Source organism: Elephas maximus, chromosome 27 (assembly GCF_024166365.1).
Source record: "Elephas maximus indicus isolate mEleMax1 chromosome 27, mEleMax1 primary haplotype, whole genome shotgun sequence".
In the NCBI taxonomy this organism is placed as follows: domain Eukaryota; kingdom Metazoa; phylum Chordata; class Mammalia; order Proboscidea; family Elephantidae; genus Elephas; species Elephas maximus.
The window spans coordinates 14,934,732-15,006,820 of NC_064845.1; the positions used below are offsets into that span (position 1 = coordinate 14,934,732).

Here is a 72,089-nt window from a genome sequence, read left to right on the forward strand (position 1 = left end):
AAAAACATAGGAGAATATTTCTATTATTTTTAGGCTAGACAAATATTAAAAAGGAATAATCATAAATAAAAACTAATAAATTGTTGTTGTTAGGTGCGGTCGAGTCAGTTCCAACTCACAGCGACCCTATGCACAACAGAACGAAACACTGATAAATTGGACAATTAAAATTCAGAACTCTTGTTTATCAGCAAGGAGTGTAGGATTAAGGGGGAAAAGGCAAACCACTAAAAGGAATAAATTATAACACATATATCTGACAAAGCATTTATATTCAAAATATATAACTAATTTCCATAAATTAATTTAAAAAATGATAAGTTAATAGAAAAGTGCGCACAAGATTCAAGTTGTTGCTGTAAGTTACCATTGAGTCAATTCCTACTCATGATGACCCCATGCGTGCAGAGCAGAACTGCTCCATAGAGTTTTCAAGGCTGTGACCCTTCAGAGGCAGATCTCCAGAAGTGTCTTCTGAGGCACCTCTGCTTGGATTCAAACGGGGAATCTTTTGGCTAGTAGTGGGTTGCTTAACCATTTGCGCCATCCAGGGAACTCCTTATGATTTTCAAATAGGACTTTATAAAAGAGTATATCCAAATGACTTATAAAATATAAAAATATGCTCAGTCATCAGGAAAATGCAAATTAAAACTACAATAAGATATCACTTCACACCTACTAGAAAAATTAACATTAAAAAGACTGACAACACCAAGTGTTCACAAGGATATAGAGCAAAAAGACCCTCATGCATTCCTGATGGGAGTCGTCTTAGTCATCTAGGGCTGCTATAAAGGAAATGTCACAAAATGGATAGCTTTAATAAAGAAATTTACTCTTTCACAGTCCAGGAAGCTAGAAGTCCAGCCCCAGGGGAAGGCTTTCTCTCTCTGTGTGCTCTGGGGAAAGTCTGTGTCATCAATCTTCCCAAGTCAAGGAGCTCCTCAGCACAGGGACCCCAGGGCCAAAGGACCCACTTTTCTCCTGGCTCTTGTTTCTTGGTAGTATAAGATTCCCTGCCTCTCTGCTCGCTTCTCTCTTTTATATCTCAAAAGAGATTGGCTTAAGATACAACCTAATCTTGTAGATTGAGTTCTGCATCATTAACATAACTGCCATGAATCCCACTTCATTAACATCACAGAGGTAGGATTTACGTCACACAGGAAAACCACATCAGATGACGAAATGGTGGACAGTCACACAATACTGGGAGTCATGGACAAGTTGACACACATTTGGGGGGAACACAAGTCAATCCATGACAGGAGAGCAAACTTATAATTGCTGCTATTGTTTTTAGCTGCTGTTTAGTTGGCCCCTAACTCATGGCAACCCCATGCACAATGAGATCAGACCATTGTGATCCATAGGGTTTTCACTGGCTGATTTTTGGAGGTAGTTTGCCAGGCCTTTCTTCCTCATCTGTCTTAGTCTGAAAGTGCCACTGAAACCTACTCAGCATCATAACAACACATAGGCCCTCACTGACAGACAGGCGGTGGCCGCATGTGAGGTGCACTGGCCAGGAATCAAACCTGGGTTCATATGGAAAAGAGTTTGGCAGCATTAACTAAAACTGAACAATTCTACTCCTAGGTATATAGCTGTCTTAGGCTGGCTTCTCTAGAGAAGGAAAACCAGTGAGACGTATAAATATATATGTAGAGAGAGAGATTCATATCAAGGAAATGGCTCCCGCAGTTGTAGAGACTAGAATGTTCCAAGTCTGTGGGTCAGGATAGAGGTTCTTCTGATTCATGTAGCCACAGGGGCTAGCAACCCAAGATCGGCAGGTCAGAAAGCAGGGCTCTTGTTTACAGGCTGTGAAGATCGGTGAATCCCAAGATTGAGAGGCAAGACCACAGGTAAATTGCTAGCTCAAGTTCCAAGAACCAGAGGTCAGATGAAGAGGAGCTAGCTGCAGTATTCCACGGAACAAAAAGCCCCTAAGCCTTGCCAGAATGTCTGCTTACATTTGATGTAGGCCATATGCCCAAGGAAACTTCCAACTGACTGGCTACTCATAGCAGATCCTATCATGGAGGTGATCAAACGTCACATCTCAACAGGGAAGTGACCACATTATACAACTACCAAAACATTGAGAATCATAGCCCAGCCAAGTTGACACACAACCTTAACCATCACAGTCCCCCCGCCTTGTAAACTTGGCACCTGTATGCATCTCCTTAAACCATACATAATCTCTGAATAAAGACAATTATAAAGTCTTACTTGCACCTAACATGATACAATTAACACACATACGACCGAAAATGCACTAGCCCTGTTAACATCTTCTAAGTGAAGAAAACAAAAATATTTGATGCACACATACAAAACAGAAATACATCGATTACAGTCCTCATTTCTACAACTGGTCACATGGCCATAACAGGTATTTAGAACTACCTTCTTCCACCACCCATTCCATATTTCCTTTGCCCACAGAAAGCATCTCAGCTGGCCCTGGTTCTTTGCCTGGTGGGGTGACCAAAGTAGCCATGTCAGCCTGGGTGAGTAAAAGTCCATGCTGCTGGGCCCATGCATAACCTCCATTTCTGCCACCACAGCCACTTTGTTCATGAGCCCATCAAGCAATGACAGGAGAAGATGGGGAGAGAAGATGACTGGTTTCCACAGAACACATCATCCTATCCACTTGATAGTTAAAATCATCCTCCACTGAGGTCAACCTTTGGTGATCATTCACGTAAGACACAAATATCTTTACTTCTTTGGTGCATTCAGAGAGGTCTATCCACATACCTCTTCCCCATAAATCCCTGTCTCCAATTTTTCAATCATATTCCATCCAAGTCCTTGACCATCCAACCAAACACTGGCCACAGCCCATGAATCAGTACACAATCATACATCTGGCCATTTCTCCTTCCAAACAAAGTGAACAACCAGGTGCACTGTTCGAAGTTCTGCCCATTGGGAGGATTTCCCTTCATCACTGTCCTGGAAACCCTGGTGGCACGGTGGTTAAGGGATATGGCTGTTAACCAAAAGGTTGGCAGTTCAAATCTACTAGGCGCTCCTTGGAAACTCTAGGGGGCAGTTCTACTCTGTCCTATAGGGTCACTATGAGTCAGAATCGACTCGATGGCAACAGCTTAGGTTTTAGGTTTTACTGTCCTTCAGGGAGGTCCCAGAAAGGGGCGGTAGTGCTGCCATTGTCTATTTTGAGTGCTGCCTGCATATCACACAGAACCATCTGTAAACCAGGTATTAGTTTTCTCTTCTTCAGTCAACTGATCATAAGGAACTCCCCATGAGGCCATAGTGTAGACCTGGAGATGGAAGGTAATATGACAGGAATGGAGACCATGGGCATTTGGGTCACTTTCTGATGCAACTTACCTGTGCCTTCAGGTACTACTAAGACCCAATCTCATATATACCACTTCCATTTAATGATGGGGTGTTGCTGTACACATTCAACTTCATGATTCTGTAGGTCAGACACTACTCAGTTCACGATGGGCAGCTCAGGCCACAGGTGGCTTGGTGTCCCATGGTTAAGCGTTCAGTCTCTACTAAGGCCCGGTAACAAGCCAAAAGCTGTTTCTCAAAAGGAGAGTAGTTATCTGCAGAGGATGGCAGGACTTGGCTCCAAAATCCTGAGGGTCTGTGCTGTGATTCACCAAAAGGGGCCCATCAAAGACTCCAAACAGCATCTCTATGTGCAAGCACCATTGGATCAGCTTGATCATAAGTCCCAAGTGGCAGAGCAGCTTGCATGGCAGGCTGAACCTGTTGTAGAGCCTTCTCTTGTTCTGGGCCTCACTCAAAACTAGCAGCTTTTCAAGTCACTTGATAAATAGGCCAGAGTAGCCCACCCAAATGAGGAATATGTTGCCTCCAAAATCCAAAGAGGCCCACTAAGTGCTAGGCCTACTTTTAAGTTGTGGGAAGAGCCAGATGCAATAACTTATCCTTCACTTTAGATGGAATATCTCGACGTGCCCCACACCACTGGACCCCTGGAAATTTTACTGAAGTGGAAGGTGCCTGAATTTTTATGGGATTAATTTCCCACCCTCTAGCACGCAAATGTTTTACCAGTAAGTCCAGAATCATTGACACTTCTTCCTTACTAGGTCCAGTAAGCATAATGTTATCAATGTAATGGAGCAGTTTAACATCTCGTGGAAGGGAAAGGCGATCAAGGTCCCTGCAGACTAAATTATGGCATAGGGCCGAAGAGTTGATGTAGCTTTGAGGTAGGCAACTGAAGGTGTATTGATGGCCTTGCTAGCTGAAGGCAAACTCCTTCTGATGGTCCTTTGAAACAGGTATGGAGAAAAAGCCATTAGCCAGATCAATAGCTGCATACCAGGTACCAGGTGGCGTATTAATTTGCTCAAGCAATGAAACTACATCTGGAACAGTAGCTGCAATTGAAGTCACCACCTGGTTAAGTTTTCAATAATCCGCTATCATTCTCCCATCTGTTTTTTGCGCAGGCCAAATGGGCACATTGAATGTGGATGTGGTGGGAATCACCAGGCCTGAATCCTTCAAGTCCTTGATGGTAGCAATAATCTCTGCAATTCCTCCAGGAATGCAGTATTGCTTTTGGTTTACTATTTTCCTAGGTAGGAGCAGTTCTAATGGCTTCCACTTGGCTTTTCCTACCATAACAGCCCTTACTCCATTTGTCAGGGATCCAATGTGGGGGTTCTGCCAGTTGCTGAGTGTATCTATTCCAATTATGCATTCTGGAACTGGGGAAATCACTACATGATGGGTTTGAGGATCCACTGGATCTACTGTGAGATGGTCACGGGCCAAGACTCCATTAATAACCTGACCTCCATATGCTCCCACTCTAGCTGATGGAACACAGTGACATTTTGGGTCTCCTGGAATTAGTGTCAGTTCAGAGCCAGTATCCAGTAATCCCCAAAAGTCTGATTATTTCCTTTCCTCGAAGAACAGTCACTCTCGTGAAAGGCTGTAGATTTCTTTGGGGGAGCCTGGGAGAGAGATGAACAGTATAAATTTTGGGCAGTATATCGGAGTTCTTCCTCAAGGGGACCCGGCCTCCCCTTCATTCAAGAGTCTTTAAACTCTCTCAAGTCTGGGAACTCATTGAGGGACCTTGACTCTCTATTCTGGTGATCCGTGTTAGAATGCTGTTCACCTGACCTAGAATCCATCTGTTTATACAGATCAAGTAAATATTTAGTAGATTTCCTATTTCACTCTTAGGGACACCACGACAAAGTAGCCAACACCGTAAGTCCATACGAGTCAGACTATTCTGATTACTGTTTTGACTCAGCTGTCCATTGTTGTAACCACGCCCACCTTGTCTTTGTGGATTGAGTGCAGCCACTTGGCCCCTCCTACCACAGGGTCCAGTCAGCCCCATTGTAGTTAGGTCTCTTAATTCAGTTAGGGCAGTTCCCGCTGTAAAATCTGATTTACATAAAATAGCAATCACAGCTGTCTTCAAGGATGCGGGAGCTCCCTTCACAAATCTGTTCCTCACAGTTGTGGTAAAAGTTGTGTCCGGTGAGCACTCCATCTGTGGATCTGTGGGTCTAACCTGATAAATTCAGTCTAGCATGCCAACTTCCCTAAGCGTTTGGATATCTTCTTCTACTGTATACCAAGGCAGGTCTGGTATGGCAGCTTTAGTGTAGGCCACCATGTAATCCATGCTTCGGCAACCCAACCAAATAAACTATTAGGTCCTTTCCTAACTTCTCAAACTGAAACACTGAATGAAGAATCTGTGCTTAATGGGCTCATATCAATAAGCCCAGACTGATTCATCTTTATGTTACTTGCACCATTACCCCACACACTTAATAGCCATTCCCACATATACTCCCCTGGTTTCTTTTGTACTTATTAGAAAAGTCAAGCAGTTCATTTGAAGTGTAGTGTACCTCCTCCTGGGTCACACTTTGTACTTCACCTTTTGGGGCTCCTTGGGACTTAAGTCTATCTATAGGTCTAGAAGCCAAAATTGGTAATCATTGCCACAGGCATTGACTCAAACAAGGGCTCTTAGAGGCAGCTGGGCTAGAGCTAATCTCATTAGAGGGAAGTGGAGGGGCTAATGCTTTTACTGGGCAGGATGGGTTAGCAGACAAACATGGAGTAATTTCTTCAGCTGGGAGTGAGGCGGCTGGTTCTGTTGGAAAGAGTGATTCAACTGAACTTAGGGGCTCAGTGTCTCTGGCTTCCTGATTATCTGCCCATATGTCCCCATTCCAAGTTTCAGGATCCCATTTCTTCCCAATCAATGCCCTCACTTTAACTTCAGACGCCTCTCGAGTTTGGCAGTTGAGTTAGCATTGTAATTCAGCCTCTCTTGCAATAAGACTCTGGGCTTGGTTTTTGGCAATATCAGCTCCGTTACTATAAAAAATAAGGCTTTTTTTTCTTTCAAAGCACAAGTGGAAACTTTGAGGTCATTTATGCGGCACTTAAGCTTTGACTCCGAAGCCCTGAGCACATCACCTTTTACCCGTTTGGTGAAGTAGGACCAACCTACCAACTTCCTTACAGTTCTCATTATGACAATATTGTAGAAAGGTATCACACATGCAATCACCCAGAGCCTCGCCTTTCACCAATACCTGATCTATTGGTGGTGATATATTGAGTATTTGTATTGCCACTTCATGCCATGGGTTACATGTGCCCTCTATTACTGGAAGCACAGTCATCAACATCTTTAAGACTAAGCAGATTTGAGAATTAATTTAGAAAACTCATCCTTAAATTTTGTTTCCCCAGAGTCACTTTCGGTACCAACAGAAATGGGCATATACGTTTGTTAAAAGCCATGTGTACGAATCTTCGTAGCAGCATTATTCATAATAACCCCAAACTGGAAACAACTCAAATATCCACCAATAGTAGAACGGATAAAGATTTTGTGATGTGTTCAGACAACGAAATTCTATACAGCAATGAGAATGAAGGGACTGTTGCTACACGCAACAGCACAGATGAATCTCACAAATATAGTTTCAAATGATAGAAGCCAGATATTGGAAAGAAGATATTTAAAATTCAGAAACTGGCAAAATTGTAAGTCAAAGTTTAAGGCTAGCGACTGAAAAGAAGGCATAACAGGGCATCTGCGATGCTGGTAGTGTTATATTTCTTTGTCTGGGTGCTTGTGTCATGTTTCTCTTCCTTTTGTAAAAATTCATGGAGCTCTACACTTCTAATTTGTGCACTTTTCTGTATGAATATTAAATTTCAATAAATAGTTTACTTAATAAAAAGTAAAAGAGCTCTGAAGACAGAAAGCACTGTGGATCTTTGGTTTTTGTCACCGTTTGTAAAAGACATGAAATCAGACAAGGAAGATGTTGAAGGTTGAGTTCCTCAGGAAATAAGAGTCTCATCTGGAGATTTTTTGTGCAGGACATTTATCAGTGAATGCTCTTGGAATCAACATCTGTGAAGAGGAGGAGAAAGCAGCAGGATTGGGCAGAAGTAGAAGCTGGCCTGTGATGCAGCCTCAATGAGGCCTCAGCCATCACCATGGGGAGCTCTGGAACAAGATAGCCCTTCAGAGCTGTTTCTGGCCACAGCAAGAGAACTGGACATTTATTTCCCTGCACTGACCTGTCATTGAATATGGGCTGCCCTGGGAAGTGGCATGACCTTGGAGGTGACTTCTCAGCTGAGACAATTTTGGAGGAGAGCTGACGGCTGACAATCCTCCCAACAGCTGGATGAATAAACTCTTCAGTCCTGATGGTGGAATCTGGGCATGCAGCTGTGAATCCTCAACAAGACACTACCTGGGGAAGCTAACTTCACATTCTTATCCTGGAGACAGGCCCTCGGCCTAGCAGACTCAGAAATTCCAGTTGGTCTGACCAAGGATCCCCACTCACCTTCACAAGGCTAATAAAGACTGATAATATACACTCTTCAAACCGATTAATTTGCAATGAGTTGTTATATCTGTCAAGATATAACTCATGAACTACCAATAAATGGTCAGAAGATTCTTGCTTAGCATGGAAAAATAACAGAACAATTAAATCTGTCATTTAATTTGATAACCCAATACTTGTAGAATTAAGTTGAGCTTGACTTGAGTCACTCTTTAATATAGTAAAAGAGACATGTTAGTCATGTTATGGAGCAGTTAAATGTATTTCTCATGTAGTTTAGGCTTTCTCACTTCCTTCTTCTTGTCTAAAGCAATTAAAGCAAAAATACTCCAAAGCCTGGCCCTGAGGAGCATTCCACACTCTTTCCTTGAAGAAATCACAGGAAATAATGAAACCAGCAATGCAGAAATAAATAAATCAGTTTCACCCTTGGGATACCAGGGAGGTCTTGCCACTGGACTTGTGAAAATCTCAGTTCACTGTGCTCTTTTATGCTTGACAGCTAGAATATAAAGCATCCTATTTACTTGATGGCACTATAAACTGGAGTCAGACTTAGACTATGTAATTAGATATGATGAGCAGACTCTCCAACTAGCAAAGATGAAGAAGTGTGGATCACAGCTATAACAAACAAAATTACTCAGAAAGGAGCAGGAAGAACTGTGAATCCATGTAGAGTATGTTAAGAGGAAAAAACTGATAAATAGAGGTATTTGGGGGATGAGGTGCTATTATTATTTCTGAAAATAACTCTTGTCAAGTTTTGAAGCTACTCTTTAAAATGATGTCATTACTCACATCCATGGACATAATGTAGAGCTAAACACACAAAATAAAACATACAGTATGATTTCCTTAATATAAAATTCAAAATCTGAAAAAATTATGGAGATAGAAGTTATATTGGTGATTACTTTTGGAGGGGAGTGTTGACTAAGATGGGCATAAAGTGGCTCTCTCTGTGGTGCTGGAAATGTTATATTCTTGATATGCATGATTACATGGTTGATGAAAAAATCATCCAGCTCTATGGAGCCCTAGTGGCACAGTGGTTAAGTGTTTGGCTGCTAACTAAAAGGCAGGCTGTTTGAATCCACCAGCCACTCCTTGGAAACCCTATGAGGCAGTTCTACTTTGTCCTATAGGGTCACTGTGAGTTGGGATCTACTTGACTGCAATGGGTTTATTAACTTAAGGTCTGTGCATTTCCACTGCATATAAACTATACCTCAAAAAGAAGTAAAAGTTTAAATAAAATCAAATTATATTTAATCCATTCTTGTGTGTTGGGCTACCTGCATTTTACTAAGTTAGGGAAAATAGTAAGCTCTTGGTAAAAATTTTGAGTAAATGCTTCTACTTGATTCATGACAATCAAGGAATTTTAAAACTTCAGGATTCCATAGATTATTCATCAAGCAATTAGCATATGTTAATTTCCTGCTATGTGGTAGCTCTTCAAATACGTGATGTATTTGAAATGTCGTGATTATTATCACTGATTTACAGGTTAAAAAAATGAGCCTTAAAATGTATAAATGATGTCACTGATTTGGTAGGTGGCAGAGGGAGATTCAATCTCTGACTATCTCCAGACCATTCTGTTGTCCTGTCCTCTCCACTCCACGGTTCCACCTTGCTGGAATCTGCTGAGCTGGCACAGACTCCAAAGGTGCTTCCAAGTTTCCAAACCATGGGGGCAGACACACTCACCAAGGCCACTCCTCAAACTGTCATGGATTGAATTGTGTCCTCCAAAACATCTGTCAACTTCGCTCAGTCATGATTCCCAGCATTGTATGATTATCTACCGTTTTGTCATCTGAAGTGATTTCCCTATGTGTTGTAAATCCTGTCATATGATGTGTAATGAGATGGATTAGTGGCAGTTATATTGATGAGATCTACAAGATTAGATAATGTCTTAAGCCGATCTCTTTTGAGGTATAAGAAAGAAGTGAGCAGAGAGACATGGGGACCTCATACCACAAAGAAAGCAGAACTAAGAACAGAGCGCATCTCTTGGACCCAAGGTTCCTGTGCAGAGAAGCTCCTTGACCAGGGGAAGATTAATGACAAGGGCCTTCCTTCAGAGCCAAGAGTGAGATAAAGCCTTCTCCTGGAGATGATGCCCTATATTTGGACTTGAAGCCTGCTAGACTGTGAAAGAATAAATTTTTCTTTGTTAAAGTCATCCACTTGTGCTATTTCTTTTAATGCAGCACTAGATGACTAAGACAAACTCCCTCCTTTTGAATCTAAAAGCACTTGATCAAGATGGTAATATGAATTAGCAGAAAAGTTAGTTTCCAATGTGGTATGATTTGAAGCATATGAAAAAACTCCATCACCTAAAAATTCCTCATCCCAAAGCCTTGTCACTTCCTACTTACCATGGCATCCTAAATACACATGCAAAATCAAGTAATTCCTTAGGATCTTAAAAGCTTTTTAGACCTTGAGAGTTGTCCTTATTAAAATTCAAATATTCCTCATGGGTCTAGAAATGAGAAAGAATATGACAAGAGAAACCATCATAGCCAAGTGTTGTCTTCTTGATAAACTTGCTTACAGCCAGATTTGTCCCTGTTTATCTGAATAATACCAATGAAACAATTCTGGTAGCCCAGCACCCACATTATAGCCTCAATTTCTATAGCAATGCCATGTACAATTACTTCAGTTCTGAGCATGGTATTGTGATAGTCTTTACACTTGACACTATATCACGAATATTTAATTAACAGGTTTTTATTCTGCACCTGCTATATACCCGGATTTATGCTTGGTTGTTATGAATTAGCAGCAAATAAGGATAGGAGACGCTCTGCCATAAAGGAATTTATATACTAGTAGGGATGACAGACCTTATACAACCAAACAAATGACAGTGATTACAAAATAGTAATTACAAAGTCATGAAGCCAAGGTGGCACAATGAGAAGTGCATGCCTGCTGACTGTAAGGCTGGCAGTTCAAACCCACCCAGTGGCTCTGAGAAAGACCTGGAGGTCTGCTCCCACAAAGATTGCAGCCTAAGATTAAACCCTATGGGGGCAGTTCTACTCTGTCACATGGGGTCAGTATGATTAAAATTGACATGATGACATCTAACAACAATTACAAAAATCACAAAAATGTAAAATTACTGTACCTATAAAATTGAAATCAGCACCGTGAGGGAAGAATATTGGTGAGATAAAAAAAAAAATGGGAGAGACCTTCTTTACACAGGGTTACTTCAAATAGAGATTTCAAAGATGAATAGAAATAAGACTTCTGAAGAGCAGAGGAAAGGCTTCCAATTAACTGTACATTGCCTGAAGAAGGCCCCCTGCTGGGGGAGGTTAGACATTCCTCATGTCCCTCTCCTCATGTAACAGGATCCACCTTGTTTTGTTTAACTTTGGTTTTCTACCTCATGTATGTGAAATTCTTTAAACACCATCTTCACGACTAAAATTTTGTAAATTCTTTCACATTCTCCAGATTTTCTCCACAAATAACATTCCGTAAGTTTGTTCTCAATAAAATGGCCACAATCAATTTTGTTGTAATTTAAAAGGTAGGAAGGTTTAGTTGGTAGTGTTTTGAGAAAAAGAGTAATAAATCTGACAAAGAATTTGTGGCAAAAAAAAAAAATCATTACACATCAAAGTGAGGTAGACTGAAATTCAGGGAGTGAGAGGCAAGTGGAAGGGAAATACAGAGAGAACGACAGCATCGGTCCTCAGGGTGCGCTGGGCAAGAAGGGGTAAATGGCACCCTCACAAGCATTCCCGTGACAATGCATTTAGAGTGAGACCTCAAAGAAAAGCTAAAATCAAAAATGGCAACAGGTAATTCGATAGCGGTTATGTGTAAGTGAGAAAAGAGAGTCCCACTGATTTTGTCTTGAAGGGTAGAAACATAAGGGTTGTGTCTGAGATTACTACGGATTAACAAAATACAAATATTCCTCCCCCCATGTGTCTGTCAGTTTATCATACTGTGGGGGCTTGTGTGTTGCTGTGATGCTGGAAGCTATGCCACCGGTATTCAGATGCCAGCAGGGTCACCCACAAAAGACAGGTTTCAGCTGAGCTTCCAGACTAAGACAGACTAGGAAGAAGGACCTAGCAGTCTACTTCTGAAAAGCATTAGCCAGTGAAAACCTTATGAATAGCAGCTGAACATTGTCTGATATAGTGCTGGAAGATGAGCCCCCCAGGTTGGAAGGCACTCAGAAGATGACTGGGGAAGAGCTGCCTCCTCAAAGTAGAGTCGACCTTAATGACATGGATGGAGTAAAGCTTTCAGGACCTTCATTTGCTGATGCGGCACGACTCAAAATGAGAAGAAACAGCTGCAAACATCCATTAATAATTGAAACCTGGAATGTACGAAGTATGAATCCAGGAAAATTGGAAATCGTCAAAAATGAAATGGAATGCATAAACATCGATATCCTAGGCATTAGTGAGCTGAAACGGACTGGTATTGGCCGTTTTGAATAGGACAATCATATAGTCTACTACGCTGGGAATGACAATTCGAAGAGGAATGGTGTTGCATTCAACATCAAAAAGAACGTTTCTAGATCTATCCTCAAGTACAATCCTGTCAGTGATAGGATAATAGCCATACGCCTACAAGGAAGACCAGTTAATATGACTATTATTAAAATTTACACACCAACCACTAGGGCCAAAGATGAAGACATAGAAGATTCTTATCAGCTGCTGCAGTCTGAAATTCAGCAAACATGCAATCAAGATGCATTGATAATTACGGGTGATTTTAATGCAAAAGTTGGAAACAAAGAAGAAGGATCAGTAGTTGGAAAATATGGCCTTGGTGATAGAAACAATGCTGGAGATCGAATGATAGAATTTTGCAAGACCAACGACTTCTTCATTGCAAATACCTTCTTTCACCAACATAAACGGTGACTATACACATGGACCTCGCTGAATGGAACACACAGAAATCAAACTGACTACATCTGTGGAAAGAGACGATGGAAAAGCCCAATATCACCAATCAGAACAAGACCAGAGGCCAGCTGTGGAAGAGACCATCAATTGCTCGTATGCAAGTTCAAGCTGAAACTGAAGAAAATCAGAGCAAGTCCACAGGAGCCAAAACATGACCTTGAGTACATCCCACCTGAATTTTAAGACCATCTCAAGAATAGATTTGATGCATTCAACACTAGTGATCGAAGACCAGACGAGTTGTGGAATGACATCAAGGACATCATACATGAAGAAAGCAAGAGGTCATTGAAAAGTCAGGAGAGAAAGAAAAGACCAAGATGGATGTCAGAGGAGACTCTGAAACTTGCTCTCGAACGTCAAGACCCCTAAGGAAAAAGTAAGAATTGAGGAAGTAAAAGAACTGAACAGAAGATTTCAAAGGGCATTTCAAGAAGACAAAAGTATCATAATGACATGCAAAGAGCTAGAGATGGAAAACCAAAAGGGAAGAACATGCTCGGCGTTTCTCAAGCTGAAAGAACTGAGGAAAAAATTCAAGCCTTGACTTGCAGTAGTGAAGGATTCTATGGGGAAAATATTAAATGATGTAGGAAGCATCAAAAAAAGATGGAAGGAATACACAGAGTCATTATGCCAAAAAGAATTAGTCGATGTTCAGCCATTTCAAGAGGTAGAATATGATCAGGAACCGATGGTACTGAAGGAAGAAGTCCAAGCTGCTCTGAAGGCATTGGAGAAAAACAAGGCCCCAGGAATTGATGGAATATCAATTGAGAGGTTTCAACAAATGGATGCAGCGCTGGAGGTGCCCACTTATCTATGCCAAGAAATACGGAAGACAGCTTCCTGGTCAACTGGCTGGAAGAGATCTATATTTATGCCTATTCCCAGGAAAGGTGATCTAACCAAATGTGGAAATTATAGAACAATATCATTAATATCACACGCAAGCAAAATTTTGCTGAAGATCATTCAAAAACGGCTGCAGCAGTATATCGACAGGGAACTGCCAGAGATTCAGGCCAATTTCAGAAGAGGACATGGAACCAGAGATATAATTGCTGATGTCAGGTGGATCCAGGCTGAAAGCAGAGAATACCAGAAGGATGTTTACCTGTGTTTTATTGACTATGCAAAGGCATTCAACTGTGTGGATCCTACCAAATTATGGATAACATTGCGAAGAATGGGAATTCCAGAACACTTAATTGTGCTCATGAGGAACCTTTACATAGATCAAGAGGCAGCTGTTCGGACAGAACAAGAGGATACTGATTGGTTTAAAGTCAAGAAAGGTGTGCGTCAGGGTTGTATTCTGTCACCATACCTATTCAATCTGTACGCTGAGCAAATAATACGAGAAGCTGGACTATATGAAGAACAGGGCATCAGGATTGGAGGAAGACTCATTAACAACCTGTGTTATGCAGATGACACAACCTTGCTTGCTGAAAGTGAAGAGGACTTGAAGCACTTACTAATGAAGATCAAAGACCACAGCCTTCAGTATGGATTACACCTCAATATAAAGAAAACAAAAATCCTCACAATTGGACCAATAAGCAACATCATGATAAATGGAGAAAAGATGGAAGTTGTCAAGGATTTCATTTTACTTGGATCCACAATCAACACCCATGGAAGCAGCAGTCAAGAAATCAAGATGCGTTGCATTGGGTAAATCTGCTGGGAAGGGCCTCTTTAAAGTGTTGAAGAGCAAAGATGTCACCTTGAGGACTAAGGTGCGCCTGACCCAAGCCATGGTATTTTCAATTGCATCAGATGCATATGAAAGCTGGACAATGAATAAGGAAGACCAAAGGAGAATTGACACTTTTGAATTGTGGTGTTGGTGAAGAATATTGACTATACCATGGACTGCCAAAAGAATGAACAAATCTGTCTTAGAAAAAGTACAACCAGAATGCTCCTTAGAAGCAAGGATGGCGAGACTGCGTCTTATATACTTTGGACATGTTGTCAGGAGGGATCAGTCCCTGGAGAAGGACATCATGCTTGGCAGAGTGTAGGGTCAGCAGAAAAGAGGAAGACCCTCAACGAGGTGGACTGACACAGTGGCTGCAACAATGAGCTCAGGCATAACAACGATTGTGAGGATGGCTCAGGACCAGGCAGTGTTTCGTTCTGTTGTGCATAGGGTCGCTATGAGTCGGAACCGACTCGACGGCACCTAACGACAACAAATATTCCTAGCACTATCAGCTATCCTTGAATCTTTCTCTAATCTTTTAACTAGATACTGTCTAATGGTTCTCCAAAAATCTCTCTGGGCAAATGTTGAGCTGAGCAGTTCTCACTTAGGGTTCCTCAGCAATTATAGTCAGATATCTGCTAGAGCTTGAGTCAGCCAAAGGCTCGCTGAGCTGGACATCCAAGATGGCTCACTCCCATGGCTGGCAGTTTATGCTGGCTGTCAGCTGGGGGCTCAGCTGGGCTGTCATTTAGAGTGCCCACGCGAGTCCTCTCCAGTGTGACAGTCTCATTGTAGTTAGACGCTTACATGACACCTGGCTTCTACCACCGTCCTCCATGTTTCTAGGCCTCGGACAGTAAACCTGAATTATCCTTAACCATAAATAAATAAATAAAGGAAAGGAGTGTCAGTGGTAGTGAAGGCAACCCTACATCAAATGCAGTACTCTGCAGAGGATATATGCTGCAGAATCAAACTAGGTACATTGTCCAGGAAATACAAAACAACCCACCCACTCAAAATACCTGAACTAGAAGCACAAGATTCATATTAAGAGAAAAAATAGTTCTGTGTACCTTGTTTGACTGGAAAGCCTTTTATGTACCAATAAAATGCTCGTTTGTCAACATTATGTCACACCTAAGCCCATAAAGGACAGTTGCTCAAAGTCTTTGCACATTCACATTAAAATAAAACTGCTGAACAAAAGCTATACTGAACAGAGACCTAACCTTGAATAGCTAGCCCCACCCCATAGAGGGGGTTTTATATGCATGTTTTTAGTGACATGCTTTGAGAGTGCACCTATCTCGGGTTCACTGCTTTTTAAAGAGCCACAAGTTTTTATGAGCAAATGCATTTGGCTGAGCTGTGTGCATTTTCTAAAGGATTACTTTACATTTTCAAGTACAAGGAATTCACATCTAAAAGCCAATGTTATCTGCTGAAAAACAACAAGCTGATCAGAAAGTGGGCAAGTGATCTGTTTTATTTTTGAAGCGTTAATTCTGAACATGGTGTCAAAAATACTTGTAGAATCCAAGGCCACTGTACGGTCTTGGAAGGAGTCCCAGCTTCATGTGGTCTCTGAATCAGTCCAGAGACAGGGAAAATCACCACTTGAAACTGTGCTGGCCACAGGATGAGAAGAGCAATTTTAAAAAGAAAAATGGAAATTATATAAAAATAACATATACACAATATCACCTCTTGTCTGCAGTGCCACTGGACATTTTGGGGATCTTGAAGTCATATATGTTCCCTGTCCTAGCTAGCTCCTTGCCGCTGGTCTCCTGTTACCACCATCCCTGGGATCTAGGATGAGCCATGTGATTCTTTCCACCAGTGCCTCCAGCCTGGGTACCTTGTCCACACTGTCCAGGAGCCTGCAATACCCTGGGAATTAGTCATGTAGGTGTCTGGGGATTTCTGGATCTAGCAGGGTATAGACAAACATGTCAAAGGTGTGCAATCCTAGAATTCACCTCATAGCTGAGAATCTGAGTTTAGTGTTCTGCCATCATCCTTATGTACCCAAGCCATTATATCACTCAACCACCTAAAGCACAATTAAAAAAAAAAAAAGTTGGCAGTTCGAATCCCCCTAATGGAGCCACGGAAAAAAATCCTGGTGATCTAAATCCATAAAAATGACAGCAAAGCAAATCCAATGCAGTGTTTCTATTCTGTAACGCGGGGGGTCACCATGAGTCGGAATCCACTTGACAGCAGTGGGTTTGGTTTTGGTTTTGGGTCTTCTTCGTCAACAAAATATGTCATTTTCTTTCAGCATACTAAGGATTTTCCAGCATTTCAACTAAGATTTTAACTACTGCTTAAAATTAATATTTAAAAATATGGATTCATCTAATAATTTTCAAACTAATTTTCAAGTATTTAATATTCATTGTTCCCTTTAAGCAACAAACCATGTTCGGTCCTCTTGTGTACTGCTTGCATGATGTATTGAAAAAAAAAAATCAAACTAATTACTGAATGTTGACATTCGGCATATTGAAATATTCAATCAACTATTCCAAAGTGTGCATTTTATTTTTCTATTTTTTACTTTTCATTGTAGATTTGACTTGAAGATATGGCTCTGACAATGTTATATCTTTCGGCCCTGTGTTTATTTATAATTTTGCGTTTGATTTTTCAATGGTGGAGTGTTTTTCCACTGCTTGGTAGGCTTGACCTTGCTTACAGGAGGAAACATATTTGTTAGACTGGTTTTAGGAGAAAGAGAGATGACCCCCTGTCTTAGTCATCTAGTGCTTCTATAAACAGAAATCCCACAAGTGGATGGCTGTAATGAAGGGAAATTTATTCTTTCACAGTCTGCGAGGCTAGAAGTCCGAATTCAGGGTGCCAGCTCCAGAGGAAAGTTTTACTTTCTCTGTTGGCTCTGGAGGAAGGTCTTTGTCATCAGTCTTCCTCTGGTTGAGGAGCTTCTCAGCGCAGGAACCCTGGGTCCAAAGGACACGCTCTTCTCTTGGCACTGCTTTGTAGGGGCTCTCTCTTTTATATCTCAAAAGAGATTGGTTTAAGACGAAGCTAGTTTTGTAGATTGAGTCTTGCCTCATTAACATAACTGTTACTAATCCCATCTCATTAACATTATAGAGGTAGGATTTACAACACTTAGGAAAATTACATCCAATGGCAAAATGGTAGACAATCACACAATACTGGGAGTCATGACCTAGCCAAGTTGCTACACATATTTTGGGGGGACACAATTCAATCCATGACACTCCCTCTGAGGAAGCGTAAAGTAGAGGCCCCATAGACAGAGGAGGAGAGGGCAACTGAAGGAGTGGCCAGATTTTCCTATTCCTTCAGCGAAGAGCTGGGATTTTATACAAAATTTCCACCACTCATGGAAAGGCAGAGGGCAGAAATGGTGAGAGTCATTTGAGAACTAGATTTAACAGATAATGATTTTTAACAATGTGAATAAACCTGAATTAATTTTCATTAACTCCAAGGGTCATACCATCAACTACCTAATGTTACCAGAATATCAGCAGCTCCAGTCAAGTATTTCAAAACGGAAATTTTTAAACAGCATTTTTTTTTTCCTTTCAGTACCAGAGATGCATCCGTTTAAACCAGTTTCCAATTTAATAGAACTTCCTGTCTTGATTCTATTTAAAGCATAGATTTGTGTATAGGAACAGTCATATCACTTAACAATGTCACATAACTCAAACTTTAGAAGCCAAATACTCAGCAAAAATGAAATGGTCTGGTGTATAAAAAGATTCATGAGCCCATTGTTCTGTCCTGAACATCAAATAAGAAAATACGCAATTTCCTAAGAATGTGACTTCATGACTTGAGCAACAATGACCTTGAATACTAAACACATTTTGTAGCAATGACTACTGGGATCAGGGACTGTTCAGTGAAAATGTGTCTCAGAAGCACCACCAGATGGCAGGAGAGGAGAAAGAAAGAATTCCAAACTTGAAGCAATGATCAGCTGCTGTGCCAGGAGGAGATGATTTTTAAAATATCTGTCTCCTAGCCGTCAGCTTATAATTTCCTTCTCTGCACCTGCTGGGAGAGCACACTCTGTCTCTGATGCTGAGTCAGCAGTTCAGGGCATTTTGCAAACACCTCTGTAGCAGAAGCCCAACATCTCTTAATTGACATTTGGCTTACGGAAAATGCCAGCAGGTCATCAAGCCTACCAGCCACGGGGTGCTCTGGGATCTACCTTGTAGTCCTGGTTCCATCAGTTACCAGCAGTAGGATGGGGGCCAGGCCTGTGACCTGACTCTCTGGGCTACAGTTCACCATTTCTTTTTAATAAAATTGAGGGGATCACATACCATACAATATTTAAGAGCTCCAAATTTAAAATGAACTGAGGGTATCCTTCAAATGAATATCTGACTTTTCTTTCTAGGCAATATTTTACATGGTCTGTGCTGCTAACCAAGATCGGTGAATTAGATGTCCTATGGAAAGACTGCCACACTGCAGAACTCCAGGGGTGCTGCTCACACACATTATATTCAAATGGAGCCACATGTAGCTGTGCAGTGACCCTCCTGAGCAGCTGTACTTTGCGGCCCTCCGCTGTTGAGTTGCAGGCTAAGTAGCTCAGTGATACATGAATTCCCCGAAAGAGTTTAAGACAGCCTCAAATTGCAATTCCTTTACAACATCCCTGGGGAATTTTTTCAAAAGGAACTCCTGTGTTTGTGTATGTGTATATGGGAGATACATTACATTGACTCTCAAAGTCAGAGGCTCTGAGTTTGAATATCTTCTTTATCCCTTACATAGGTGTGTGACTTAAAGTAAATTACTTAAATACTCTGTCTCAATTTTCTCATCTCTAAAATGGGGTTACTAATAATTTCCATCCTGGAAAGTTGTCGTGAAGCCCTGCTGGTGCAGTGGTTAAGAGCTCTGCTGCCAGGCAAAAGGTCAGCAGTTCGAATCTACCAGCTGCTCCTTGGAAACCCTATGGGGCAGTTCTACTCTGTTCTATAGGGTCTCTATGAGTCGGAATCGACTTGACTGCAGTGGGGTTTAAAGCTGTTGTGAGCAGACCACTGTAAAGCATTCATAGGTAACAGACACTTTGGAAGTCTTATATTATATGATAGTGAACACTTTGAAAGCGGTTATACTCCTTATTAAAAATAAATACATGCTGTTCAATATTCAATGTTTTACCATTTTATTGCCAAAATGATTATTATGAATACCACTTTCACAGGTTTCCTTCTGTGTTTTGGAGTTAATGTATTTTGTGCCAAGTTTGTTGAAAAGTCACAGAGCCCTAGGACGAGCCTGTAGGCCCAGTGGATAATGCATCCCTTACTGTGAAGTTTAAATCAGATTATTCACATGAAGTACTTCACACTGTGATGACACATAAAAAGGGTCATCACCTAACTTCATAACTTCTGAGGCTATTGAAAGCCATAGAAGACCAGCTGGAACCAGGATGTTGCTAGCTAGCTAATGGTGCCTAATCCTGGCTGCATATGTGAAACACCTGCATCTTTAAAAATCCTGATGCCCAGGCCATTTACAACAGGCTCTGGGGGTGGGACCTGGGCATCAGTTTTAATTCACCCCAGGTGAGTCCAATGTAAGTCAAAGTTGAAATCACTGAGCTAAGCTGAGACGTGAGCATTCTCCATAAGCCTCTACGATCATGAATTTTCCTCTCTGCAGAAACCTAAAAAAAGGCTTTCCTTGAGAGCAGTGATTCTCTAAGTTCCCAGATCAGACCAGCAATTTCAGCATCAGCTGGGAACTCGTGGGAGAAGAAAATTCTCAAGCCCCAGTGAATCAGAAGTTCTGGGGGCCCCAGCTATCTGAGTTTAAGCAAGGCTTCTGATGCACACTCAATCTCGGAAATCACTCCCGCAAAGAAACATGGCCGCGCTATGTCAACTCTCAGGGCTTCGTAACTGATAATTTATTGATATTCTGGGACAACAGGGCTTGGTGATGCCCTATTACTATCTGGGTCACAGCACAAGAAAACCAAAGCTTCAAACCAGTTCGTCCCAGTTTGAACTGCTGCTGAGAATTTACATTTCCGCCCCAGATATACTGAGTCAGGACCCACAGTTTAACAGGATTCCCAGGTGATGCTCTACTAGTGGTTCTTAGAATTGGTCCCTAACCAGCGTCATTAGCATCACCTGGGAACTTGCTAGAAATGCACGTTCTCAGCAGGGGTTTGAACTGAACCAAACAGGGTAGAAACCCTCAAAACTCATTTCCTTCAAATGGCTGATAAATAGGTTCTTAACACCTCCACCTCACACCACCTACTCAAGTAGCAGTCACACCCAGAATAAACGGATTTAATCATCAAACTTGTCTTTCCTTGTATTTATATTAAATTCCTCATATTTATGTTAAACCTTACCTGTCCATGCTCCTAGTCTTAGGGGAAGGGGTCACTGAAGTTACGGTGAGGAGGGTCAGGATTTTTACTCTTCTCATAATCTTTTAATTCTATGATCTGTAAATTTTTTTTTCACAAAAGCTCTGTAAGAACTTCTCTTAGTGACAGACCACATGAACCAGAGCCTCAGTCCAGAAGAACCAGATGGTGCCTGGCTACCACCAGATGGCTCTGAAGGGGATCACAATAGAGGGTCCCAGACAAAGAAGGAGAAAAACATATAACAGAATTCAACTTCACAAAAAAAGATCAGACTCACTGGACTGACAGAGACTGGAAGAATCCCTGAGACTATGGCCCCCAGACACCCTGCTAACTCAGAACTGAAGCCACCCCCGAAGTCCACCTCTCAGCCAAAGTTTAGCCAGGTTTGTAAAACAAATGGTAACACAGGTGAGGAGTGTACTTCTTAATTCCATCAAGTATATGAGACCAAAGGGGCAACACCTGCCCAAAATCAAAGATGCGAAGGCAGGAAGGGACAGGAAAACTGGATGCATGGACACGGGGAACCCGGGGTGGAAAGGGAAAGATGGCCGGGATTGCAACCAATGTCACGAAGCAATTTGTGTATAAATTTTTGAATAAGAAACTAATTTGGACTATAAACTTTCACCTAAGACAAAATAAATTTTTTTTTCAAAAAAGGGTGTAAACCAGGTGATCTTTGAACCCCCTTCTGTCTTGAACATCCTATGCTTCCAGAATAGATACAACTCAGTCCGGTCACTCATTTTATTCACCCAACAATTACTGAGCAAAATTACTGGTGCAAAGCACAGCATTAAGGTTAGAGCAGCTGCAAAGCAGAATGGGAGGACAGAAACTTATGGACTGAATCGTGTCCCCCCAAAAATACGTGTTGTAAATCCTAACCCCTGAACCCTGGTGGCGCAGTGGTTAAGAGCTACGGCTGCTAACCAAAAGGTCGGCAGTTCAAATGCACCAGGCACTCCTTGGAAACCTTATGGGGCAGTTCTACTCTGTCCTATAGGGTCGCTGTGAGTCAGAATCCACTCGATAGCAACAGGTTTGGTTTTTTTGTTTTTTTGTTTTTTTTATACCTGTGGTTATGATCCCACTTGGCAATGGGTTTTCTACGTTATGTTCATGAGGCTGTACTGGGGTAGGGTGTGCCCCGAGTCAACTTCTTTTGAGATATAAAGGAGCACATTAAGCAAGAGAGCAGAGATTGTGGAAGGGAAACGCCCTGCCACATGATCACCGAGGAACTGAAGCTGAAAAAAGACAAGGACCTTCCGCCCAGAAGTGACAAACAGAGAAAACTTTCTCCTACAGCCAGTGCCCTGAATTCAGATTTCTACCCCCTCACTGTGAGAAAATAAATTTGTTTGTTAAAGCAAAAAAAAAAAAAACTTAGTATCATTTTTTTCTAGAATCAGGGTTCATAAGCATTTCTCTGACCCTTCAGATAACCGTCCCCCTTTCTAAAAAAAACAAACCAAACCCACTGCCGTTGAGTCAATTCTGACTCATAGCGGCCCTACAGAGTAGAACTGCCCCACAGGGTTTCCAAGGAGCATCTCGTGGATTCGAACTGCCAGTCTTTCGGTTAGCAGCTGAGCTCTTAACCACTGCACCACCAGGGCTCCTTTCCCCCTTTCTAGGAGTGATTTGTACCCCAAGAGTGTACCTGTACCCAGCAGAGAGGATCACCTCCTGCTTTCTTTCGCCTGTTCTGTGGGTCTTATCAAATCAGTTTGCTTTCATTTTGCATTTGCAGTATGTCATCAAATAGCCTTACTGAATGCCATCTCATTTATCAGCTCCTCCAATGATCTCAATGTGTCTGAAGATTGCCTTTCAAGGTACGCCTAAGCCCTTTCAATAGGGCAGCAATTTACAAACTTCCAAAGCCCCCTGACTGCAGTTCCATAGGACCATGGCTGTAATCTGAATAAGGAACTACCTGGCTATTGTTTTCTCAACTCTGTCCAAGAGCCTCCCTGAATCCCCAGCTTGGCCCTTTGGGCTTCTGATGGAATGGTACATGTGCTCCACATCCCCTCCAGTATAACGTCTACCTCCTTCTTTCTGTTGGTTCTGCCTAGAGCAATGAACCTTAAACTTGACTACACATTGGAAAATACAGGGTTCTTTAAAGAAGCAACACTGACATCTGACTCCCCGTCTCAGGCATTCTTATTTAATTGGTCTGGAATGCAACCTGGGAATCAGAAATTTTTTAAGTCCCACAGGTGGTTCTAATATCCAGCAAAGCTTGGGAACCACTGGCCCAGAGGGAAACCCACCTGCGAAAATGGCTCCCATGGCCTCTGAAGGCCAACTTTCTGGCATGTTGCTGCCCTCTGCTGGCTTTTCTCAGCTGAGCTTCACCTCCATCACCTCGGAAAACTGCGAAGAACCCCCCTAGCTTAAAAGTGATTAGAAAAGTAGGTTTCAGGCTTTCGAGAAATGTAATATACTCTAACTTTCCCTTTTTTACTCTTCTTTTGTTTTATTTTTACTTACAACAGTATCTGGGCAGGAAATCAGACTATTTTCTCTAGCTGGATGTGGATTTTCTTGGCGAAGAGATATTGAAGACCCGGGTGGGTCAGGAAAGAGAAGCAGCTTTGGCTGTGAGCCCCCAACTGGCTCCAATGACTTGGTGTGGTGGCAGCTGGAGACTCTGGCTAAGGCCAGTCTTATATCCCTGTTTCTATTTTACCACCAGGGAAGAAATCAGAGTCAAGTTTAGAAAATGTCCATTTAAGATATTCAGTCACAGGACAGCTGTATTCTCAGGGCCAGCTTTTTATCAATAAGTCCAAGCCTGCGATGCTGCTGCAGGAGAGACAAAAAGACAAGTCTTACCTTTCAGCGCTGCCAGAAGGCTCAGGATATTCTCTAAGTCCTGGGCTCCTTGTAGCCATTGTACAGGGGCTCAAGATGCTACTGCTGCTTCTGCTTGCTTAGCTTGATAGGGTCAGAGACCTTGAAGAAGGCCCAGGCAGACTCCACAAGCCACTGTGGATCAATGGTGATGCCCTAACCCATGTACTCCTTCATGGTCAGCACCCATTCCAGCTGTCTGTTGAAGAGCACACTAGAAGGATGGATGTAGACCACGTGCTGGTCAGTCAGTGTCTAGTAACCCTCCTGTGGGCCTTTCTTGGCAGCATGCCAGAAGAATCTACCGAAGATGACCTTCTGCTCTGGGACTGTGGACTTGCCACAGGAGACCATATCCAGCTTGCGTCTCTGTCCATTATACCTAACATTTACTTGTGGATATCCTGGCCCTGGTGCAGGGAATGAGCCTGGATAAAGTTCTCAGAGCACCACAGGCTGGAGACCTTGTTGTTCTCCCAGGAATTGTAAACAGCCAGCAGGGTGAGGTGGTCCCCTTCTGTGTGGTAGAATCTGGCCTTCTGATCCATGAGGGCTTGTTTATCCTTCGGCTGGTAGAAGACATTCTACACAGACAGCACAGACATGATGGTCAGCATTTGCTCACTGCATCCGAGATGCACAGACATGATCAGCATTTTGCACAGCATTGGCTCCAGAGGGCACTCTGCCATCCTGTGGCCAAGGCAAGTGAGCAGGCCTTCATGATCCAGAGCTCCCAGCATGTACAACTTCTCAATGGCTGTGGTCGAGGTTTTCATTGGTGGGGCATCCAGAAGTCAAAGGATGGCAGGTCATTGATGCCCATGGCCTTGAGAGAGAGCACTGTGCTTGCTAAATTGGGTCTCTGAATCCCCATCACATAGATGGTAGGCATTTTGTCTAGGTCGGCACGTTCCTTGTACAGCCTGTAGCACTTCCCTGAGCTCGTTCTCCCAGCTCTGCCAGCTCATTGCTTTGCCTGAGCCTGAGAAATGGGCATCACCAAAGAGCTGGTCAATGCCTGTCTTGTAATTGTATGCTTTCTGCTTCACAAAACCACCCAATAATATTTCGTCTTCAATTTTTGTTCAGATTTTCTCCAGTCTCTTGATCCACTTTCTTCATGCTCAGGCTGGTCTTGGACCAGGTGAAGGACAGCACTTTGACCTTGACCCTCTGGCCTTTGCTCACCAGGTCAGCCACATCGGCCTTCCCTCCAGAGCACAGAAATATGCACCAATCCTTCCCACTCCTTCCTTAGTCCCTCCAGCTGCACAAAGCACCCGATGGTGGGCTCCTCCCAGAGAAGGTGGTCTACACACTTATCCCACGATCTGCCCAGATTCCTCTCCCTATAATTGTCCCAGTCTTTGGGGGGACTCTGACTTCTGCTCCTGGACCAGTATCTAGACTTCCCATTACTCATCTCCCTCGTCCTGGAATGTGATCGAGAATGGGACCAGTGTCTCTGCTTATGGTCTCTATCGTGGTCTTGATCTTAACTCTGGCTCCACTTCTTCTTTGTCCTGTCCTGGTGCTCAGCATCTCTCTGCTTCTCCTGGCCTGTTGCGCTGGGCATTAAGGCTGCCAGTTCTTTCCACAGCAACTTTCACATCATCCTTGTCCAATACGGCCCAAACAGAAGAGACAATTGTATTTAACAATTCTCCTATTACTGGACATTGTGTGGTTGTCAATTAGAAATAAAGCCTTGTCAGACCATCGCTCTGACTGAGCCTTCTTCCTCCAGAGTGTCAGGAAATGGAGTAAAAAGGTTTTTCTGAACTTACCGACCAAAACCAACCAAACCCACTGCCGTCGAGTCAATTCCGACTCGTAGCAATCCTACAGGACACAGCAGAACTGCCCCATAGGGTTTCCAAGGAGCAGTTGGATTTGAAGTGCAGATCTTTCGGTTAGCAGAACAATCTCTTTAATACTGTGCCACCAGGGTTCTGAACTCACTGCAGTAATATAGTTTTTAAGGGTTTAAGGGTTTTCTTTTCTCTGCTTTTAACTATTACTTATGCTGTATTTTATTACAACAAATACAGCAATAATATTGACTTTTTTTTTTAAGTTCTTAGTATGTGTCAGCCACGGTTGTGGGTCATCCCCTCTCATCCCTTAACAAACTTTTATTCCTATTTTAAAGACGAGGAAGATGTCTCAGAAGAATTAAATGACTTGTCCAGGGAAAGACAGTAGTAGCAGAACCAGGGTTTGAACCCAGGCCTGGCTAATTTCAAGCCTTTGCTCATTCAACCACACCATGACCTTAATACTTAAAACTGTAAATTATTTCATAAACTATTATAAGCTAATGCTATAGATAAACAAAATATTATGCTCATCCATAGTAATGTGTCCTTATTTTCAATTTTTATATAATTACTTTCTGCATTTCAGTGACCAAAAAGAGTCTTGCTTTGGTGGAATTACCTTTTAATAGTGTTTCCCAATACTTCTTTACATACATATTTTTTAATGCTGGCTTTTTCTCTCTGGCCTGTCCACAGAATTTCCCTTTCAATGCTTGAGTGTCTACACCCTTCAAGTCCAGTTCAACAGAAAACTATTTTTAGTCATCTCCCTAAGACCATACACCGTCCTAGTTTTTTGTCTCTATTATCTAATTTGCCTTCTATGGTTATATTTTCAATAATTCTTCTCGATAAGAATTCTGAATACCCATATATTTTTCATATTAAAAAACAGAGTTTAAGGGTTATGTTCTACATAACTTTTTTCCAATAAACAACTAGATCAAATTGCACATTTTAGCCAAGCCCCGTGATTAGCTCATGTTCTCACCAGCTTCTCAGAAAAGAGCTGATCTATTTTTTACTAATTTGGACACTTGGCTTTTCCTCCTTTTTATGTAATATGTTCCTTGTTGGTTTCCACTCTACGGTGTTGAAAAACTGCCCACCCTTCAATCACATTTACCTTTGTGAATAAAATAACAAGCACATATTTTTGGATCCCACTTCCTTCTACTTGCCCCCTCTTTGGTCTGTTCTTTTGTTTGAGAAGTTTACGTTCAGGTTTTTTCGGTACTTGGGGACCAGTAGGCAAGATTTATAGATTGTATTCCTATTGCAACAGTAGGATGAAAATACCACAAACGTTTCCTGGGCCTCCACAACCTACCTGAGGTTTTTTATGACTCAGAAAATGAAGACCACAGGATTAACCTCACCCTCAAGTACTGCGGATAAACATCTATACTCAGCTGCTTCTTTTGTGCCACCAAGAAGGCCCTTCTGCAAGCTTTCAAGTGAGCTGGGTCTTAGGGTTCCTGGGGAAACACAGTCTGCATGCCGCATACCTGAGGGTTTAGAATGCTCAACTCTCAAAGGAGGAGGTTGAATGTGCTCCTGGAGGGAGACCTCAGTGTATAACTCTAGCTTCTTAGTTGGAAGAAAAACAAAGTGTCTGCAGATGATGTAGGATGATGTATTAGGTAGCTTCCAAAATTACCACGAAGGCCAGGGTGCTAAGCTCGGAAAACATCAAAGAACAATGCAAGCCAGAGAGTAGCCACACCACAACATGGCACAGATCCAGTCCAGTAGGGCTACCCAACGGTGTTAACAGCCCTCATTTTTATAACTAGTCACTTGGTTGGTTGATATTTAGAAGTTTTTTCTCTGGTCTGCATTCAAATTATTATAACCTCAGTTGATCAGGGCTCTTTACCTAGTGAAATGACCCAAGCTTCCATTTCTGAGGGTTCTGAGTATCGTGGGGAATACCCTGATTACTATGCTCACTGCTTCCTGCCTCCATTGTATAAGAGCAACCCTCATTCTCCTGATAGCCAGGATCGAGTATCAAAGCCAACACTGTAATCCACTTTGACCTGCTCATGCAAAGGCAACAGTAGCACCAAACGGCCAAGCAGCAACCTCAGTGGACAACTCTATGAAAACATTTTTGTGTAGAAGCATTTATTTCTAGGGTGCTAAAACATCTAAACCATCGGCTCCTGGAATCATAGAGAAAGAAAGCATATTTTTTTCCAGTTGGGAAAAACACTGATAGCATACCCTTTACTTTCATCAATTGGTTCATGGAACTCATACATTGGCTATGAAAAAAAAAAACTACATCCTATTTAGGTCACCCGTTCACAGTCCATGCACATTTTACAAGACAGCATCCAACTATTGCCATGTGTGGTCTCCCAGCTGGTGCCGTAACTGAATTTTCAACAAACCATTCCACCATTCTATTATGGGCACATAATCTATATGGAGAATAGAGGAAAAAACCGGACTAGTAAATCATAGGAGCATCAGCCCATTGCTTTACTTCTTCGCTGTAAAGTGAACTCCTCATTTGGAATATTATGGCATATCACGAGGTTACAGAGGCATTCCGGAAGTCCACGGAGAGTGGTGCTGGAAGAAGCATGGCAGGTCTAGGTCCACAACAGGAGTCTGTCCCCCTCCATGTAGAAATTATTAAATAATACAGCACATCAAATCTACAGCGAAAGCCTAAAGACAACTTTTGACCAAAGCATTCCTTTGAGTCTCTGGAAGTAACAAACCTCAAGATAAAAATAAAATAAAAGTTGTATAACTTCAGAAAAAAAAATTGAGCTTGATGGTGATCTAGGTTCTGGAGTTTTGGGCACATGGAATGTGCTTAAAATAACATGTTTCTCTTTCTGTTTTCCCTGACTGTCTGATTTAGAAATATGTTACTGATTCATTTGTTTATTCATTCAACAAACACTTACGGATTACCAAATGTGTATCAAAAAAACCATTGGATATATATGTAAAGAAGAGTTCTTGGCTAGAGATAAAAATGTGTAAGCAATCTGCACATAGTTAATAACTGAATATGTGAGTGTGAGTGAGATGGTCCAGGGAGCAAGTTTAACGGGGAAAAATGGGAGCTTCTACTACTAAACCCTGAAAAAAATCCAACTTTAATGATATTCATAGATCTCTGCTATCTTCATGTCCCCAGGAGCCATCTAAATTATGTATAGCAAATAAAACTTCAGTCGCAAACACGAAAAATGTCACGCATTATGAAAAAAATGACACAAGTAAGGGTTATATGATGGCCAATGCAGAAATATGGCACATAGAGAAATGAAGGTTAAAATAACTGTCAGTGTCTCCAGGACTATCCAAGGGGAAATCAGTCAGTTTTGTTTTATTTAGAGAAAGTTTCTGACTAAAATGGAGCAATTTATCAGTTCACTACCTTAACAGAGATGATGTAAGGCTTTCTAACCACACTTTCTCCAATCCCATAGACAGGAGGGTGATGACGCATAGATGAGGTGGGTTTGAAGAGAACGAGATTCCTCATCTTTTGAGCCTGGAGAAGAGATGAGGCTGGATAGGCATATAATGTATAGTGGGAGGGCAGAAAATCAAGGGAGGTCACTGATGATGACTCATGGTTGATAGGAAGTTCCAGTGGACAAGATGGACACTGGCTGAATTAAGGGTTTAGTATCAAAATTTGAAATTTGATATTAAGGGAAACAGGGCAAAGAGCTGAGATTAAGTAAGGGGATATACAGGTAGCATTGAGATCACTGTTCAAGTAAGTGACCGCGAATTTTTTAACTGGATTCCTTTACACAAATTTAAGATAAAACTGCCTTTATAACATAAGCAAAATCTTAAGTTTATGGTGGTTGGTACCCAAAAAATCAGCTATTTAAATTTTGTGATAACTGATTATTTGGTTTCTCATAGAAAAATTACCGGATTGGTCACATTTTCACTTCCGAGCCGGTTGTTTTGATGGTACACATATACCATGTTTTTCCCACTGAATGAAAACAATCAATGTGCTGTTTCATGATATAGCACATTGATTGCTTTCATTCAGTGGGGATTAAAAAAAAAAAAGGTATTTGTGTCTTCCGTAAATAAATCATAGAAAGTCAGACAGAGGCTGAAAATGAAACTGTGACACAGGATAAGATTGCCCTCCTCAGTCCCCACTTCTCATCCCACCGTAGAATTTACACCAAAGGGTTTCCAGACCCTCAAGCCCCACCCACCACCACACTTCACAGCTCAGGACAATTGCTGATGGTAAGATTCTCAGTCTTAGGGAGTTTGCTTAACTCTGGGGCTAGAGCCACTGTAACTCAAGGAGACCTGAGTCTGTCTCGGAAGGCCCATCAAAGGGGCCTGCACAACTCTAACCAGCAGCCTGATCAAATCATATGCCAGAAAGGGGTGTCTTCCCTTTTATAAAGATGATTAACGTAAGCTGATAACATTAGAAAAAATTTGATCGAACTTTTTACCCCAAAATCAAGATCAGGGCTCAGAGAAATTAATGATACGTCTGTGAGTGATGGCAAGGAAAAAAAGATGTGGTCTCATTAACTTGGCATGTCTTTTGACTTGGCAAAACGAACCTCCTCCTATTATCTGAATATTGTCCTAGATTATTCTGGAACTTGATTTTCTTTTTCTAAAGAAATGTTTTTTGGAGACAAGAATTTTTTTCAAAATACCAGTGCTGCCCATTTTTTTCAAAATACGCATTAGGCAAAGACTTCACAGAAAAACCCATTTTGTAAGTCATTCAAGTGATACTTAGAGAATGTTAAATAAAAATTCCATTTTCAGATATGTATTTCTCCAAGGGGCTTCGGGGGGAATTAGTGAATTATATCAGCACACTGTGTTTTCTTACATGTTTTTCCAGCCAGTCTCTCCATTAGCGAAATCAAGTTGAAGAGCTACCTGATGAAATATTTCAATGAGATAGCAGAATTTTAATATTGCCTAATGAAACTAATTTCTCAATTCATCTATTTTGCTTTTTCCACGGGCATCCAACCAAAGAGGCTTTCAGAAAAATTAATATGCTTCCTTCCTTTTATTAAATCAACTCAGAGATCAGCCAAGAATATTGCTGAAGAGAAGTTCAGTTCTGTGGGGCAACTCAACTAAATCCACTCTTTGGGACACATCAGAAAAGCAGCAGCTGATTAAGATGAAATTGTCGAGAAAACTGCCTTTTATGTGTTTATCTCCCTAGCATTGATTTGCTCCCAGGGATGAGTTCTACTCCTGGTTTACTCCCTTTCTTTGAATTGCTCAGTATTTATGTCCTGTCTACAGATCACCCTTAAAAACAAACTACTGCTATCAAGGTTATTTTGGATTTTATAAGGAAAGACACCTCGGATCCTCTGTTCCCTCCAGCAATCTTGCCTCATAAGTATTATGCTTTATTATTTAAACTAAATTGTTACACATTTATTGCTTATTTTATAATCTTATTGCCAGCTAGAAAACAACATGCAATACATATTAACAAAAACTCAAACTATATAAACTATTTAATTACTAACACAATTCCCATATTGTCTTCTAGGTATTTTTAAAATGATCTGTTTTCTCTCTCCCCGCTGCCATCAACCTCCCTCATCTCTTCCCTCCCTCCTTTTTCTCTTTCTTTCTCCGACTCCTCCCCACCTCCTTCCCTGTGTTCCTAAAACAGCCTCTGTAGCAACACTCTCGGTGCCTGTAATAGGCAGAATAACGGCCCCCAGAGATATCCAGGTCCTCATCCTAGAATCTGCAAATATGTTATATTTGATAAAAGGGACTTTGCAGGGCTGATTAAGGTAAGGATGTAGAGATGGGAAGAGTATCCTGGATTATTCAGGTGATTCCAATGTAGTTACAAACTGAAGAGGTCGGAGTAATGAGTCGTGGGAAGGATCTGACCCACATTGAAGATGGAGAAAAGCAGCCATGAACCAAGGAACACAGGGTAAAAGGAGACAAATTCTCCCTAGAGACTCTGGCAAGAAGCTCAGCCCTGCTGACACCTTGATTTGAGCTCCATGAGACTCCCAATCTACAGAACTGTAAAATGATAAACTTGTGTTGTTTTAAGCCACTGAGGGTGTGGTACAGACAGTCCAGGGTTATGAGATCCATTCCTGAGTGGCTTTAAGAATCTGTAGGTAAGCTCGAACAGGTGCATACAGTTCTTATTTAGCCTTGATGTAGTGCAGGTGGAGCCCTGGTGGCGCAGTGGTTAAGAGCTTGGCTGCTAACCAAAAGGTCAGCAGTTGGAATCCACCAGCTGCTCCTTGGAAACTCTGTGGAGCAGTTCTGCTCTGTCCTATAGGGCCGCTATGAGTCAGAATCAACTCAGTGGTAACAGGTTCGGTTTAGCAGTGCAAGAAACGGCTCAAAGCCTTCTCAGTGATTTAAAAGCTGTACATCCAGGAAGTGAAGGTGATTGTGATGAGGAATTCCTTTCAAGTAGGAGTTGGTTCAATCGTTTCAAAGTGAGGACAAATTTACATAGCATTAAAGGGCAAGTATGAGCTGTCCATAAAGTGGTAACTCGGGAATTGCCTGTAATCTGTTACAGCAGCTGACACGGTGCCCTATCCGATCCCCCAGAATCACTTTTACCAGTTTTGTGTGCCCTTCCCTCAGCAGCTTCTGCATGCTTTGCTGCTTACAGCTTGCACTCGTAAACTATCTTCAGAGGACCACCCTTGGGCCATTACAGCTGTTTCGCTCGCAAGTGCAGGGTACTGGCAGCACCTGGGAGTTCACATTTCCCTCCGAGGCTCCATTGTCAATGACCAGTTGGCAAAAATACAGAAGCCCAGCTCTCTTTCCCTGAGGAGATTAAAACTCTGAAATATAATTTACTCTCCAGAGCTTCCAATGGGATCTGGCTGAGGTTGGGACTCTCTCTGGGATTGTACCCTTGCTTGGCTTCCTCCCCTGCCCTGTTTTGCTTCTCCCAGTTCCTTTTAGACAGGGGTAGATTAACCAGTAAGCAAGGTACGCAGGGCTTACTTGTGTTTACTTACTAATCTGTAGCGCATAATTTCACAGGGGGTTCACCACATCAGTCGTGCACAACTTCACCTGTTTTTTACCACATCCTTGAAAAAACAGGTGAAACTGCGCACGGCAGATGTGGTGAACTCCCCGTGAAATTCTGCGTTACTGGTTAGTAAGTAAACACAAGTAAGCCCTGCGTACCTTGCTTATTGGGTAAGTCATCCCTGCTTACAGGTCTTTTCTGGCAGTGCTTCCTTAAGAAATCACTTGTCTACAAAGGTGGTGTGAACAAGTAAGCATTAAACTAAAAACCAAAAGGTTGGAGGTTTGAATCTACTGAGGTACCGGGAAAGAAAGGCCTGGCAATCTACTTCCAAAAGATCATAGCCATTGAAAACCCCGTGGAGCCCAGTTCTACTCTGACACGCATGGGATCGCCCTGAGTCAGAATCAACCTGATGGCAACTGGTTTTGGGTTTTATACGAACTCTCACATCAGGGCCAACTTTTGGAGGGCCAGACCTAAAGCAGCCACCAAAGAGGTTTCTGTGTCGCTGCTATTGCCCCTCACCATTCCCTTCTTCACTCTATAACAAGAGTAACCCTTCGAAAATGCGAAGCAGTTCTTGCCCCTGCCCCGCTTCTTATTTTCAGTGACTTCCTATTGCCCTCAGAAAAGCCTGACACCTTACACAGTGCATGAGCTCCTTTACGTCGCTCTTCATTACCCTTCATTCTCATTTCTTCTCACAGCCTTCATGTGCTCTAGTCCCACTGAACTTTTCTCAATTCCTTGAATACTCTCTTTCCATGCTGTCTTACTGCTGGCCCTTCCAACAGGCTATTCCCTCTGCCTGAAACCCTCCTGTCCCCCCAGGCCCTTTGTCTGAGGGATTCCTCAGACCAGGTCAGGTGCTTCCATAACACTGTAAGACTAAACATGCCTTACATCCATGCATGCTCCATTGCCTGCTTTCCTACCGTATTGTAAACTCTGGGCCTAATACATAATACACGGCCTAGAGGAAGTATCTGTTGAATGTATGACTGCAGTGTCAGACGAAAAGCTAGGCCAACTAGGCATTTTCATAGAGAGCCAATCTATATGGGATGCTCCAAACATAACTGGAAGTATAACAAGATGGAAAAAAAATTTATTTACCAGAATCCTATCAGAAAACATTGTATGTGATTGAAAGGAATACCTGGATAAGTGGCTCCGGTGAATGCTGAGACCTCTATGTGTCAAAGTCACAACAGATGAGCCCCAAACTGCCTTCTTGGGAGAGTAGGGCTGGTGAATGACAGGGCTTTCATCTTGCTGAGTTGGTGGTGCAAGTTTGAGGCCAGAGCTGAACTGCGTGGACCAGTAGCCAATCCATCCTATAAGGTGGCTATGAGTTGGAATCGACTCAAGGGCACTGGGTTTTTTTTTTTTTTTTTTAGTAGCCAATATAAAGAGGCTGCCACGAGGGGGCAAGCTTCTCCATCCTTTTTTCTTACAACCTTTAAAAGTCGAACTAATAAGGGTATTTGATTATTTAGGCATAAAAATTACTAGCCTGCCCAGAGACTTCACATATCTCCTTTTAGACCTGGATGAGTGAATTTTTTCCCTAAAATGTGATAGAAAAGTCTTACATATAGGTAACTCTACTTCTCATTGTAACTCAAGTCCTTGGTCCTCTTTTCTATTGTTAGGATTACCAACAATGATACCCCACAATGACTGGAAAATTGCAATATCTTCAAAGAATTTTTATCGGGGAGAAATGTAAAAGAGATAACCTGAGGATAATTATAAAGGTGGAAACTTTTTGTCACTCATTCTCAGACCTGAGAGAAATTGGGCCAGGTGCAGATGGTGGCGACCTCGCAGAACTACAGTTTCACAAAGTGATAAATATACATTTCTCACTTAATGGCTTTACTTTGTTTTCGACAACCTCGTCATCAAGTGAAAAGCTGTTCAGTTTTAATGGGGAAAAAAGTGTGATATGATTCACTGCAACCCAAGATAACCAGATAACTTTTTTTTTAATGAGATTTTATTATGTTTTCAGTGAAGGTTTACACAGCAGTTTAGGTTCCCATTCAACGATTTCCACAGACGCTGCTCAGCGGCATTGGTTACATGCTTCAGAATGTGCGAACATTCTCATTATTTCCGTTCTGGCTGTTTCATTTCTATTATCTACTTTCACTGCCCCCTTGGAGTCTCATCTCTGTTTTAAATTAATTGTTGACCATTTGGTCTCTTTGAGGTGATTTTTTTAATGAATGAAGTCCTTTATGGGTGATAGTCATTATTTTTTGAGCCACTTTGTTATTTAGCTACAAAGTGACCTCAAGGATTAGTTTCAGTTCAAGGTCTGAAGAGTATTTCAGGGCAATAGTCTGGGGGAGTCCTCCAGTTTCAATCAATTCAGTAGGTCTGGTGTGGGTTTTTTGTTTGTTTTTTACAGGAATTTGGGATTCTGTTCCACATTTTTCCTTCATTCTATCAGGGCCCATGTATTGTGGCCCTGATTAGAATGGTTGGTAATGGTAGCCAGGCACTAGCTAGTTCTAGCCAAATAACTTTTACGCATAGTAAAATATATAAACAATGAAAATAAGCTGTTGGTAAAAAATATATATATATACATAAGTGCATTTTGTACACAAAATGTGATATAATAGTTTATTGCACTCGTTCTTTTTCTGGCAACACATTATTAATTTTTCAACTTTTGGGAGGCTCATAATTATTTTAAACTCAAACTCAAAAATAATGTTCTATCACAGAGCCATTTGCAAACTTTTACAGCCAAATACAGGCTAAACACAAGAGTGCTTCAAAACACGGGGAAATCGCGCTCACGGACAACAGACTGAAGAGATGTAGAAGGTGCCACATCATCACACTTCTTGTCTGACATGTAAACACAAAGCGGTGTGTTCGAGGTTCGTCCAAAGATGACGCATAATTCAAATGGCTTCATTTGATTGTCTCTGACTTAAAAGCACTGAATCAAAAAAACGGGTGAGTCTTTCACTGCTAGAAGCTATGATTCTGAAGTATTCTTTTTTTATATTTATTTAATGTGGTTTTGAGTGAAAATTTACATTACACACAAAAAAAATTAGTCATTGTTCAAAGGATGCTATCACCTCTCCAGTGCTATTGATGGTAAAGAGCCGTTAACTGAATATCCACTTAAGTCTAGTTAACTGTGCAAACTGCTCTCCCTCATCCTTCCTCTCTTCAGGCCTTCCCCAGCAGTGTTAACTATAAAATGCGCTGGCAGAGAAACAGGAATTATCTATTGATTTCAGAAAAACTTCTGATGAAAAATTTGATGTCCTTTATTATATAAAGTGTTTAAAAATTTGTTTACCTTTTTACTAATTACTTTCAACATTAAATCCCATAAAAAAAAAAAAAAGTCTGTGGAAATTACTGACTTCTGTTGAAATGAAATTCCAGAATGATGTCAGCCCAGGTTGTGAGACAATTCTTCCCAGATTTCTTACATTCTTGCCTGGTGTAGGCCTTCTAAGCAAAGGACAGGTTTGTACAGCCAACAGCCTTGGAAGCTAGAGACAATGTGTTCCTCTGGTGAGATGTGGAGACATCCCAGGATAGTAGAGATAAAGCACTCTTCTTCTTCCCAGGAGAGATTTGTTTACATTGCAAGGTAAAGAGTTCTCTTCATCTCCAGAAGAAGACAGGCAGATGTGCCAGCAGCCCTATAAAATTTTAGAGTCTCTGAATTCCGGGGTTCCTCTCCTGTGGGGCACTGCATGTATAGACATCTGGCATTTATTTATCACATCATCTTGTGGGAACTGGGGCATGAGAAACTAACGCAAGATGCTGCTCTGACTTGCTATTTTTGCTGAGAGACATAAGCCATCTTTGTTTCTGACCAGGAGTCTGGTGTCATCTGTCAGTGTATGTATATAAAACTGTGGCAGACTAACTTGTTAGTTTGCAAGTAGGGCAAAATCAGAGACACTTCACAGTTTTGGACTTAACGCCTAGTTTTCAAAATTCTAAGAAAGTGATTAGGGAATATTCTAGCACATTCTCCTACAAAATTAGCACTGCCAACTACCCTTTTCTGTTATTCACTAAATTGAAATACAGTTTTGAAATAAAAGCTGTGTCTTGTACTATGAGGGAAAAAAAAAAGGATCAAAAAATAACCAAGAGTTTATTCAAGATTTTTGATACGGAGACTGACCACTTTAGCTTTAGGTTAGCTTATTTAGACTTAGTTCAGGATTTTGAGGGGGTGATAGAGTATAATGATATGATGAGTTATCATCTGTAACAACAGCCTGAGAAGATGTTATCCCCTCACCTATTTTTATTCGTAAGAAACGCGTATGTCTATATTTCAAACTTTAAGAAGTAGGAAAGTATCTGTCACAAGATATTTCAGCAAGAAAATTATGCTCTAATTATTATCTCATATCCCGAAAATATTTTTGCTCTTCGTGAATGACAAAGTCCATTGCTCACAGGCCCCATGCCAGTTCTGTGTTAAGAGAGTGGGCAGAGATCACTTGATCACTGGGAAAGGAAGCCTCTCCCAGCCCCAGGAGATGAAGCTAGCTATGATAATTCCTATTTGCCAATAATGGGCCCAGGAATGGGCAAGTCACCCAGTTCTGGCTAAAGATATTTAAAGACACATTTGCTGGGAAGAGGCTGCCCATCCCAAATAAGCCTTCTGAGAAGGGCTTTCATCTTTTCTACTGTTTGGAACGTGGACATAATGCCTCAGTTTGTTGAAGCCATTCTATGTCTGCTAACCAAAAGGTTGGTAGTTCGAATTCACCAGGTGCTCCTTAGAAACTGTATGGGGCAGTTCTACCCCATCCTACAGGGTTGCTATGAGTTGGAATCGACTCAATGGCAATGATTTTGGTTTGGTTTTGGTTTATGATAGTAAAAGCCAACACATTCATAATGATGGAATAGAATGACAGAAAAGAGCTGGGTTCTTGAGAGCACTGTCGAGTGCCTGAACCAACTTTAGTAACCCTGACCTATCATCTTCTCACTGTGTGGAAAAAAAAAATTTTTTTATTTAGTAAAGCCATGAAAAAAATCAGATTTTCTGTTATTAGCAAGTGAACACATTTATAATTGATATAAAAAGAGAGCTCATGGGGGAAATATTACGTTGGTAAGAAAACAATCCAGCAAGTAGTTTATTAGCATTTTAATTACAAAGAATGTATATCAAGGAAAATGGTTTTTAATATTGCTGATTTTTTTTCTCTAAATCTGACATAAGACACTTAACCAATATGTTGAAAATATAAAACTGTATCTGTTCTTTTGTTCCAGGATTATTGTTAATCAAACTAAGATTTGACTTTTCAATCATAAAGGTACATTTTATTAACAAAATTCTTATCCCAATCTTCCTTCAAAATCAGGAATATAATTGTTGCTTTATATAATTTTCCTATTACTGTGGTGTTTAATATAGGATAACTTGGTATCTTTTAAAATGTTAATAAGCTTTAGAAGAAACATTTCTAGATTTTAACTAGTAGTTTTACCAAAGCCAGTAGGTATGAATACATGACTAGTCCATAAATGTACTTTCTCCCTCTGAGTCCAAATAAAATAAAATTCAAAACCCCTCTATTTTAGGTAACTGCTGCCAATCAAAAAATTGGGGAACTAATATAAAACCTGGAGCCCTAGTGGCACAGTGGTTAAGCATTTGGCTGCTAATCGAAAGGCCAGCAATACAAATCTACCAGCCACTCCTTGAAAACCCTATGGGGCAGTTCTACTCTGTCCTGTAGGTTCACTATGAGTCAGAATTGACTCGACAGTAGTGAGGTTTTTTTTTTGTCTTTTTTTTTTTTTTTTGGTTAATATGAAACCTATCTATAGCTTTGATCTAGTGGTTTAGCAATTGATCTAAATACGATTATTTAGCTTTGTCTTAAAGAGCTAGCAGATGATTTACGCATAGAACTCTTGTTTCTCTTTCAATGTTTCAAGTGAAATAGAGCCCACTACAACTCATAACTTCACTGATGTGAAGAGCCAAACAGTTCTTCAAAATATAACCACACAAGGTACCCGGCCACAATCGATGACTGCCCTGACAGGGAGCACAACAGAGAACCCCTGAGGGAGCAGGAGATCAGGGGGATACATACCCCAAATTCTCATAAAAAGACCATACTTAATGGTCTGACTGAGACTAGAGGAATCCCCGCGGTCATGGTCCCCAAACCTTCTGTTGGCACAGGACAGGAACCATCCCCGAAGACAACTCATCAGACATGAAAGGGACTGGACAGTGGGTAGGAGAGAGATGCTGATGAAGAGTGAGCTAATTATATCAAGTGGACACTTGAGACTGTGTTGGCATCTCCTGTCTGGAGGGGGGATGGGAGGATAGAGAGAGTTGGAAGCTGGCAAAATTGTCACGAAAGGAGAGACTGAAAGGGCTGACTCAATAGGGGGAGAGCAAGTGGGAGTACGGAGTAAGATGTATATAAACTTATACGTGACAGTCTGACTTGATTTGTAAACGTTCACTTGAAGCTCAATAAAAGTTAATAAAAAAATATATATATATATATAACCACACAACAGAAAAAGCTTTACATAGCTCATTCGTTTCTATGGTAAATAACAAAAGAAGTCTATCACTTATTTCTTTTGCTACAACAATTCCATATAATTAACTGAAGATCCAAAAAATTTTACTTAACTCCATGATCCTATATATATGTGTTTTGTGTGTGTGCGTGTCTGTGTGTATACATGGAAACTCTGGTGGTGCAGTGCTTAAGTACTACAGCTGCTAACCAAGAGGTCAGCAGTTTGAATCCGCCAGGTGCTCCTTGGAAACTCTATGCGGCAGTTCTACTCTGTCCTGTAGGGTTGCTATGAGTCGGAATCACTCTACAGCAGTGGGTTTCTTTTTTTTGGTATATTATATACATACATCTTTGTATGTGATCTTCATATACCTGACAAAGAATGAACTGACCAATGCAGAGAGGTGGAGGGGAAAGGGTATCGGCTTTGCAATCAGACAAACCTAGGTTTTCATCCAAGGTTATAATATTTACTTTATAGAATTTTCATGTGGTTTAAATAGTATCTGGCTAGCTCATGAGCAAAGGGCCAGAACATGATAACCAAAACTCAAAAATCCCATCACCATCAAGTCAATTCTCATTCATAGCAACCCTATAGGACAGAGTAGAAGTGCCCCACAGGGTTTCCAAGGAGCAGCTGGTGGGTTTGAACTGCTGACCTTTTGATTAGCAGTCAAACACTTAAACCACTGCGCTACTAACCGAAAGGTCAGCAGTTGGAATCCACCAGCCACTCCTTGGAAACCCTGTGGGGCAGTTCTGCTCTGTCCTATAGGGTCGCTATGAGTTGGAATCGACTCCATGGCAATAGGTTGGAACATGATAAAAAAAACGAAAACCCATTGCTGTCAAGTCAATTCCGACTCATAGTGACCCTACAGGACAGGGTAGAACTGCCCCGTAGAGTTTCCAAGGCGCACCTGGTGGATTCAAACTGCCAACTTTTTGGTTAGCAGCCATAGCTCTTAACCACTAGGCCTCCAGGGTTTCCTAGAACATGATAGGCCCTCTATAAATATCTGTTCCCTCCTTTTTCCTTCTACTACACCTAGACTCATTCAGAAAGGAACTGTCCTACTAATCTCTGGATGGAAACCCTGGTGGCGTAGTGATTAAGACCTCGGCTGCTAACAAATTGTGGCAGTTCGAATCCACCAGGCGCTGCTTGGAAACCCCATGGGGCAGTTCTACTCTGTTCTATAGGGTCGTATTGAGTCGGAATTGACTCAGGGGCAATGTTTTGAATCTCTACATCCACAAACAGTAGAACACAAAACAAATGCTCACAGTTTGTAGAACCAATGATCCACAGACTGTTCCCAAAGGGCTGTAGTGCTCTGATTGGCTGGCAAGTGGCCATAAAAGAAACATGTCCTTTTATTTTAAGGCATGGCTCTGGACTATGAAGTGTGGAAGGACTTAGCGAAAAGCTTCATCTGGCATGGAGGCAGTGCGAGCATTTTCAGCGACAGCTCTGGCAAACCAACGTTCCACCCTGCTTGCTCCCAAAGTTAAGTTCATTGCCAGACAGTACGGGGAATGTCTGCCTGGTGTTAAATGAGTAGAAGTGCCTCTTCTGAAGATGAAAAAATCTATATTCTGCACAAATTCTAGAAATAGCTGGGTATACTTACTCTTCACAATTTATGAAAAAGGCAAGGAAGGCAAAAAAGAGTGGATGCAAACAGCCAGGCAGTGCCAGTGGTCTACTGTGTTGGAGGTGAAATAAAAGCAGAGCTAATGCTCTGAATACTGCAAACTCGATTAAAATAAAATGAGGAACTAGGAGCAGTGTTTTTCTGGCCATTGAAGAAGCCTCTAGGGAGAATGTGTGTTCTTCTTTTATTTGAATGCTAAACACAACATAAATGACTCTTCCAACCTATAAAATAGAAAGAAGAGTCTACTCCTTCTGCAGTCTATGGGAGAAAGGAGAGAGCATTTTAATTCTTGTTTGGATCTGGGTCACTCTTGTCAAACACCACTCTGTGTGGGTTTCCCTCCCTCAGCATGTGTGTGTGTGTGTGTGTGTGTGTGTGATCCTGAATGCCATAATCTTTGCAAACGCCTCTGCCACAGCAGATTCAGGGAAGAACAGCAGCTTCCCCAGCCCTGGTCTCCTTCCAGAACATCTGGCCAGAATTAATAAGTTTGCTAAAGGCTTTCTCAATGTGAACATGAGTGGCATTATTATTTGTCATCTGTAATATTTTTAGTGACTCATATCTGAAATTAGATCAAGGGCCTGACCCATTTAACTCTAGTGGGTTGCCAGTGGCTGAGAACTGATAGAAGGCCATAGCTTTGGCATATTACAATGGCTGATGTTTACCGTTATATTAGTCATAAAATAAATGAAAAATGATGTTCAATATTCTCTTAGAAGGAAGGAAAATATATAGTGCCCATTTTTTTTATAATTATAGGAACCTTACAGAGAAAGGGACTTTGATGTATTAAGGAAAAAATTCTTGACAATTCAGGTAAATAACTTACCTAATTTTAAACATTAGATTTGCAAGTATTTTCATTCCTGGAAGGATACTAGATTAAGTACCTAAAAGGTGTTTTTACTAAAAGCAAGTGCTGTAAAAATTCGTTGTTAAAAATCCTTTTAAGTATGTCTTGAAGCTGGCAAGCAAGAAAGGCACCCACAGAGGCCAAAGTCAAAATGAAATTGAGAAACCTGGGGTATCGCAACACCTAGGTCTGCTTTGCGGTTCTGCAGAACTCTGGTGACCTTGAGACTCTGGTTTTTGATAGTGAAAAAGGAGACAGGAGCATAGGTTGGGACCCCCAAAGGGCTCATCTAAATGAGAAATAAATCCACTACATGGAGGGAGACAACAAGAAAGCTTGCCTGCCTCACCTTGGCACTGCAGGGATGGAAAAATAGCTTTACCCCGAGAATTCATAACAAGCCAGCCAGGTGTGGATCCAGAACTTCCGGGCTCCAAAGATTCAGCAAGTTGTGGAGAAAGGTCTCTTTGGAAAAAAACAAAATTACAAACACAAGGTTAAAACCCGCTGCTGTCCAGTTGATTCCGACTCATAACAACCCTGTACAACAGAACTGCCCCACAGGGTTTCCAAAGCTGTAAATCTTTAGGGAAGTAGACTGCCACATCTTTCTCCAGAAAAGCAGCTAGTGGGTTCGAACTGCCGACTTTCTGGTTAGCAGCCAAGCACTTAACCACTGCGCCACCAGGGCTCCTTAAATGCAAGGTTAAGAACTAAAGACATTTATTTAGACTGGGAAAAAAAATATGTATATTTTACAAAGCTGGCAAATATAAGCATCAGAAAATAATATGTTCCTATATATATTTTTATATATATTTATATTTTTATATACATATACTTTTTTTTGGCTGCAAATCCTTTGATCACCTCTTTATATGATAAAAGCTTGGCAAATGTCAACTTGCATATAGAGGATAGAAAGATAATATAGCTTTTCTTCCAGTATGTTTGATCAAAAAAAATTTTGTTTTCATCAATACTTTAAAAATGTCTATTTCTATGGAAATTTTTAAGATTGTTGTCAAGTCTGGCAAAACCTCTATTGTTTCCTTCATTTTTGAGCTGGAAGATGTCAAGGCAGCTCATGGTTTCTTGTGCAGTGACCACTTGTAAACACTGTTTGTACTGATGATATTCATTCAGTAGTTTGTGTCTATGTCCAGATTATACTGATATATTAAAAGTTTTATGTTTTCATCTTCAGCATTAATATCTTATCTTATGTCCAAACAGCACAGAGCTTAAATCTTTGTTTCCGGTGTGTTTATATGGTTTTTCCTGTCCATCAGCTGAATTATAAAACAATCCAGATTCTATTCACTATTTCTATTTTAAATTTATCTCTTCTTCCTAATAGCATAATGCTTTTGGTATGACGTAAAAAAAAAAAAAATGCTACCATTTACTTCTTGATGTCAGGATAATTTCTCTTGATTTCATTGATCGTCTTTATTGCTTTTGTTTCAAATTCCATTTTTTTTTTTTAATTTAGATGACAGTTCATAAAACAAACTAGCTTCTCATTAAACAGTACACATATTGTTTTATGACATTGGTTAACAACCCCACGACATGTCTATACTCTCCCTTCTCAACCTTGGGTTCCCTATTACCAGATTTCCTGCTTTTTTTTTTTCCTGCTTTCTAGTCCTTACCCCTCGGCTGGTATGCCCCTTTAGTCTTGTTTTGTTTCATGGGCCTGTATAATCTTTGGACGAAGGGTGAACCTCAAGAGTGAATTCATTACTGAGCTAAAAGGAAGCCCGGGGGCCATACTCTCAGGGTTTCTCTAGTCTTTGTCTAGTCTTTTTTTGTGAGTCAGAATTTTGTTTCACATTTTTCTCCAGCTCTGTCTGGGACCCTCTATTGTGATACCTGTCAGAGCACTCAGTGGTGGTAGCTGGACACCATCTAGTTGTACCGGATTCAGTCTGGTGGAGGCTGTGGTAGTTGTGGTCCATTAGTCCTTTGGACTAATCTTTCCCTTGTATCTTTAGTTTTCTTCATCAAATACCATTATTTTTTCATTCAAATTGTCTTTCAGTTCTTTAGGAAATAAGTTTAAAGATGACAATATATGTCCAAATAAAAATCTATAATTAGTAACACAGTTTATTAAATTATTCCAAAATGTCCTTTCAAATTGCAATGACGTTTCATTCCCAACTCAATGCTTACTCAGCCATGAAAATGCCCAAGGTTACTCCAACACCACACAATACAAAGGGAAGTATGACAGAAGAAACAATGGAGTGAAAAGAGATTCAAACAGTTCAAATCAACTGTGATTTCAATATCATACTTTTTATGATTATTAATAAAATATATGACCCTGTAGGCACATTGCTAGTGCCCATCCAAGGCATTGCAAGAGGCCTTTGCAAGTGAGTTCTATAGGGCCTGTAGCTGAAGCTTCATTATTTTCCCAGGAAATCTAACTTTTCATGCCAGCATTCATATGACTTAAAAGCTGGAATCCCTGCTACTTATGTAGCTCACAAAGCCTCAAATGCAAGTTTAATTAGTACTGCCTCCAGGCAACTGGAAAAACAAACAAACAAACAAATATTGAAATACATGGTGGGAGGACTAATTTTTATTATCTGAAAATATTTCCACTTTACTGTGAATGAGTAGCCAAGGAAACCACAGACATCTGAATGAGATCTGCAGAACGTCAAGTACTGGAATGACAGAATACAGAATATAAAATGAGTATGCTGGGTATACTTATTTTTTAATAATATTTTACTGTGTTTTCAGTGAACGTTTACACAGCAAATTAGTTCCCATTTGACAATTTCTACACAGACAGATTGTTCAGTGACATTAGTGGCATTTTTCACAATGTGTCAACATTATCTTTAATTGCATTCTGGTTATTCTATTTCCAGACCACTAATTTCCCGGGCCCCTTTTCTTCTCATCTTTGCTTCAGAGCAATTCTTGACCTTTTGGTCTCATACAGATTGTTTTTTATATGGAATATATTTAAAAGCATAAATTTAAAAGATAGGCATGAAAACAAGATCAAGGTTCAAGAGGCTATTTTTAAAAGCATATTTGAAAATGAATGGAATTTTTAGAAATAAAAATAACTGAAATTAAAAACTCAATGTATGGATTAAACAGTAAATAAGGCACATACGAAGACGTTATCAGTGAACCAGAAGAGAGATTTAAATCAATTTTCAAATGTACGGTACAGAGGGTCTAAGGGAAGAAAAAATATGAGTGGTTGAGAGGCATAGAAGCTCTACTACAGTAGAGCCTGGAGGCACTAATAATTAAGAAAGTGTAATATATGTCAAATAAATATAGGTAGTCCCAACTTATGATATATTCGAGTTAAGATGAACCACACTTACACCTATATTTTTTGTACATCCTTTCATTAGTAATATGTACTACATACAACGTTGCAGTGCGTAATTTGCTGATGTTATCATTCTCAGATGTTCACTCGCAGATTTCAGTGTCGTGATGTATAAAGATGCTGATAATAAAAGGCAATAAAACTGAAAAAGTGACGTGTTTGACTTACATCAGAACCTATTTAAAACGGAGCCATCAGGACAGAACCCCATCATAAATCGGGGACTACCTGTATTCCAGAAGGAGATGACAGAGACAATGTTGAAGAAGCACTATTTAAGAGATAATGGCTAAGAACTTTCTCGATTTTCTGATAGGCAAAAATCCTCATTCAGAAAGCCTAATGAATCCCAAACAAGATAAGTAAAAAGACACATGTGCATAGACATAGCATAGTCAAATGCAGAGTAGCAAAGAAAAGGATCTAAAGATAGAGAAAGAAGACAAATTACTTTTAAAAAAAGAACAACAAATACACTGACGGTTAAGTTCTCAATGACAGCACTGGAAACCAGGAAAAAGTGGAATTATATCTTCAGAGTCCTGATAAAAATGACTATCAATGTAGAACACCTAGCAAAATCCATTTTCAAAAGTGATAGTGAAATAAGAACTTTTTATACAAAAACTGAATTTACTACTTACCACCAGAAGACCCTTACTAATGTAAAATATCTAAAGGATGCAGTTCAGCATAAAGGAAACTATGCTTGCAATTATTTTAAAATGCAAGAAGAAATAGTAGAAAAAGATACTAGCAAATATGTCAGTATATCTAAATAAATATGGGTGGTATGAAAATACAAGTAACAACAACAGTAACAATGAGTAATTATTTGTAAAGTAAAGACAGAACAATAAAATTGTAGTATAACATATGAGCATTTAAGTTGGCTGGAGGTGGTCTACAATGTTCTAAGGTCCTTCCTTGCATTTTTCAGCAGGAGGCAAAAATATTAACAATAGCCTTCATTAAGGATGCATACTAAGATGTAGGACAAACACTGAAGAATAGGTACAGGGAGTAAGATTTCCAAAATAATAAGAAATGAAATTAAAAAAGAAAAACATCCAAAAATGGAAAAAGAAGAAAATAAAATCCAAAAAGCACGAAACAAAATGCTAGAAAGAGGTCCAAATACATAAGTATTCAGAGTCAATGTGGATTGATTAAACACCCAATTAAATAATAAAGGCCATCAGATAGGATTAAAACACCAAATCCAGCTATTTGTGGTTGAGAGATATATGTAACATACAAGGTCACAGAAAGATTAAAAGTAAAAGGATGGAAAATAATACGCAGCATATAATAACAAATAATTGCTAACAATAAAAAAGTTCAGGAAAATGATAAGAGTTCAATTCTCTTGGAAGATTGAAAAATATTCTAAAATCATATTCACTTAATGTATTTGTCACCAAATATTTTTTTAATTGACAAAATTAGAAGAATCTGGAAAATGCCCCATTATACTGAGATTTTTTAGTATAACTCCCTCTGTAACTGATAGACCAAAAAGTCATTAAGGACATGGACTTGAAACATTCCATCCCGTCTTAGCTATCTAGTGCTTCTATTATAGGAATACCACACGTAGATGGCTTTAACAAAGAGAAACTTACTTTCTCACAGTCTAAGAGGCTAGAAATCCGAATTCAGGATGCCAGCTCCAGGGGCAGGCTTTCTCTCTCTGTTGACTGTGGAGGAAGGTCCTTGTCATCAATCTTCCCCAGTCCAGGAGCTTCTCTGTGCAGGGACCCCAGGTCCAAAAGCTGCACTATTCTCCTGGCTCTTGTTTCTTGGTAGTATGAGGTCTCCATGTCTCTCTGGTCAATTCTCTCTTTTATATCTCAAAAGAGATTGGTTTAAGACACAATCTAATCTTGTAGACTGAGTCCTGCCTCATTAACATAAATTGCCTCCAATCCTGCCTCACTAACATCATGGAGGTAGGATTTACAACACATAGGATTTTAGGATAATCACATCAGATCACAAAATGGTGGACAATCACACAATACTGGAAATCATGGCCCAGCCAAGTTGACACATATTTTGGGGGGACACAATTCAATCCATAACACCCCCCCAAACATTATCTAATGTAGGAGGGAAAGTGTTTGTATGCATAAATATAATGCTTAACAATTAGAAAATACATATTACTTAAAACTCACATGAAATATTTATAAAACTCTACCATGAGCTAAACCATAAAAAAGGCTACAACACATTTTACAATACTGGCATCAAACATGCTATGTTCTCTAAACACAATGTAATTAAAAAATCGAAAACAAAAATATAACTGAAAAAATTACCCTATGTCTGAAAATAAAACACACACTTTTTAAACTAATCAAAGGACACAGGACAAAGAAGAAATTGTGAATAAAAATTAGAATATATTTAGAACTTAATAATGATGAAAACATTTCAGATCAAAACTTGTACAACAAAGCCAAAGCGGTAAAGCAAAATTTACAGCCTTTTGTGGTATAGGCTCCTGGATGGTGCAAATGGTCTACACTCCGCTAATAATTAAAAAGATGGCAGCTCAAATCTACTCAGTGGTAGCCCTGAATAAAGGCCCGGAGACCTACTTCCATAAAAAAAAATTAGGATTATTTAAAAAAAACAAAAAAACATTGCCGTCGAGTCAATTCCAACTCGTAGTGACCCTACAGGACAGAGTAGAACTGCCCGATAGGGTTTCCAAGGAGCAGCTCATGGATTTGAACTGCTGACCTTTTGGATAGCAGCCAAGCTCTGAACCACTGTGCCACCAGGGCTCCCCAAAATTATAGCCTTTGAAAACCCTATGGACTGCAGTTCTACTCTGAAACATGTGGGGTCACCATAAGTCAGGATCAATTCCACAGCAACGGGTTTGATTTGGGTTTATAAGACCACCATCCTTCTGTCAGCTTGTCACACATATGCTGGACAGGTTTCAGTGGAGCTTCTAGATGAAGACAGACTAGGAAGAAAGACCTAGATGTGCTTCTGAAAATGAACCAGTGAAAACCCTGTGAATCACAACAGAACACTGGCTCTCTTGTTTTGGACACATCATACAAAGGAATCAATCGCTGGAAGAGGACATCATGTTTTGTAGAGGGTCAGACAGGGCAAAGGAGAGCCTCAGTGAGACGGATTGGCACAAGAGCCACAATGTACTCTAACATGCTTGCACTTGTGAGGATAATGCAGTATTGGACAACGTTCTATTCTGCTGTACATAACATTGCCATGAGTCAGAGCCTACTTCTGAAAACCCTGTGCAGCACAATACTACTCTGATGCACATGAGTCGCCATGAACTGGAATCAAATGGGCGATGAGTGGTTTTGTTTTTGTTTGGTTTTGTTTTTTAAGTATGGGGGTAAAGAAAATAAAGAAAAAAAGGGTACAAAGTAACAAAATAGAAGACAAACACAGAATAAAGGGAATCAACAAAGCCAAGACTGTTCTTTGAAAAGATTAGCAAAATTTATATACGTGTGGCCAGATTAATCAAGAAAAGGAGAGAAAGCATGAACAACCAATATCAGTAATGAAAAAGGGGATACAATTACAGATTGTTCTAATATTAAAAAGATATTAAAAACAACTTTTATGCCAATAACTTGAAAAATCAGATGAACGAATTCCTTAAAAAGTACATTTTATCAAAAGTTCCAAAGATGAAATGGAAATCCTGATTAATCCTATAACCATTAAATGATTCTAAAATCAAGTGACTCACACACACGCACACGCGCATATACACAACAAAAAATACCACTGCAATAGGACTCTGACAGCTATACCAGAAGATATTACCAAGCATTTAAGTAACAAATAATATCCATCTCACAAAACTCTCCTAGAGAACAGAAGAGGGAATGATGTTTACCAATTCATTTTATGTCACTAGCAAAACCCAGCACAGATAGAAAGAGAAAAGAAAATTAAAAGTCCAATCTCATCCATGACCAGACATGCAAAAACACTAGACTAAATATCAGCAAACAGAATCCAGCAATACATATAAAAATATAAAATATCATGACCAAGTTGAGTTTATTACAGAAATAAAATATTAGTTTAACATCAGAAAACCTACCATGTAATTTTCTAGAATTAATAGATGAAAAGAGAAATATTATACGATTATTTCAGGAGACACAGGAAAAGCATTTGATGAAATTAACGTCCATTCGTGGCAAATGTGTTTAGCAATCTAAGAATATAACGGAAATTCTTTAATATGGCAAAAGGTAGCTATTCCCTTCTTCCCCGCCCTAAAAAACAAATCTTACAGCTAACATCATACTTAGAGTTAAAATAATGTTGGGTTCCCTTTAATATGGGAAACACTGAAGGGTTGACCACTTCTATTAAACACTGTACTAGAGATTCTTACCAAAGTCATGAGGCAATAAATAAAATAAAGGATAAAAGAATTGCAAGTAAGAAATAAAACTTACATTGCTGATAGTATGAATGTGTACACAGAATATATGAAAGAGTATACAGATAAATTATTAATATTAATAAGAGAGGTTAGCAAAGCTGTTGGATATCAAGTCCAAAATATAAAAATCAATGATATTTTCATGTGCCAGGAACAAACAGAAAGTGGAATTTTAAAAAAAGATATTTTTAACTGCACTAAGCTTTCCAATATGTTTTAACTTCTTAACCTATTTACGTGTATGATTTTGATAGAAGTTAAAAAGAACAGATCAAGCAAATTAGCAATCTAAAGGGGTGCTGAATACTTTATTGTTACTTGTTATAATACAAGCTTATAAACTTTTTGTTTTTTTTAAAAGAAGAAAACTATCCCATATGGAGTGCTTAGCTCCAGGAGCTCCTCTAAGCAATTTGTTCCATTTACCCGACAGTGGAGAAGCTGTGGCTGGAACTCCAGTCTTCCCGATCTCAAAGCCCACACTCCCAACACACTGTTTATCTTTTCTTACTAATCTACTGAAAAGTACCAAAACGAACACGTGCACCTTAATATTTGACACTATTGTTGCTGGGTGCCATCAAGTTGATTTCGACTCCTAGCGACCCCACAGGACAAAGCAGAGCTACCTCATGGGGTTTCCTAAACTGTCATCTTCATGGGAGCAGATTACCAGGCCTTTTTCCCTCCGAAGCCACTGGGTTGCTTTGAACTGCTAACCTTTAGGTTAGAAGTCAAGCTCTTAATCATTGAGCTACAAGGCCCTTCTAATATTTGATACTAAACCAATCAAATTCCTTAGGTGGAAATTCTAATGCCACACGTGAATTCACGCAGAGACGAGGTCTTCATGTTCACCCAAGATGTCTTCTTGATAATATTTTTAATGTGATTACAGTTAAATATCAAGGACACGTCACCATAATGCTTTCCAATCTACATTAGTACCACACTAATTTAGAACCTGACAAGTTTATATACCATAGCCAATGTGACCGCAAGGAGATAAAATTGTATAATAGTATTTGTGGAAGGTGAACCAACATTTTTTCAAGTTATTATTGAGAGCATGTGTGCGTTGTGTTACTTATACTACACTTAAGTTATACTAAAATTGGTAGGAAAATGTCCACTCTGTGAAGACAGGGACAATTGCTGTATTTTTCAGTGTTTTTTCCTTACTGTGTTTTCAGATACATCTAACATTGTATTTGACATACAGTAAGTGCTCACGATATGTTTGCTAAATGAATAAAAGCCTGAAAAATAGACTGGATGAAATAAACCATCAGTTTCAACAGATAACAGAATTGTAGTAATATGCTGAAGAAAACCACTTTTTCTGTGGTATCCATCTGCCAATTTGGAGTTACTCAGCCCAGTCCAATTGAACAAAGTGTACCCTATTGACTTGATAAAGTCATCACTTTCCAAAGTTATGTAGTTTCAGTCAAGTATGATTTAGTCATTCACTCATTCATGCAGTCCATAAGCATTTATTATTATTATTATTGAGTACCATCTATGTACAAGGCACTATGCTTAAGCCCTCAGGTTGCAACAACTTCTCAGCCTCAGCACGACTGAAATTTGGACCCAGACAATTCTTTGTCATGGGAGGCTGTCCTGTGCATTGTAGGACGTTTAGTGCCATCTCTGACCTCTATCCACTAGATGCCATTCCTCCAGTCTTGACAATCAAAAAATGTCTCCAGACATTTCCAAGTGTCTCCTAGGGGGCAAAATCACCCCCGGTTGACAACCACTGGGTTACAACGAGGCTGCAGCCATTCCATGCTGGGCGCTGGTCTGAGGCCTGTGTGCAGGAGCCCCCCATTGGAACACATGCTACCCCCACAACACGAGGACCTGTGCAACTCTAACTTGAAGGACCCAAGATCACACCACCGTCTCTCTGCTGCCTTGAAATGTATATCTTTAGAATTTTTAAATGGAAAAATATGCCATTACACTACATTTCCAGACAGGAAAGCTATCAACCGTCCTCATCTTTTCAAATGCCCTATGCTTCTGGAGGAGCGGGTAAAGTTGGGGTTGGAGAGGATAGGAGAATGAGATCGGAAATTATCCTCAATCCCTCAAGGGTGAATTTTCTCTCCTCTTTTCTGGCACCTGTCTGTAGTGTTGAATGAAGCCGGCGCGGAATGAAGCCGGCGCGCGAATGTAACCTTCACTAGGACGTCATGCTACTCTGGCCTCCCTCCCTCACAGGAATATCCTAAGGATCCCAAACTATTGCTATCACCTGCTAAAAGCACTGTTGACCCCGTTCTGTGATTAAGGATCTCTAGTTTCTTTTTTGTTTTCACCTACAACTCTACCAAATGTACTTGCTTTGTTCGCTGGATATTACTTTACCTTTACACGATGGTTAACCTTCTTCAAAGCAATTTGATGAGGGCATTTTAAAGGATAATTAGAAAATAATACATTTTTTGAAATCTGCAGTCTAAAATCTACAAGTTTTCATAAAGAATATTTCCACTGAATTCTATCATAAGGAATATTTCATTGCAATTCTATGTTGTTCCTTATTTCTGCTGGATGTTAACGTTAATGTGATTCATTAAAACCTCATTTGTTTATTATGAAAATAGACCAGCAACTTACAGTCATTGTAAATGGACTCATTACAGGAGTAATTTTCAAACTATATTAAGTTCTGCCTTTCTAAAACGAAACCACGTATTTTACTCACATTTGAGCTAATCATCATTTTTAAAATACTAAACCATATTCCTGATATCACAAATTTTGTTTTGCATAAACCTCTCACGGTAGTGATATCTTTTACATAACAAATTTATCATGTATATCTTCCCAAGAGAATTACGACTTAACCATAAAGGTTGAAATAAAAGTAAAAATTCTCACATAAGTACATTCCATATTTAAAATGCAATTTTCTTTCCCTCTCAGGTTTGAATGTGCCTGCCTTAACCCTTGGAAGGGAGTAACCCTTAGAAACTGTAAAATCATCTACTTTCTATTTCTGTACTGTCATTCTTTTTTAAACTCTAAAATGCAACACAGAATTCAAGCCGCATGTTAAGAGCTTTAAATACGCTGCTTAACCCTCTTTAGAGATATAAAATCCATCATCCAAATCATGCTTTATGCACTTCCGATGTTACAAGACTCATTATGCTGTTTATTGCTGAGAACAGGCCAGCACAATTTAGTTTCCCAGGGGGAGGTGGGGAAGAGATCCCCATGTATTACTCACAGAGAAGTCCAGTACAATAACGTCAGTCATTCTTTAACAGCTCTAATTGAGAAGCCAGAGGATTTTATTTTTGGAGGCTAATTTACCAATAAAAGCAATAGCACCCGATTGCTTAGAAATGGCATCAACATAGCCTGGTAATGACTGTAAATGGACGTCAGCAGGAACGGAAAGGCACAGGCTACCTTCTGCTGCTTGTTCCCTTCCCTGGCTCTATATACCTTCCTCTAAAGATACAGTCTAGAAAACCCTCTGGGCAGTTCTACTCTGTTCCCTGGGGTCACTAGGAGTTGGAATTGACTTCATGGCACCTAACAACAACAACAACAAACACCTGGATATAACCAGTGGTCCAAATTCCCAATTGGAAAATTTTGGTCGTTTTAATTTTTTACAATGTAGTTTCACATAGTACCCCAGTTTAAACAATTATGACTATTTCAATCTCAATCAGAAACATGATGAAATGTTTCATATTGTGCTCAGCTGCTAACCACCCAGAAATGCCTCAGAAGAAAGGCCTGGAGATCTACTTCCAAAAAATCTGCCTTTGAAAACCCTATGGATCACACTTCTATTCTGACACATATGGGGTCGCCATGAGTTGGAACTGACTAGACAGCAGCTGATTTGGTTGAGTATGGTTTAGTAGATCCTAACTTATATAAGCATATCACCTAGGAATTGTTTACAATAATTAAAACCTAAAAACTTAAGTTAAAATGCTGATGTTTTAACATGTAAATGAACGTTTATTGATAGAAGAACAGATAATGTCAGACATAAATGTCTTACGTGAACTTGGTTGTTTGTGTCACTTTAAAATTTGTATCCGTCTAGAAGTGACTAAGATCAATACCTGTGTTATTTTTCTCGGTATCTAGAAATTGCTGGTAAATTATTCAGAGGACAGTCAATGATATCTCGTCTTTATTTTTCTTTACAGACCTTCTAGAATTAAACCTACTCGATGGGAGTAGAGGAGGCAGCAACAAAGCTGCAGGAAAACTTGCCGGATGTGGAAGATGGGCATGCTTAGATGAGAGCTCCAAGGAATCAAATATTTAGTTTATGAATTTTGTTTTATGAAAACCAAAAAATATAGACAGATTCCAGCAACAAAATCAAGTATGCAAAAGAGACCTTAAATTTATTTTCTTTACATAAACTTAACATTGCACTAAGGATATTCGGCCTTAGTCATCATAAATCTCCTTCCCTACCCAACTCCAGAGGCTGGACTAAGGGTCAAAGGTGTGTACAGGACTCAGGGGCTGTGAAAAGGCCCCCACATCATCATCCATCATTGGTTTACACAGGTTTCCTCCTAGACTCAAGCTGCCCTGGTTCACACAGTACCTCCTACTCAGTGTCTGTGGGGCACAGAAATATCTGCAGATACTGAGGACCTAGGGCTAGGATTGTAAGGGGGAGGGGGAGAGCTTGCACTCGGGAGGAGGAAGAGGCAGGGGTGATGACATTTCTCAATAAGACGGTCCCTACAAAGAAAGAGACAGGGGGTGGTGACATTCCTCAATAAGATGGTCCCTGCATAGTTAAACTTTAACCCAAGGAAATGATTCTTACAGGGGTCCTTAACTTGATAAAGTTTCTAACTTGATAAGGTCCCTAACTTGGTAATTAAACCTTAAGACAAGGAAATAGTTTCTGTAAGGGTTCATGTAGTGGCTGTTAAACATTAACAGGGAGAGATAAGAGACAACAAGGGTATAAAACCCTAAGAAAATGACTATGGGGCATGCAGACTCTTTCTCTACCTGAGTAGCCTGTTTGACGCTTCCTAGTCAAGTGTACTTTCACTACTCACCCTCTGCTTGCTGATAAACCTCTGCTCGCTTGGCACTATTTGTCTCAGTCTTTGAATTCTTTCCTACACTGAAGACAAGAACCAAGGCCATTCTCCAGTAACAAGGTCTGGCATCCCTAGATGTACCATGTAATCATTACCAGCTGAGGTCTGGCCACATTCCACAGTGACTCCAAGAGGATTTATTTCCTCTAACTTGTGACCAATAACACTCATTTTCATGTTATCTGACTAGGATGTCATCAGTGAACCCAAAATAAAATCCACATGAACCAGCCTTCCTGGGGTTCAGGCCGCTGGGTAATCCTTCTGCATAGAATGGGACTGACCCTGTCACTCACTTCAATCAGAAGTGATGTACTACCTGTTCTAGGATTAAACTGTTGGGGTAGGTAAAGGGGCTGAGAGATTCCTGGCATGAACTGAAAGGAAGAATGCTTAAAACAAACCAACAAAAATTACATGAGTACTTTTCAGTTACTATAAGATTCTGAAGTCAGCAACTGGAAACACCAGGGAATTATGTATTTGGCACTAGAAAGTAAACCTCCTTAACAGAAAGGAATGGATTTTTATCATACGTAACTTCTTTAATGATGGCAACATTTACTTCACTGAACATTTCCAACTGTTCATACAAATGTTTCCATAAATTGTTAACAACAAAGGTCCCGTTTTTCTTCTTAAATCGAGATGCAGTGGCTACGGTTTTTCTGCTTTAATTTTACCTTAAACCCACTCTCAGTCCCCAGATGTGATCACCTGTAAATACCTGCTGCTCAAGATAGGATCTATGGACCAGCAGCAAGCATCAGCCTTACCGGGGAGCTAGCTGGAGATGCAGAATCTCAGGCCCTGCCCCAGACCTCCGGGAACAGAACCTGGGTTTTAGCAGGGTCCCTAAGTGATTCGTTTGCACACTGTAGTCTGATAAGCTCCGCCCTGAAGGGCAGGGCTGGGAGATGAAGGGCAGATTTCTGAACAAAATCTGAACCGGTTTGATGCAAGGAGAAGGAGCTAGGGAAAACTGTCACTGGTCAGGCTCTCACTGAGTCTGCCACATCATTTATTCACAATAACTGTGCTTCTAACGAAGTATGAATTTCTAAGATGTGTGGACTTACGAGTCCCTGGGTGGCACAAACGGTTATGCACTTGGCTACTAGCTGATAGGCCGACAGTTTGAGCCCACCCAGAGGAACCTTGGAAGACAGGCCTGGTAATCTGCTTCCAAAAGGTCAAAACCTTGAAACCCCTCGGGGCAGCTCAATTCTGCTATTTCTTGGGGATCACAATCAACTAATGGGCAACTAGCAAGAAAAACGTGCACTTAATAAACCTTCACCTTTTTAGGACCAAGGGCATTGTTGATTTTTTCCTTAATAATGGTGCCTTTTTATCCTATACGCTGGATACGCTGCTCACTGAGAGTCAAAGCCGTACTTGACAGCATAATTAATGAACTGAAGGATAACTATGTTTGTAGGAAATATATATTCTTAAAACAGACTTTGCACATTTACAGTAATAATTGGAGGGTCTCCCGTTATTAAATGCAAATTCTCTTACTACTAACATTACTAGACTTTTTAACACTGATTGCTTTCTTCCTTTGCCTTGTTTGGGCTTTAATGTACAAAGCATGAGTCTCCGTCCACAAATTTATCAAATGGTTTTATTATGACTAAGCTTAATTTCTATGGTGAGCACTCCAACCCACTGGATGGTAGGTGTGTAGGCTGAATAATGGGCTCTCTTAAGTTGTCCACATCCTAATCCCAGAACTTTACATGGCAAAAAAGACTCGGCAGATGTGACTAAATTAAGGATCTTGACGTGGAGAGGTTATCCTGGATTATCCCAAGTAGGCCTGGTACAATCACAGGGTCCTTAGAAGAGAGAAGATGGTGTAAAGGCGGAAGCACAGAGAGAAGTTGCTACATAGATTGCGTTCAAGATTGTTGCCCGATTAGGTGCCTGCGGTGGAGCAGTCAACCCAGTGAAACACACTCCAAGTTAGAAACAGTGAGAAAGTTTATTCAGGAGATGTAAACACCACCAGAGAGCCGACAGCAACACAGACTGTCTCTATGGAATCCCAAAGAACAATTTTACATGAGAGTTTATACAGAATTTTTACAAGGGTTATAAGTGTCTTTGTAGCCCGCAGATGGCATGGCCACACGAGTTATTCATTACAAGATATTACCAAAAACTCTTTATCAGACTAAAGAGATACATGCTGGACATCTCCTTATCAGGCTAAAGAGGTACATGTCAGACATCTGGGCTCAGATTTCCCTGTGGGGGACTGTAGGCCACACCGGGTCAGAACAAAACAAAGTTATTTGCATCAGATCAAACAAAGAACAAAGTTATTAGCATTAGGTCAAAACAAAGTCATTAACAAAGGTATGTGAAGGAGGAAGCAGGAAAAGGAAGGAGAAAAACTTGCAGGTTCATCACGGTGTTAGTTACAAGGTCACGCTCGCAGTCGCCCGTTTTGAAAATGAGAAAACTTGTTGGGGAGTTTTAGGATGACAAGATAGAGGGAGGGGACAGGAGCTAAGGATTATAGGTGACGTCTACCAGTATCAGTACCCATACCAGCTGCCACTGAGTGGGTTCCGACGACCTCTGTGTGTCAGAGTAGAACTGTGTTCTTGAACTGCCAACCTTTCAGTTAGCAGCCAAGACAGTTAACAATTACACTACCCAGGCATTCCTAAGTGACTTCTAGAAGCTAGAAAAGGCAAGGAAACAGATTCTCCACTGGGTCCTCAGAAGGAGGGCAGCCCTGCCCACTCATTTTAGACTTCAGCCACCAAAGCTCTAAGATAATACGTTTGTATTGTCTTAAGCCATTAAGTTTGTGACTAACTGACATAGCGGCAATAGGAAACTAATAAAGTAGGGAAACTTTAAACTCTGTCTTATGGACAATCATCCCTCCATACGCATCTGTCAAGATCCTGGGGGTCTGATGTAGTGCAAAGAAGCTGGAGAGAGGCTAGTCTGGTCTTAAATCATTAATCCACAAGATGGTGGCCCCTTTAGGTCAACGGCTCTCTCCACTACCTCAGAGCACAGAATCTGATGGGTCTACATGAATACTCTGCTACGTCCAGTGGTGGCTGCAGAATTTGTAGGAAAACAAATCATCAATAAAGGTGTTAAATATAAAGCTTTCCCCTTGCTTCTGGTGTCTCTCTCTCAACTTGTAATGGTCATTTTATTTGCTATATAATGCCATTCGAAGTAAAGAAAAATTAAAATTTTAACTCACTATCACGGAATTTGGAAGCCCTGGTGGCATTTTTTTTTTTTTTTTTTTTTTTCATAGTGGTTAAGTGCTACGGCTGCTAACCAAAGGATCAGTAGTTCAAATCTGCCAGGCGCTCCTTGGAAACTCTATGGGGCAGTTCTACTCTGTCCTATAGGGTCGCTATGAGTCAGAATCGACTCAAGGGCACTGGGTTTGGTTTTTGGTTTGGATCATGGAATTTACTGCTCATCTTTATACTGTGTGATGCCAGCTTTCAATGCAAATATAAGAGCATTCACGTGTATGTGCACTCACCAAAGTTACACAACTCATATTTTGTAGCTTGTACATTCGTATGCACTTTGTTCTTACTATAATGTAATGTGCATTAAGTACGGTAAGTATGTAAGTGCTTCACAAAACTAACTCAAATGTTTTTATTTTGCTTCTCGATATGCATGCATTTTACCAGCACTCTCTACCTTCAGCTTATTATTGATGAGGAGGGGCTTAAAGGAGAAGGAACTACAGGCTGCCTGATCTTTTCCTTTCCTTCTATGCCATCATTTTCTCCATAGATGATGACTGGCTTATACAGGAGAGTGACACGAGTAACAAAGGATATGTAGGTTTCTTTGGTCATGGTTGTTCCTCTTTCTTGGGGTGCCACTGTTTTCTTCTTGCATTCGAAACAAGTTATGGTTCCAATGGAAAGCAATGGGCTCTTGGGGCTGTCAGTGCCCCAGTTAAACTCAGTCACAAACATAACATCCTCACTGGTTCCGAGTCCACCAGAATTCTGAGCCCACTGGACACTGTAAACATTTGGGGAGAAATGGGTCCTCTGCCCAGGCACATGCTCCATTAATCCCATCAGATTCATTGCAAAATACACATTCAGAGATCAAATCATCAGGAATTTCAATAAGGAGCAGCAGAGCATTAAAGCCAAGCAGAGGCACACAGCACTTGTGACAGGGTACTTCCTCTCTCAACTCTCACTTCCTCCCTCATGTTTCTGTCCAGAAAGTTAGGCTCAAGGGCCCTCTATTTCATTATTTCCTGTTTCCACTGCTCCTAAATCCAAGGAAATCTTTTTCTAGTTTGAGGGATGGGAGAGAATCTTTTCCTCTTTATTTTTTTCCTAAATATTATGCCTCTCTCCATTTTCCTAAGGCGTAGGCCTTTTGCACACCCGTGGAAAACACACAGGTTTTAATAAAAATGCCCATCTCTGCTTCCGCTCCTCACGCCTTCCCAGGATGCCCTCTGCAGAGTTTCCCAGGCTCTTTACGGTGTTTTCTGGATTCTCACTTCCCCAAGGCTTGTCTGGTCTTACCTGCTCCTTGGCTAAACCAGTTGCCGCTGAGCCAATTCCAACCGGTGGCAACCCAAAGTGTCAGGGCAGAACTGTGCTCCGTAGGGTTTTCAATGGCTGATTTTTCAAAAATAGATCTCCAGGCCTTTCTTCTGAGGCATCTGGACTGGAACTTCCAACCTTTTGGTTAGTAGCCAAACCCTTAACTGTTTACACAATCCAGGGATTCCTGACCAGTAGCTGCTAAAGGACAGTCAGCCTAACCTGGCTTTTTTCTGGGGTCTGTGGTCCTGGACCATCTTGTCTCTGTTTGCAAAGTCAGCCCCCAAATGTTCTTCATAAAACTGGAGAGACTGTGTTAAGTCCCCCCGATGTGGGGAGACTGGAAATCTCTTTAGCTAACTTTGCTCTTCAGGGCTAATGTGTTAACATAAAGCAGAACTGTGCAAGTCATGTAGTGGTTAAGAGCTCAGCTGTTAACCAAAAAGTCAGCAGCTGGAATCCACCAGCAGCTCCTTGTAAACCCTATGGGGCAGTTCTACCCTGTCCGATCGGGTCACTATGAGTTGGAATTGACTCAACGATAACGGTTTAAGTAAGCCAATTATATGGGAGAGTTAATGAGGCACTGAGAACCATGTGATTTACTTATCACTAAATTTGTAACAAATATGACTGATGCCAAATAAGTTCTATTGTCCCCCAACACACATTTTATTAAAACTCAATAAAGTCATTTTTATTGACAAGAACATAGTTCGTTATTTCTTTTAGTTTCCTAAACAAGTAGCCAGATTTCTTTTAAACACAAATTATGTAGATATAGTAATTATGTGTTTAAATGCAAATATATTTAAAATATTTTGTTATTACTGTCTAAGTAATTATGCAGAGAAAATGCAAAGACCATATGCCCATATGTGATTACACAGACTAAAGTTTTGAGTTATTCCCCCACCCCAAAATGTTTTCTTCCAAGCAGAGGAAACAGGCATAAATTACTAAAGAAACATTTCTCTCCTGAAAACCTTGTCCAAGGAGCTCCTATAAACTTAAATAAAGCAATTCTCCTGTGTGACTGTGTGTGTCTTTACGTGGATAGGGGCATTTTTACAATTATTTAAAATCACTTGTTCATATAGTCAGGCTTCATAGATAAAAGGAAAAAATCCTGACAAAGTAAAAACCAGTTTAATTGCTTTTCTCTCCTATATTAGCTCATCAAAGTCTAATTTTTCAAAGCCTGACTTCTCCAAGTAAAATCGAATTACTTTGCATTTATATCACTACCTGCTTCTTTAGCCAAATTCACACTGGGGGCACACAACATCAAGAATGACAAAAACACATCACTTTCAGATAAGAGAAATCAGAGACCAGCAGGACATGCTGTGTTTACAAAGGCAGTTACATTACCCCACTCCAGAGGGCTCCCTGTGCACTGCACTGTGCCCTGGCCACACTGTGACCCTGGTGTTAACTTTCCAGTTGTTGGTTTTTTTTTTTTTGGTTTTGGTTTTTGTTTTTTTAAGTTTCTTAGTCTTTCCAAATTTGGAACAGAGGTTAGGAACACAGCAGAAGCTGAGTTTTAAATCTTCCCACTTCTCCTGGAAACCAAATAGAGCAACAAGGAGAACAAAAATAAAGCCATGAAATACATCTTTGGGGATACTAGGAGACAGAGAAAAATCCACAAACTCAAAATTATGTGTAAGTGTGGCCAAAAGAAACTGAGAGTAGAAGGCCTGTGCAAGAAGATGCCACAGCATAGTGGAGAAGAATAGGGGCTACAGGGGACATCTTTTGATATCAGATGTCAGAATTAACAAATATTCACTCTCACAAGGAGAGAGTCTCACACTGAGTAAGACCCAGTTAAGCAGAAATGAAATGTAACAGAGAACAACTGCTGGAGAAGATGAAGAAAGGCATAAAAATCTGAGTGGAGCCCAGAAAAGGCAAATCTCACAAAGCACCACCTTTTCAAAAAAAGAAGGAATGCCTTGGATGGCAGGTGCTTGTGTCTCTTGATAGTGGTAGCCAGTGAAGGAGCCTATGGAGTTCAGGGACAGAAAAAGAAGCACTCCATATTCTAACTAGGTTCTGAGAGCCAGCAAAAGCAAGGCTACACAGAGAGCCCTATTGTCAAGCAACAGTCCTTATGGTAGTAACAAAGGAGGATGCAGAAAATCCTTCAGAACTCATCTGTCCCCATTGCCTCCTCACACTGTCCACACACAGAGAAACCTCCTGGCAAATAACTAGTCCAGGATAATGTAAGTCATTCATATTTGGTAAATAAAAAAAGAATTACAAAAAACAGACTATCCCTGACATGCAAAGAACACAGAAGTCATCACTCCATCCTAATAATTAGAAAGAAGTTGAACACACTAAAAATCAATGACTTATCTTAAATTCATCAGAGAAATGATGTTGCAGGGCAAGCCACTATCCCAAAATCTGTGGAAAAAGAAAATCCAGACAGGCATAGCCAAGACATGCTTACCTGGAGCAGAAGCTGCTAGAGCCATAAACTGGTGGTGGTGGTGGTTGTTAGGTGCCATTGAGTCACTTCTGACTCATAGCTACCCTATGTACAAAAGAACAAAATGCTGCCTGATCCCAAAACATCCTTACCATCTTGTTATGCTTGAGCCCACTGTTGCAGCCACTGCGTCAATCCGTCTCGTTGAGGGTTTTCCACTGCCCCTCTACCAACCATGATGTCCTTCTCCAGGGACTGGTCCCTCCAGGTAATATGTCCAAAGTACATACGAAGAAGTCTCACCATTCTCCCTTCTAAGGAGCATTCTGGCTATACTTCTTCCAAGACACATTTGTTTGTTCTTCTGGCAGTTCATATTGTATTCAATATTCTTCACCAACACGGTGATTCAGATGCATCAATTCTTCAGTAGGAACACATAAATAATAAGTTTGGTGAACTGTTGGAGGCTGAGTGTGGACTAACTTGAGGCTGAGAAACTCTTGAGGGTGTGAATCTTAGGTTTTTGTGAGTTTTACTCTAGGTACCCATCAGGTTCTCATGTGAAAAGCCAAAAAAACAAAACAACAAAAATAACAAAAAAAAACCCTCATAGTTCTTGCAAGGACAGCAGAAGAGTAACAATTGTGATAGAAGCCAGGAGCATTCTCTATAACAAAGGTTTATTCTCCAGGGGAAAACATTTTAGCATAGCTTTTTCCCATCAGGGGAAAGGACATTTTCAGACTACATGCCCTCTAGCTTGACTCTCACCTAAGAGGAGAAAAACAGCTGAGAGTCTAACAACAGTGCACCACAGCTGAAAGAGCTGCAAGATGCAGAATCTGAGTAGATGTTCTTAGAGAACCCAAAAACAACAGAGTAGACTAAAACAAGAACACTAGAGGAATTTGAAACTTCTGACCTCTACAGCTACAACAAATATGAAACACAGTCCCACTCCTAGCCAGATTAGCATAAAACCCCACATTAAAAGTCTATTTACCTTAGTTCTTATTAACCAATACATCATGTCCAGCTTTCAATAACAACAACAAAAAATTACAGGGAATGCTAAAAGGCAAGAATAAACATTCTAAATAGACAAAGTAAGCATCAGAATCAGATGACACAGATTTGAGAATTACCAGATAATTTAAAATAACTGTGAATTATATACTAAGGGCTCTAATGTAAAGAGTAGACAACATGCAAGAACAGATGAGTTAATGAAAACAAAGACATGGAAACTCTAAGGAAGAACTGAAAGGAAATGTTAGAAATCAAAAACAGTGCAACACATGCAAAGAAGGCCTTTGGTAGGCCCATTTAGTATACTAGACATGGCCAAGGAAATTATCAGTGAGCTTGAAGATAGATCAAGAGAACCTTCCCAAATGGAAATGAAAGAGAAAAAAAGAATAATAAAAAAAAAGAACAGAAGAACCAAAAATTTTGAGACAATTTCAAAAGGTGTAACATATATGTAATTGGAATACCAAAAGAAGAATAAAGAAACATAAATGAGCAGAAGAAACATTTGAAGTAATAATGTCTGAGAATTTCACAAAATTAATAACAGGCACCAAACCATAGATTCAGGAAACTCAGAAAACAACAGATTCAAAAAAAAAAAAAAAAAACCACACCCACTGCCGTCGAGTCGATTCCGACTCATAGCCACCCTACAGGACAGAGTAGAACTGCCCCATAGAGTTTCCAAGGAGTGCCTGGCAGATCTGAACTGCCGACCTCTTGGTTACCAGCCATACCACTTAACCACTACGCCATCAGGGTTTCCAATAAATGCCCAAAAAATCTACTCCTATGTGCATTGTATTCAAACTACTGAAAATCAAAGACAAAGAAAAAATCTTGAAAGAAGCCAGAAGAATCCAAACATATAACTTATTAAGAAAAAGGATAAGAATTACAGCAGACTTCTCATTAGAAACCATGCACACAAGAAGAGAGTTCAGTGGAATATTTAAACTGCTAAAAGAAAAAACTACCAATCTATAATTCTATATTCAACAAAACTAATTCTTCAAAAGAGAAAGAGAACTAAAGACTTCCTCAGGCAAGCAAAAACTGAGAGAATTCATTGCAAACAAACCTTCCATCTGAGAAATGTTAAAAATTCTTCAGGGAGAAAGAAATGATATACCTTAGAAACTCAGAGCTCCGCAAGGAAGCAAATGTCAGAGAAAGAATAAATGAAGAATCCTTTATTTTTCTTACGCTTAATTTATCTAATAGATAAATGTTTGTTCAAAGTAAAATAGTAACAATGTATTCTGTGATTATAACATAAAAAAGAAAGGATAGGTAAAATGAATAACAGAAATATTACAAGGGGTGGCAGCAGGATTGGAAACACTGTTATAAAGTACCTGTTCTACCTATGAAGTATAGTGTTATTTAAAAGAAGACTTATATTAGTTGTAAATGTACACTGAAAAACTCTTGAACAACCACTAAAAGAAGTATAATTGCTACGTTAAGAGGGGAGATATTATCAAATCATATAAAATGCTCAATTCAAACCAGATATAAGGCAGAAAAAGAAGGGAAAAAAAGAAACAAAGAACAAGTGCAATGAACAGAAAACAGTTACAAACATGATGGATATTAACACAACTATATCAACAATCATTTTAAATGTGAATGCTCTAAATACAGAGAGCAGCAGAGGGAATTAAAAAACAAGACCCAACCATATGATGTCTATAAAAAACCAACTTTAAAAATAAAGGCTCAGGTAGGTTAAAAGTAAAGGGATGGAGAAATATACATGATGCTAACACTACTAACACTAAACAAAAGAATGCTGAGTAGTCATATTAATTTCAAAAAAGTCACCTTTGGAACAAGAACAGTGACCAGAGACAGATAGAGAAGGGCATTACATAATGATGTCAATTCTCCAAGAAGACATAACAATCTTAAACGCGCACGCACTTAACACCAGAGCATAAAGATAAAAGAGGTAAAAAATGATAGAACCTCAGGGAGTAATAGAAAAATCTGTTATAGAGACTTCAACACCCCTCTTTCAGTAAAAGATAAATCAAGTAAGGATATAGTTAATCTGAACAGTACTATCAATCTACTTGATCTAATTGACATTTATTGAATATTCCCTTCAACAGCAGCAGAATATACATTTTTCTCAAGCTCACATAGAATATTTACTAAGATGGACCATATTCTAGGCCATAAAATACACCTTAAAATTTTAAAAGATTAGAAATCAAGCAAAGTATTTTTTCAGACCACAACGAATTAAACTAGAAATCAAGAACGGAAAAATAAACAGAACATCTTTAAATATTTAAAGGTTAAACAAAGCATTTCTAAAATAACACAAAAGGGTAAAGAAGTTGTTCCAGGAGAAATAAAAAAAAAAGATTTTTAACTAAATGAAAATGAAGATACAACTTTTGAAAATGTGGGAAACGCAGTGAAAGCAGTGCCTATCAGGAAATTTATGGCCTTAATGCAAATATTAGAAAATGAGACCGATCAAAAGCATCTACCTTTAGGACACTAAAGAAAAAAGAGCAATTTAAGTCTAAAGCAGGCAGGAGAAAAGAAATAATAAAAATCAGAGCAGAAATCAATGACACTGAAAGCATGAAAACAAGAGAGAAAATCAGCAAAACCGAAAGATGATTCTTAGAAAAGATCAATAAAATTTATAAATCTGTAGCCCAGCTAATCAGAGAGAGGAAAAAAAAAAAAAAACCCACAAACTACCAATTTCAGAAATAAAATGGTGGTGATCACTACTGATCCCACGGAAATTAAAAGGATATTAAAGAAATATTATGAATATATATACATCCTATGGTGTCTTAGGTCAAAGTTTGCAGAGCAGATTCGTTTCCTCTTCAGTAGTTCGTATGCAAAGCATTTCATGACCTTGGTTTCCCTCCCCACAGTCTCCCCATTTCTGCCCTGGCTTCCCCATTTCCTTTCATCCTGATTTTCTACCCCTTGCTGCCTTCTCATCTTTGTTTTTGATCTTGTATAGATCGTTCTGAGGAATCCGTTCCTCTCGGGTGCTACTGTTTATCTCATGGGCTTGTATATTATTTGGCTGGGAGGTGGATGCAAGGAATGGCTTCAGTTCCAGGTCAGAGGGGTATCTTAGGGTCACGGGCTCGGGCTCCTCCAATCTCTGTCAGACAGTAATTGTGATCTTTTTTGTGAATTTCATTTTTTGGCCTATAATTTTCTCCCACTCTGTCCAGGATCTTCTGTTGTGACCCCAGTCAGAGCAGTTGGTAGTGGTAGCTGGGCACCATCTAGTTCTTTTGGTCTTGGGGTCCTACAGGCTGTGGTTCATGTGGCCCATTAGTCCTTTGGACTAATTTCTCCCTGGAGTCTTCAGTTTTCTTCACTCTCATTTGCTGCTGACAGAAAGAGACCAATAGCTGAACCTCAGATGGCCACTCACAAGCTTTTAAGACTCAAGATGCTACTCACCAAAGTAGGATGCAGAACACTACCTTTATGAACTATGTTGTGCCAACTGACGTAGACGTCCCCTGAATCTATGGTCCTTTTACTTACAGCCTAGGAACTTCATCCCACGAGGTGTTTGGTTATGTCTAAGAGATTTCCCTAAGCCCCTTGTGTGCTCTATATGAGCCACGCCTATAGTCATGTGTAGGAATATCCACCACCAAACCTTTATCTGCCAATGGGTGTGTTCCCTTACATCCTGCCACACCTCTTGGCATATCTATCTGTTTATCCATTCTTAAATTACTGTTTGTTAATACTAAGCTATACTATACAGGTTTTTTTTTTAATATACAGGTTTTTTTTTTTTTACTGTAGTTGCCCTTTATTCTTGCATTCCTCTCAGTGTCCTCCCTTGCCTTTGTCATGCTGTGCTGACTTTCCACTTGTTATGAGTTGCCTTTCCGTTCACCAATATTAACTCATGTCTTCTGTGTAATTGGTAATGTTCCTTCTTCCCCATCCCGTCCCTGGTAATCATCAAGGAATGTTTTACTTTTTTTCCTGTCTGTAAAACTTTTGTTGTTACTTTATACTAATGGTGTCATGTAATATTTGTCCTTTTGTGATTGACTCAGCACAATGACCTCTGAATTCAACCAAGTTGTGAGATGTTTCACAGATTCATCACTATTCTTTATCGTTGTGTAGTATCCCATTGTGTGTATGTACCATGGTTTGTTAATGTATTCATCTGCTGATGGACATTTATGCTATTTCCATCTTTTTGCTTTTGTGAATAATGCTGCACTAAACAGATGTGCATACGTCTATATGTGTCACACCTCTTATTTCTTCTTAGGTATATAACCGGGAGTGGGATCGCTGGATCATATGGTATTTCTATTTCTAGCTCTTTGAGGAAGCGCCATACCATTTTCCAGAGTGATTGTACCATTTTACATTCCCACCAACAATGTAAGAGTTCCAATCTCCCCATAACCTCACCACATTTGTTATTTTCTGTTTTTTTGATTAGTGCCAGTAATGTCAGGGTGACATGGTATCTCACTGTAGTTTTGAGCTAGTGATTGTAAGCATTTCTTCATATGCTTGTCAGCTGCTTGAATGCCTTTTTTGGTGAAGTGCCTGTTCATATCCTTTGCCCATTTTTAAATTGGATTATCTTTTTATTGTTGAGATGTTGGAGTTTTCTATAAATTTTAGAGATTACTTCCTTGTCAGATATGTCATACCCAAAATTTTTTTTCCCAGTCTGTAGATTCTCTTTTGACTCTTTTGGAGAAGCCTTTTTGTTGAGCATAAGTGTTTAATTTTTAGGTGGTCCCATTTATCTAGTTTATCTTGTGCTGTGTAAGCATTTTTACTGATGTCTGGTACTCTATTTATGCCACATATTAGGGCCCCTAGCATTGTCCCTATTTTTTCCTCCATAATCTTTTTAGTTTCAGGTTTTATATTTAAGTATTTGATCCATTTTGAGTTAATTTTTGTGCATGGTGTGAGGGATTGGTCCCGTTTCATTTTTCCACAGATGCACAGCCAGTTTTGCCAGTCTCTTTGTTAAAGAGACTATCTCTTCCTTATTTAATGGTCTTTTGGCCCTTTGTCAAAGATCAGCTTACCAAAGGTGGATGAATTTTCATCTCGGTTCTCAGTTCTGTTCCATTGGTCTATATGTCTGTCAGTGTACCAGTACCAGGCTGTTTTGACCACCATGGATGTAGACTAGGTTCTGAGATCAGGTAGTGTGAGTCCTCCTATTTTGTTCTTCTTTTTCGATAATGCTTTACTTACCTGGGGCCTCTTTCCTTTCCATATAAAGTTGGTGATTAGTTTTTCCATCTCAGTAAAGAATTGTTGAATTTGGATCAGAATTGCACTATATCTGTAGATCACTCTGGGTAGTATTGACATTTTCAGAATGTTGATTCTTCTTATCCATGAGCATGGTATGTTTCCCCATTTCTGTAGCTCTCTTGGTTTCTTGCAGTACTACTTTGTAGTTTTCTTTGTATAGGTCTTTTATGTCCCTGGTTAGATTTATTCTTAACTATTTTATCTTATGGGGGGCTACTGTGAACGGTATTGTTTTCCTGGTTTTCTTTTTGAAGTTCTCTTTGTTGGTGTATAGGAAACCAAATGATTTTTGTATATTGATCCTGTATCCTACTACTTTGCCAAATCCTTTTATTAGTTTCAGTAGCTTTTTTGTGAAATCTTTGGAACTTTCTATGTACAGGATCATATTATCTGCGAACAGCAAAAGTTTACTTCTTTCTTACTGATCTGTATGCCCTTTATTTCCTTTCTTGTCTTACTGCTCTAGCTAAGACTTCCACTACAATGTTGAATAAGAGTGGTGATAAAGGGCATCCTTGTCTGGTTGCTGTTCTCAAGGTGAATGCTCTCAGTCTCTCTCCATTGAGAATAATGTTGGCTGTTGGTTTTGTATAGATGCCTTTTATTATGTTGAGGAATTTCCCTTCCATTTGTATTTTGCTGAGTTTTTATCAGGAATGGGTGTTGGACTTTATGAAATGCCTTTTCTATGCTGATTGAGATGATCATGTTACTCTTTTGTTTTATTTATGTGGTAGATTATGTTCATTGATTTTTTAATGTTGAGCCATCCTTGCATACCTCATATGAATCCTACATGGTCATGATGTATTATTTATTTGATATGCTGTTGAATTCTATTGGCTGGAATTTTTTTGAGAATTTTGCATTTATGTTCATTATGGATATTGGTCTGTAATTTTCTTTTTGTGTGGTGTCTTTGCCTAGCTTTGGTATCAGGTTTACACTGGCTTAACAGAAGGAATTTGACAGTATTCCTTCCCTTTCTATGCTCTGAAATAGTTTGAGTAGTACTGGTGTGAGCTCTTGTCTGAATGTTTGGTAGAATTCTCCAGTGAAGCCATCTAAGCCAGATTTTTGTTGTGGCAAGTTTTTTTTTTTTTATTACCTCTTCAATCTCTTCTTTTGTTATGGGTCTATTCAGTTTTTCTACCTCAGTTTGTGTTAGTTTAGGTAGGCAGTGTATTTCTAGAAATTTGTCCATTTCCTCTAGGTTTTCAAATATTGTTGGAGTATAATTTTTCATAGTATTCTGTATGGTCCTTTGTATTTCAGTTGGTTCCATTGTAATTTCACCCATCTCATTTCTTATTCAGGTTATTTTCTTCCTCTCCTGGTTTTCTTTTATCAGTTTGGCCAGTGGTTTGTTGATTTTGTTGATCCTTTCAAAGAACCAACTTCTGGTCTTGTTGATTATTTCTATTGTTTTTCTGTTCTCTAGTCCATTCATTCCTCCTTTAATCTTTATTATTTCCTTTCCTCTGGTGACTATGGGCTTCTTTTGCTGCTCTCTTTCTATTTATTCAAGTTGTAGGGTTAATATTTTGATTTCAGCCCTTTCTTCTTTTTGATGTGTGTGTTTATTGCTATAAATTGTCCTCTAAGCACTGCTTTTGCTGTGTTCCAAAGTTTTTGGTAAGACATGTCTTCATTCTCATTTGATTCTAGAATTTTTTTTTCTTTCATCTCTGATGTCTTCTATTACCCATTGGTTTTCAAGTAAAGTATTATTCAGTTTCCATGTATTTGACTTTTTTTCTTTGCTCTTCCTGTTATTGATTTCAATTTTTATAGCATTGTGATCAGAGAAAATGCTTTGGATTATTTTGATATTTTGGATTTTATTGAGGCTTGCTTTGTGGCCTAAAATATGATCTATTCTGGAGAATGATCCATGTGCATTGGAAAAGAATGTATATTTTGCTGCTGTTGGGTGGAGTGTTCTGTATATGTCTATAAGGTCACGTTGGCTGATTGTGGCAATTCTATACCTTTGCTGAGTTTCTTTGCAGTTGTTCTGTCCTTCACCGAAAGCAGTTTGTTGAAGTCCCCTACTGTTACTGTGGAACTGTCAACTTCTCTTTTCAGTGAGTGCTGTTAGAGTTTCCTTAAGTATTTTGACGCCCTATCATTATGTGTGTATATATTTATTACGGTTATACCCTCTTGGTGGATTAACACTTTAATCATTATATAATGTCCTTTCTTATCTTTTATGGTGGATTTTGCCTTAAAGTCTATTTTATCAGAGATTAATATTGCTACTCCTGCTTTTTTTTTGGTTATAGTTTGCTTGATACATTTTTTCCATTTTTGAGTTTCAGTTTATTAATGTCTTTGTGTCTACGGTGTGTCTCCTGTAGACAGCATATTGATGGGTTGTGTTTTTTCATCCATTCTGTCACTCTCTGTCTCCTTACTGGTACATATAAGCCATTTACATTCAGTGTGATTATTGATAGGTATGTGTTTACTGCTGTCATTTTGCTGTGATTTTTAATTTTATTTATTTATTTTGTGGTTGAGGACTTCTTTGTTCCACTTAATTTTCTGCAGTTCTTTCTTTCTTTTATTATTTATTTAGTGGATGTTCCTTTCATTATTACTGATTTTGTGAATACTGAGACTATGTTTTTCTTCTTTTTATTTCGATGAGTGTGTTTGTTAGCTCTTTTAGTGGTTACCTTAAAATTTACCTTTATTTCCTAAGTTTAAAAAAAAAAAAAAGCAGTCTTTTATTTCTTGATATCACCTTGACTTCCTCTTATATGAAAGTTCTATAACTACACCATTTATTTCCCTTTTTTTGTTTTTACCATGGACATTTTTATGGCCACAAATTTGATTCCAAAGACCAAACCAAACCCGTTGCTGTCGATTCGATTCTGACTCATGGCAACCCTGTAGGACACAGTAAAATTGCCCCATAGGGTTTCCAAGGAGCAGCTGGTGGATTCGAACTCTCAACTTTTTGGGTAGCAGACAAGCCCTTATCTCAACAACATAAAAAGAATTATACGCCAGCCAAAATAATCTTAAAAATAAGATCAAAATTGGAGGATTCACATTTACTGACTTCAAAGCTTACCACAAAGCTATGGTAATCAAAACAGTGTAGTGCTGGCATAAGCACAGACATATAAATCCACGGAATGGCATCCAGACATAAACACTTGCATTTGTGGTCAATATATATTCTTGTTCTGTCATCTGAGAGGGACTAGAAGCAATAACACTCCAGCAGAAACAAGCAGACTTAACTCAAACATCTTGATTTCTAATACCATTCTACAATAAAAAGAGAAATAGCTGATTCTAGGCCTGGGGCAGGAAATACACACACACACAAAAAAAAGCCTGGAACATCTTATATTGATAAGGAACTTATACTGATAAAAAACTGCTAAAACAGCAAACAAAGAAACAGCAACAAACCCACAACAACAGAGGTATGTCAAAGGGACACAGACGCCAAATGAAAGCACTCCCAATGGCCAAAGGTAGAACAATTTGATCAACAAAGTAAAGTAGTAACAGATTATAACCCAAAGTATAAAATAAATATCCATGAGTATATACAGATATAAACAAATGATAGAATAAATAAATAAATGGAGGAGAAGAGATAAATTGCCTATGCAGAAGAAACCATTTCTGAAATAAAGACTCAACGACAAGGAGCAAAAAAGAAAATAGATACCATAAAAAACACAAAACAGAGGATAGAAATGTGTCAAACAAACAAAAGGGAACTTTTTTTTTTTTAAGACAGACAAAAAGGGTAAGTAAGAAAGAAAAAGATAGTTATAGAAGACAGGCAAAGGAAACAAAATATATCCCTAAGTGAAATCTCGAAAGAAGAAAACCAAAACAATGGAATAAAACTA

The 72,089-nt window shown here is 39.8% G+C and overlaps 1 pseudogene; it reads right to left on the bottom strand.

Moving 5' to 3' along the window:
- Positions 1-23,877: 23,877 nt before the first annotated feature.
- LOC126068239 (ATP-dependent RNA helicase DHX8-like) lies at positions 23,878-27,221 on the bottom strand (annotated as a pseudogene).
- Positions 27,222-72,089: the final 44,868 nt, after the last annotated feature.